The following is a 61,600-nucleotide window of genomic DNA, read 5'->3' as shown; positions in this document are numbered from 1 at the left end:
TTTTGAATATTGTATCCTTCCTCAATAGATTGTATTATTTCCACTATGCAGCTATTTTTTCCCCAGAATCTTGTATATCTATTTCTTCATAGTCAATTTGTTTTGTTTTTAGAATATTGTATCATTCCTCAACAGATTGTATTATTTTCACCATGTATGCTATTTTTTTCAAGAATCTTGTATCCTTTCATAAATTATATTCATATGTAATAATTAGATTAAATTGGGATACAATCAGTAATATTTTTGTAATACGAATAAAAGAAAAATATATTTGGTAGTCTTGTTATACAATTTTGATCACTGTGATACAATTTGTAGTTTTCACTATGAAAGTAAAATATCATTTTTAATTTGAATGGTAAAGTAAGCACATAAAATGTAAAAATTATTGGTATACAATTACGATGAAAACATAATAAAAAGAAAGTTGTTCCAATCAAATGAGAAAGGAGATTTCTTATGTTCCTTTTAAAAAAATATTATCTCCCTTGATTTTCTCATTTCTGTTATTAAATAATTGTATTCATGCAAATCAAACAAATAAAAAAATACATAAATAAGATACATAACAAACTAAAACATTTACATTTTAGATAAATATTGAAAGTATGGCTAAGGGATCCTATTAAATGTCAAAATATTGACATTTTGAAAATTTTCCATTTTTTAAAACAAAAAGTGTGTGGATCTACCGGGTCATTATAGAGAGTCTTGTAAAAAATTTAGAAAAAAGAAGTGATCGAAAATTAAATTAGCAAAAAATCTATTGACAAACAACTACGAAAAATTCAAAAATCGTCTAATTTTTGTTAAGTGACCCTAAATACTAAAAAAAATGGTATGGATCATGATGATGCTATATGTATTCTTTCCCAAGGTCATGTAAAGGATTTAGAAAAAAAAAAAGTGCTTGAAAATCACATCACTAAAAAATTCATTGACTAACACATACAAAAAATTGAGAAAATGACTTAATTCCTATTGAGTGGCTCCAAAATACCAAAAAAGTGACGTGAATCATAGTGAACTTATACGTATTGTTCTACAAAGTCATTACTGAGAGTCAGGTAAAGGTTTTAAAAAAAAATGTGAAACAATAACACCAAAAAATTCAATGACAAACACAAAAGAAAAACTAAGAAAATCGCCTTAATTATTTTTCATGCGGAAATAGGCGTTAAAAAAATGGTGTGAGTATACGTGGTGGTTGCACAATTCATTACGGAGGTTCTCATAAAGTTTTTTCAGAAAAAAAAGGTTTGATGCTACGAGGCGTCAGATCCATGGGTTAATACAAACAAAAAATTGAGGAATTTGGGTAATTCCTAAAATAAATGCATGTAAATGCGGAAATAAGAGTTAAAAAAATTGTGTGAGTATATGTGGTAGTTCCCCGACTCATTACGGAGGTCCTCATAAATTTTTTTCAGAAATATTTTTTGGGTGCTCCGACGTACCAGATCCATGGGCTTATAGTCACGAAAAATCGAGAAATTTGGGTAATTCCTAAAAAAAGACCTGTAAATGAGGAAATAAGAGTTAAAAATATAGTGTGAGTATACGTGGTGGTTTTCCAACTCATTACGAAATTCCTCATAAAGTTTTTGCAGAATTCTTTTTTTGGGTGCTCTGAGGTGCAAGATCAATGGACTAGTACACAAGAAAAATTGAGAAATTTGGGTAATTCCTAAAAATGGGCCTGTAAATGCGGAAATATGGGTAAGAAAATAGTGTGAGTATACGTGGTGGTTCCCCAATCATTACGGAAGTCCTCATAAAAAAAAAGTTGGAATAAAATTTTGGGTGCTCCGTGGCGCCAGATCCATGAGCTAATACAATGAAAAATCGAGAAATTTGGATAATTCCTAAAAAATGGTCTGTAAAAGAGGAAATAGGCGTTAAAAAATTGTGTGAGTATACGTGGTTCTTCAACTAAGTACGGAGGTCCTCATAAAGTTTTTTCTGAATTTTTTTTGGGTGCTTTGGCGCGTCAGATTCATGGTCTAATACACACAAAAAAATTGAGGAATTTGAGTAATTCCTAGAAAAAGGGTTGTAAATACGGAAAAAGACATTAAAATGGTGTGAGTAATACATGGTGGTTCCCCAACTCATTACAGAAGTCCTCATAAAGTTTTTTTAGAATTTTTTTTCTGGGGCGACAGATTCATGGGCTAATACACACGACAAATAAGGGTTTGTAATTCCTACCCAAGGTCCTCACAAAGTTTTTTCAAATTTTATTTTTGAGTTCTCTGAGGCGCCAGATCCATGGGCTACTGCATACAAAAAATTGAGGAATTTGGCTAATTCCTAAATAAGGGCCTGTAAATGCGAAAATAGGCGTTAAAAATGGTGTGAGCATACGCGGTGGTTCCCCGACTCCTCACGGAGGTCCTCATAAAGTTTTTTCAAAAATAATATTTGGGTTCTCTGGGGTGCAAGATCCATGTGCTAATACACACGCGGAAAATCAAGAAATTTGAGTTATTCCTAAAAAAGGCATGCAAATGCGGAAATAGGCATTAAAAATGGTGTGAGTATACGTGGTGGTTTCCTAACTCATTACGGAGTTTCTCATAAAGTTTTTTTGGAATTTTGTTTTGGGTGCTTCAGGACGCCAGAACCATGGATTAACACATGAAAAATCGAGTAATTTGGGTAATTCCTAAAAAAGATCCTGTAAATGCGGAAATAGGCCTTAAGAATGTTGTGAATATATGTGGTGGTTCTCCAACTCATTACAGACGTCCTCATAAAGTTTTTTAGAAAAATATTTTGGGTGCTACGAGGCGCCAGATACATGGGCTAATACACACGAAAAAATAGAGAAATTTAAGTAGTTACTAAAAAAGGGTCTGTAAATGCAGAAATAGGCGTTAAAAATTATATGAGTATGCGTGGTTGTTCACCAACTCATTACGGAGATCCTCATAAAAAAAATTAGAAATTATTTTTGGGTGCTCCGGTGTGCCAAATCCATGGGCTAATACATACGAAAAATCAAGAAATTTGGATAATTGCTAAATAAGGGTTTGTAAATGCGAAAAAATACGTTAAAAATGGTGTGAGTATACGTGGTGGTTCCCCAACTCATTACGAAGGTCTTCATAAACTTTTTTTAGAAATTTTTTTGGGAGTTCTGAGGCACCAGAACCATGGGCTAATACACACGAAAAGTTGAGGAATTTGGGTAAGTCTAAAAAAAGAACTGTAAATGCGGAAATATCTGTTAAAAATGGTGTGAGTATATGTGGTGGTTCCCCAACTCATTACGGATGTCCTCATACAGTTTTTTTTTTTTAAAAACAATGGGTACTCCGGGGTGCTATATCCATGGGTTAATATACACGAAAATCGAGAAATTTGGGTAATTCCTAAAAAAGAGCTATAAATGTGGAAATGTGTAATACCTCAGAAATTTTTTGAGCTAAGACTCGAACCGTTCTTCATAGTGAGTGAGATTTTTGCAAGGAATTTAAAATTTCTTGAGTATTAAGGTCACTAGATGTTGCACCTTTAGTTCCAAGAAGAACCTAAGAGAAAAACATTCAAGTCATTCCAAGTTTTTCTTAAGTTTTGGATCAACTTCAAACGACTATAACTCCTAGCACAAGATGAGTTAGGTGAGCTACAAGATAGAAAGCCCTTCGAGTCCTCTTTCCAACGCCACTGAGTTTTCTCAATTCTGAGCTCTAAGTAAAAAGTTATGACGGATTTACTAACGTCGCGCAAACATGGCAGCAGCTCCGCGACGAGGAGCCAACACGGACCTCACTGCCTGGTGAAAGATCTTTCCGACTCCCAGCTCGTTTTATTTATTTCTTTAAGGATATTTTAGTCCTAAAAACCCTTAGGAGGTCATCTAAATTGCCTTAAACAAATAGAAAATGAGAATTCACAAATCAAAACCCTCTCATTCACTCGAAAGATTCTACGCTCAAGAAATTCAAGAAACGCTAAGGCTAGGGTTCATCTTTCAAGAGTTTTCCTTCAAGTTGCTTCAAGAAGATGGTTCCTTAAGGTATGTAAGCTTCCATAGTGTTGGGTTTGTTCACCCACACGCCAATCATGTAATTTCAGCTTTAAATTCGTTCTAAAAGTTGAAGCTTTGATGTTCTTGTTATGTATTCATGAATTTGATTTCGTTCTTGAATTGGGCTGAGATTGAAGAGTTCTTGAGGTTAATGTGTCAATTTATAGAGGGGTTAGAGTTAGATTCTAGTGTACATGTGCTAGGTATTTAAATCTAAAGAGAGATTGAGAAAAAGAATAGAATTTAGGCGACTTGGGGTTAGAAAACGAAGAAATTTCGTCGATCGAAATTTGGAACCCCCTCCGCGCCGCGCAGCCACTCCCCAGATTTGGGAATTTCTGCTTCGCGTCGCGGAGCTGACACGAGGTGTTCTGAGTCAAAAGACATTTTCAAAACCAAATTTTAAAAACCTCTCTGCGTCGCGGACCCACTCTCAAATGTTGGTTTTCAGTCTTTTCTCATGTTTAGCTATCTAAAATCATTCCTAAACATCATGAGACCTTTCCTATCACAAATCACAACCTTGAATTCATAAATCACATTCAAGGTATTGTTAAGAGTTAAGTTTTTGAGAATTCTTTCGAACATTCTAAGAAAGTCCTTTAAGTCATTTTGAGGAGTCTTCTACAATTTCTAATAACTTGTTTCAAGACTCGAGCAAGTGAGTACGAGTGAGGAGAATGTATTCATGAGTCTATTTCATCATTATAAGATCCTTCATACCATGAAGTATAACTTTTGAATTTATAAACATTCAAGAAAGGGTTAAGAGTAGAGTTCAAGAAAGCTTTTGAGTTCAATTGTGAATCCTTGAGATCAACTATCGATTTGAACTAAGTTTTGAGAAAGTAATTCATAGAATGAGAAGAGTCGTATACCTGAGTTCCTTATTGGTATTTTGACCTTTGAGTCAAGTTGTTCATGCCCATAACTTCCGCATGAACTCCATCAGTTTAGTATCTTTGAAAGGAGTAGTATCTTCAAGTTCTATGTCTTGAGTATCAAGTTCCTAACCCTTCCGAGATTATAATCCTAATCATGGGACTATTACCTATTACCCATGAAGTCCATGAGTTGAGTTGTTCATGCCCATAATTTCGCTTGAACATTATAAGTCGAACAATCTTGAGATGAGAAGTATTTTTAAGTCCTTGAGTTGAGTAGTTCATGCTCATAATTCCGCATGAACCCTCTGAGTTGAGCATTCTTGAAATTAGTAGTATCATTGAAGTTCTTGAGTTCCAAGTATTTGAGTTCTATCTATGGTTATTGAAAACCTTGCATTGAGTCGTTCATGTCCATAATTCGGCATGAATCATATTTTTAGAAGTCTTTTACAAACGTTTTAACTTTGTTTTAAGACTTAAGTTTTGAGTTCAGTAAAGAGTAAAGTTGAAGTTCTTTTCTTCAAAGAAGTGTATGGGGACTATGTATTCCCAAAGAGATTTAAAAATGTTTTCACGTTTAAATAAGATCGAAAATTGAGATTTCCAAAGAGCTTTTGGGCTAGTTTTCAGAAAAGAGTAATCGTTTTCTAAATGAAGCAAGAGAGGAAACTGAGATTTCTAAGACAGCCTTTGAGCTAAGTTTTTGAGCAATTATCTCAAATCAACAGAAAGAAATATGTTTTTTAAACATAAGAGCTAGTATATTTTGGGAGTAGTATTGAGCACCGAATTGGGGGCGAGCATGAGTTCAGATAACTCACGTCTCCATAAAACCATGTAGCCACTATGGGTAGAAAAGGGTCATTCTTTTTAGATGAATCTTTTTTACATAGACTAGTGGATCCACTAAGTTAAGTTAAGGTCATATACTGATGGCAAGGTATAGAATGGTCCTTGGCAGCGTGAGGTAAAGTACTGTATCATCACTATAGCTCTTAAGTGATGGTTGTCAGTTAGAGAAACTCCCACATAAGTTATTGTATTCTTATATACACAATTATTTGTATTTTACATACATTTCAGAGTTATGTTGTATCCTTGCATACACACAGAGTTGACATCATGTTTTTAAACAATTTGTTTCTTTATATTGCACTTGTTTTAAATTGCTTTATATTGAAATGAGTTCAGTTATATTGAGTTGAGTATCCAGAGTTGAGTACCCAGAGTCGAATATCTTATCTTTGAGTTGAGTATCTTATCTCTGAGTTGAGTATCTTATCCTTGAGTACTTTTGAGTTGAGTAAGTTTGAGTAGTTTTGAGTATTCCTTGAGTTGAGTAAGTTTGAGAAGAGGTAAGTATGTTTTTTTTTATCAAGTTTCAAGCTTATGTTATGCTTTAAAATTCCCCTTACATGCTCGTACATTCCACGTACTGAGCCATTTGGCATACATCTTCTCATGATGCAGACACAGATATTCAGGATCATCAACTAGAGCTTCGTTGATATATCCGAGAGTTCGAGTTAGCTATGGTGAGCCTCTTTATTTCCTGAGGATTTCATTTACCTTTCAGTTTAGTCAGGATGTCGTGGGTCTTGTCCCGACTTCCATCTTTATCAGTTTGAGGCTTCATAGATAGTTAGTATAGTTGAGAAGACTGTATTATTCATTTATTTTATTAAATGTTTTAAAGACTTAAGTTGCCTTTTTATGGCGAGTTGTATATACTTTATTATACATAGTTTTCTTTGGACTTAAAGTTTGTATTTAAGTTTTATGAATTTTTATTTCAGTTTTAAGCTTTTGTATGCTTAAGTTAGTCTTCCGCTTGTAGTCAGCCAGGATGAGGGTTGGCTTGGGGACCAACAATGGTCTTGAGTGCCGGCCACGTCCAGGGTGTAGGCTCGGTTTGTGACAAAATGGGCGTTAGAAATTGGCGTAAGTATACGTGAATGCCTGCTTTGGGACTTATTTGACCTTGAAAATAAGTCGGTATGCCCGTGAGGACCAACTGACTCCATTGCTAAGGTCTTAGCGGATGTCCATGAAAATTTTTGACAAAAAAAGATCCACAATCCCGAATCACCACAAATCGATGGATTATAACACAAGAAAATTGGTAAAATCTGGTTATACCTGCTTTTGGGCTCGTTTGACCTTGAAAATGGGCCGATTTTCCCGTGGGGACCAACTGAACCATTGCTAAGGTCTTAACAGACATCCATGAAAAATTTCGGCCAAAATAAATCTGGAATCCCGAATCACCAAAAATCCATGGACTATAGCACACAAAAATTAATAAAATCTGGTTATACCTGCTTTGGGGCTCGTTTGTCCTTGAAAATGGTTGGTTTACTGGTGGGGACCAACTAGCTCCATTGCTAAGGTATTCAAGGACGTCTATGAAAAATTACAGCCAAAAAAATCTAGAATCCTGAATCACCAAAAATATGGACTAAACACACGAAAATCGGTAAAATTTGGTTATACCTGCTTTGAGGTTCGTTTGACCTTGAAAATAGGTCGGTTTACCCGTGGGGACTAACTGACTTCATTTCTAAGGTCTTAACGTACGTCCATGAATAATTTCGGTAAAAAAAAATCTGGAATCTTGAATCACTAAAAATTCATAGACTATAGCACACGTAAATTGGTAAAATCTTGTTATACCTGCTTTGGGGGTCATTTGACCTTGAAAATGGGCAAGTTTGCCTGTGGAGACCAACTGCATCTATTGCTAAGGTCTTAACGGATGCCCATGAAAAAATTTGGTAAAAAAAATCTGAAATTGTGAATCACCAAAAATCCATGGATTATACCACACGAAAATCAATAAATTCTGGTAATGCCTGCTTTGGGCTAGTTTGACCTTGAAAATGGGCCGGTTTGCCCGCGGGGACCAACTGACTCCATTGCTAAGGTTTAAATGGATGTCCATGAAAAATTTTGGCCAAAAAAATCTGGAATCTCGAATCACCAAAATTCAAAGACTATAGCACACGAAAATCGGTAAAATTTGGTTATACCTGCTTTGGGGCACGTTTGACTTTTAAAATGGGACAGTTTTCCCATGGGGACCAACTGACTCCATTGCTTAAGGTCTTAACAGACGTCCATGAAAAACTTCGGCAATAAAAAATTTGTAAGCCCGAATTACCAAAAATCCATGGACTATGGCATATGAAATTCGGTAGAATCTGGTTATACCTGCTTTGGGGATCATTTGACCTTGAAAATAGGTCGATTTGCCTGTGGGGACCAACTAGATGCATTGCTAAGGTCTCAACGGACATCCATGAAAAATTTTGGAAAAAAAAATCCCAGAATCCCAAATCACCAAAAATCCATGGACTATAACACACAAAAATCAGTAAAATCTTGGTATACCTTCTTTAGGGCTCGTTTGACCTTGAAAATCGACCGGGTTGCCCTTAGGGAACAATCGACTCCATTTCTAAGGTCTTAATGGACGTCCATGAATAATATCGACAAAAAATATTTCAGAATCTCGAATCACCAAAAATCCATGGACTATAGCACATGAAAATTGAAAAAATCTGGTTATACCTGCTATGGGGTTCGTTTGACTTTGAAATGGGTCGGTTTGCCCGTGTGGACCAATTGGCTTCATTGCTAAGGACTTAACGGACGTCCATAAAAAAATTGGCGAAAAAAATCCAAAATCCCAAATAACCAAAAATCCATGGACTATAGCACAAAAAAATCGGTAAAATCTGTTTATACCTGCTTTGGGGCTCGTTTGACCTTGAAAATGGGCCAGTTTACCCTTTGGGGATCAATTGGCTCCATTTCTAAGGTCTTAACGGATGTCCATGAAAATTTCGACCAAAAAATCTAAAATCTCGAACAAAAAGAAATACATGTACTATAGCACATGAAAATTGATAAAATCATGTTATGCCTACTTTGGGGATCGTTTGACTTTGAAAATGGGTCAGTTTTCCCGTGGGGTCATACTAGCTCCATTTCTAAGGTCTTAATAGACGTCCATGAAAAGTTTCAGCAAAAAAAAATCTGGAATATCGAATCACAAAAAATTCATGGATAATAGCACACGAAAATCGATAAAATCTGGTTATACCTACTTTGGGGCTTGTTTGACCTTGAAAATGGACCAGTTTGTTCGTGGGGACCAACTTGGTCTATTTCTAAGGTCTTAACGGACGTCGATGAAAAATTTTGGCCAAAAAAATCTGAAATCCTGAATCAGTAAAAATCTATGGACTATAGCACACGAAAATGAGTAAAATCTGGTTATACTTGCTTTGGGGCTCGTTTGACCTTGAAAATGGGTCGGTTTGATTGTGGGGACCAATTGGCTCCATTGCTAAGTTCTTAACGACCGTCCATGAAAAATTTCATCCAAAGAAAATCTGGAATCCCGAGTTACCAAAAATCCATGAACTATAGCACACAAAAATCGATAAAATCTGGTTATACCTGCTTTGGGGCTTGTTTGACCTTGAAAATTGGCTGATTTTCCCGTGGGGACCAATTGGCTCCATTTCAAAGGTCTTAGCGGACGTCCATGATAAATTTGTGCCAAAAATATCTGAAATCTCGAATCACCAAAAAACCCTAGACTATAGCACACAAAAATCAGTAAAATTTGGTTATACCTACATTGGGGCTCGTTTGAGCTTGAAAATGGGCTGGTTTGCCGGTGGAGACGAACTGGATCCATTGCTGAAATCTTAACATACCATGAAAATATTCGGCAAAAAATAATCTAAAATCCCAAATCACAAAAAATCCATGGACCACAAAAATTAGTAAAATCTGGTAATACCTGCTTTAGGGCTCGTTTGAGCTTGAAAATGGGCCAATTTTCCCGTGGAGACAACTGGTCAATTTCTAAGGCTTAAAATACGTCCATGAAAAATTTCGGCAAAAAAAAATCTAAAATCCCGAATCACCAAAAATCTATGGACTTTAGCACACGGAAATTGGTAAAATCTAGTTATACCTGCTTTGGGGCTCTTTTGACATTGAAAATGGGCCAGTTTTCCCGTGGGGACCAACTGGTTCCATTTCTAAGGTCTTAACAGACGTAGATGAAATATTACGGCCAAAATAAATTTAGAATCCCGAATCACCAAAAATCCATGGATTATGGCACACAAAAATCGGTAAAATTTGGTTATACCTGCTTTGGGGCTCGTTTGACCTTTAAAATGGATCGGTTTGCCCGTGGGGACAAATTAACTCCATTGCTAAGGTTTTAACAGACATCCATGAAAAATTTCGGCCAAAAAAAATCTGAAATCCCGAATCACCAAAAATTCATGGACTATAGCACACGAAAATTGATAAAATCTGGTTATACCTTCTTTGGGATCATTTGACCTTGAAAATGGGCCGATTTTTCCATCGGAACCAACCGTCTCCATTGGAAAGGTCTTCACGGATGTCCATGAAAAATTTCAGCCGTAAATATTCCTGAATCCTGAATCACCAAAAATCCATGGACTAGCACACAAAAATGGGTAAAATATGGTTATACCTGCTTTGGGGCTCGTTTGACCTTGAAAATGGGTATGTTTACCCGTGAAGACCAATTAGCTCCATTGCTAAGGTCTTAACGGACGTCCATGAAAATTTTCGGCAAAAAAAAATCTTGAATCGTGAATCACAAAAATCCATGGATTTATAACACACGAAAATTGGTAAAGTTTGGTCATACCTACATTGGGGCTCGTTTGACCTTGAAAATGGGTCGTTTTCCCATGGGGATCAACTGGCTCCATTGCTAAAGTCTAAAGAGACTTTCAAGAAAAATTTCCGCCAAAAAAATTTTAGAATCCCGAATCACAAATATTGCATGACTATGGCACACGAAAATTAGTAAAATCTAGTTATCATGCTTTGGGGCTCATTTGACCTTGAAAATGGGCCGGTTTTTCCATGGGGACAAATTGGCTCCATTTCTAAGGTCTTAAAAGACGTCATGAAAATTTTTGACCAAAAGAAATTTGGAATTCCGAATCACCAAAAATCCATTGACTATAGCACTCAAAAATTGATAAAATCTGGTTATACCTGCTTTTGAGCTCGTTTGACCTTGAAAATGGGTCGATTTGCCTGTGGGAACCAACTGGCTCTATTGCTAAGGTCTTAGCGGCGTCCATGAGAACTTTCAGCCAAAAAAAAATTGGAATCCTGAATCACTAAAAATCCATGGACGGTAGCACAAGAAAATCGGTAAAATATGGTTATACCTGCTTTGTCCGTTTGGCCTTGAAAATGGGTCGGTTTGCCTGTGGGGACCAACTGGCTCCATTGCTAAGATCTTAATGGATGTCCATGAAAAATTTTAGCCAAAAAAATCTGTAATCTCGAATCACCTAGAATCCATGGACTATAGAAAATGAAAATTTGTAATATCGGGTTATGTCTGCTTTGGGGCTCGTTTAACCTTTAAAATGGGTTGGTTTGCCCATGGAGACCAACTGACTCTATTGCTAAGGTCTTAACATACGTCCAAAGAAGATTTCTGCGAAAAAAATCAGGAATCCCGAATCACCAAAAAATCATAGACTATAGCATACGAAAATCAATAAAATCTGGTTATACCTGCTTTGGGGCTCGTTTGACCTTTAAAATGGGTCAGTTTGCCTGTTGGGACCAGTTGGCTCTATTACTATGGTCTTGTAACATTTCGAAATCTAGTAGGCTAAAATATGGCTTGACGTTATGGTTAGAGCCTTGAAATGTACCTCCCCGTACCTAAAAATATATATTTTTATGTTAGAATGTCAAGGTTCAAACCCCATGGACCAACCATGGGTCCAAGAGGAATGCACCAAAAACATGCCTGGGCAGTGACCCACGAGGGGTCACTCACACCCCGTAGGTCACCCCACATTTTGTGGGTGAGGGGCCGTAGATGGGGGCTCCAAAAACAAGTTGCAGAAACCTGACGCCAATATGGGTTGTGGGTCTAACCACAGTCCATGAGTAAGGGGGTCGTAGGTGATCCTTGTAAATTATTTTTGGGAATTAGTTAGGGGTACTTTGGAGTTTTCCTTTTTAATTAAATGTTAAGTGATGACATTTTACACTATTTTAAACTAATTATATAAGGTTTTAAGTCCCTAAACTAACTTATCTAGATTGCAATTTCCTAATTCCCAAAACAAAATCCAATTTCCCCAAAATCTTCTCTCTAGAACTCCAAGGAAGAAGATGAAAAATATCAAGCTAGGGTTTGAATAAGGAAGTTTTTTCACTCAAATTCATTGGATTTCTTCACCAAGGTATGTTAGTCCTTCGTCTATTGATAGTTTTCATCCATGGAGTCCCTCCAAAACCCTCAATTTCAAAGCTAGAAATCCCAAATGTTAGGGTTTGACTTCAATCTAATGGATTCTTTTCAAATTCGTTTTTAATGATTGAATTATATTTTATTATGGATATATTGATGATTTTATATTGAATTCCCAAAGAATCCACGAATTCCCCTATTTCTAAATTTGGATCTCAAAGTGTGGTATTGATTGACGCAAGTAAAATATTATAGAATTATGCATGTAGTAATTGAACTACTTGAATTATGTTATCATTCATGTCTAATGTAGGAATTCTGGATGTATTGATTGAATATGGTCTATGGTCTTTGTAGGGCAAATTATGAAATTTGTGTATATGCTTTAAGAACACTTTGAGAGTGAAGTGTCTATGATTATGATGATGTTGTTGTTGTCACGCCCCAGATTCAAGGGCGCAACTGGCTCCAAATGCCAAAACTCAGGCTCGAGCCGACCCTGCTGAACCATTTGCTACTAGCGCATAGCAACCACAAACAGTCAAGAAAACAAACAAGTATATCTCGGCTTAAAATTAACCCCTCGGCCGGCAAGGTCCCCTGTAAACAGATCCATAAAAGAAACAACTACTCCCTAGAGTTCATATAAAGAAATAGCCAACTAGCACAGAAGTCCTGATTGGGCCGTCGAGGCCACCATGATCTCTAAACCGAAACTGAAAGCAGGTATATCAAGACAATGCATCACACAACTAACAAGCTTCAGCAGAACAACAAACTAGGTCAACATGGCCATAACGTAGCTATAAACCCCACACAATAGTCTGCAAGCCTCTAAGAGTAGAAAATATTAGCGGGACAGGGCCCCAGCCTACCCATAAAGATATATACAATAAAAGGTAACAAACCTCCCAACTCTGGCAGCTTCGGAGGAAAGGGGCGAGCCAACTGGATAAAAGTCAATCCTGCTGCTGAGGAGGTCTACTCGGTCGTCTGTCAGGACCTGCATGCATGAATGCAGCGCCCCCAAGGCAATGGGGCATCAGTACAAAATAATGTACAGAGTATGAAAGGCAATAGATTATGATGAGGTATCTTGATATACTGGAATAATTTGATAAATAAATCAATGATAAGATAAGTGTACTGTCCTACTCTTAAATCTAAACTTATCAAAAATAATAAAACAACAACCTAACCAAGCCCACATAAGCTCGACAGGTACAAACAACACACAAGACCACCTACTCAGGCCCCCATAAGCCCGAAAAGTGCCAATCAGCCTATATACCCCTATCAGTAGTCCCCTAGCCCCGTAGGAAGTCACATAGCCCTCTTAGGCATTAATATAGCCCCGTAGGCAGCACATAGCTCTCTTAGGCATCAACATAGTTTATAGACAACTCATAGCTCTCTTAGGCAATAACATGGCCCTGTATGAAGCACATAGCCTTCTTAGGCGTCAATATAGCCCTATAGGCAACTCATAGCCCTTCTAGACATCAATATGGCCCCGTAGGCAACTCATAGGCCTTTTAGGCATCCATATTGCCCTATAGGGAGAACATAGCCCTTCTAGGCATAGATCACATTCTTGCAGCTAACCACAATAGCCCCAAGGGCAACAATAACAATCCAATCGATAAAAGTGAGCAATTTAGTTATAAGCAACCTATACAAATAGCCTCTAAGTCATGTCCAACATAGGGACGTTACTAACTGAATAAGAATCCCGACAAGGGAGAATTATATCAACTCGAGCATCCAACAATCAACAATCACAGCTACAAGTATATTGAGGATAACAACCCAAATACATTGCTTCTAAGCTTTAAGGAAACATGTCGTAAGTAGGGAATAGCCTTAACATACCTTTTTCGCTAAATTCACGTGGCCTAATGACTTTTACTCATAACTCCCTCGATACTACAACAAGGTAGGACCATAATCAACACACAAAAATAAAAGATACCATGAAAATATGATAAAAGATATGTATTTCCGTCGCAAATTGTTGTTTGCTGCTTATAAAAGCTAAAGTCGATGAAAGAAGGGTCTTACCTCGATCTTAGGTTCGTAATACGCCTCAAAACCTTCAAATATATTCAAACCCTTGCTATCCCAACACTAAAGTGTGATATGCTATGCAATCGATAAAACAAATTATACCACGATGATGAGCCCAACGCGTAAAACAACTTTCATCAAAGACTTAAGTGGAGAAAATCTATACTTCACTTGATCCTAGAAATGGGTTGCTCTAATTTCTCTGGTTCTTAGCTTAATAATGAATAAAAATGTCGAAGAAGAAGATATATGTAACATTTCACCGACCTAGGGGCCCACCTCACGTGCCTGCTTGCGCAGTCCCATAAAAACGCAAATATCTCTCTATTCTAAGTCGTGTGAACAAACGGTTTGATGCGTTGGAAACTAGACTTGTATACCTTCGATTTGATAGGTCGTGGGGATCATAACTCTTAATATATTGGGAGAAAACGTCTGAGACATTTGACCCAAATTTCATACAAATCTTTAAAAAGGAATTTACAGTAACTTTCGCCAACTTTTATTTTTCCACTTACCTAACTTCAAAACGTGAGATACAATACTTGAACACTTTAAATATCACATAACACATCATTATTAATTTATTACCCACCCTCCTGGTCCTTCCACGAAGATATGAGTCAATTTATACGATTTGAAAAGGCGGGGTGTTACAATTGTGTTGATTGAAAGACCATTCTCATGAAAACACAATGAATATAATATGAAAGGTTTTCTCACAATATGATGATTCTAAGATTGAAAGTTTATTCTCACCTATTGAATCTATGAGCTATCTTACGAATTATGTCGGATTGAGTGTCAAGGCACTCTTCTATGAATATGAACTTAAGTCAAGACTTAATATGTACTCCATGGGAATTATGCTTAGCACCGAGTGGATATTGAATATGAGATAAAGGCTCTCCCGTTAAGTAAGGTCGGGTTTTTAGAAGTAATCTCATGAGATGGAAGATCCCCCGTTAAGCAAGGTTGGGGTTTCTAGTAACAATCTCCTTATTCTATAAACTATGTGCCCCTATAGGTTATTTAGCTAGTGGATCCACATAAAAGCTAACAAGTCATGGTCTCACCTTAGGCAAGTTGGACAACCCTTTTCGGTGTGGGCAACACTGGATTCCATGTTTAGCTCACATGGATTATGTCGGTTAAGGCTTATTCCCACTATGAAAAGAATATGAACAAGAACATGAATTATGAATGATGGTTACCCAATAAGCTTTACTTAGCTTGGGTAGTGTTATGGGATCATATTCATGCATTGCACAAGTATGCTTTGTGGGTACAAATGGTATGGTTCTCTTATGATGTGAGTATTTATATAATGAATATGCTTATGACTTATGCTTCTCTATTATCTTCAAAACGATGCTTTAAACTTGTAAATGATATGCATTTAACTAAAATGTCCTTTTTAGCATGTTTTTATGATTTTGTGCATGACTATCATACTTAGTTCATTTTTGTACTAACCCATATTTACCTACATTTTTCCCAAATGTAGGGTCCACTTCTTAATGCAGTTATCCTTTGGTTCAAGCTTGGATTCGACTATTCTTCTTGCTTGTGGTGAGTCCTCATGATTCGAGGACGGGAGTTCACTTTGAGTTTCATTTCTTGTTGTTTTCACTTTTGGACTATGTTGTATGGGCAATTCCCTTTTTCATTGGAACTATTGTAATAGATGGCTAATTGAGACAAGTCTAGACTTTCGCTTTGCTTATATGAAACTTTTGGAATTAAATGTGTTTTTACTCTTATTGTTCTAATACTTTATGTTATGGTATGCTAAGTGGCTTACATAGGGTCTTTCGGGGTTTTATATGCCTTGTTATGTCTAAGGGTACCCTTGGGTCGTGACAAACTTGGTGTTGGTATCAAAAGCACACGCAAGTGCACGTGGTCACTCAAGTAGTATAGTGACTCTTTCGAGCCGGATTATTGAATCCAAGGGACTTCAAATCACAGACAACAACTTTGTTATGTCTAAAATAAATCTACTTATGTGACAAACAATTGTAGAAATTCGATTATAATTACTAAGTTGAACAATCTCAAAAATTAAGTACTACAATTAAACAGTTCCAAACAAGAGAATTTCACAATATGGGAAAGTAATCTAGGGTTGCAACATAAACCGATTTTCGGCATAATGTTAATTTATCGTAGCATTCGACAGACTACCCTCATTATGGATTTGCAAGGTTCATTTTATGATCATGATCTCCCAACCTCTAATCGCCTACCACCATTGACAGCCTAACTACATTGTTGAGCGGGGATAGACATGAACCAATGGCGGAGCATTAAGCTATCTTCTTGCATATTAATCAATCGTGGCATAAAGGTATAAGACTATCCTATATACAAAACACTCTAATTTTACTCTAGAGTGAACACACTTCCCACATTCTTTGGTTTATCCCTCTATTCATCTTCTGAGTTCAAGAGCAGACAACAAGTGTATTTTAATGTTGATCATGCATTAAAATAGTTAAACAAGAATGTAAGCATAAATCACAAGAAAGCCCATCTCATGCTAGAAACAAATACTAATATACCATTAATCGTAGCTACAACCCTAGAATAAGGGACTTCAGCTACTCATTGAACAAAAGATCATCAAGTAATGTTTATGGATCATGAAAGAGTTTACCAAAATGAAGGAGTAGAAGAAAAGCCTTAGAAAGGGTTAGCCAAATCGCCCAAATCGCTACTCTCTCATCTTTCTAAAACTGAATATCCAATGAAATAACACACTTAAACTTTTTATAGTCTAAAATAAAACACGTGGCCGATTTCTGGTGTCCAGGTCCGCGATGAGGACCTGTTCCCTCGCCTATAGTTGCACACAGATGAACCCTCTCCACGACGCGCTCCTATTGCGCACTCCTTTGTTAAGTGGAATTCCATTTCTGCATACACGTATTGGCTCCGCGACGCGGAAATGCTCCCTCATGGTGTATTTTCCAGCTTCTTGGCCCTTTTTCTCTGCAAATTCGTCTTCTATTTTCCGACCTCTGACCAGGTGCCCTATTTTGGCTCGTTCTTCTATGCTTTTCACCCTGAAACATCTAATCATATTGGTTAGAAGAAGCGACATCAAAAGACCCTCAAAACTTAATTCCGACTACAAAAAATGCTCTCAACTTAGCTATATATGGGATAAATTGGTTATTAAGTGCATAAATACGCCCAAGATCACTTGATATCAGAGCAAAAAAATTAGAATGATTCTCGGATGATGTCTCATAAGCCAAGTCTAGTAGAGTCTTATTCATGAGTGTGAAGTGCCCCACATTGATGAGTAAGAGGCTATAAGATGTTTAGGAATTTTCACTTCTTTCATTACTCTTAAGTCGTGCCTTAGAGTTTAGCTCTATAAAGTCACTCTTCTAATCCTTCTCTTGTGTCTTCAAGATATGAATACACGAAGGGCTAACACTATAAAGGTGGAAGATGAGAATGTGAATCAAGGAGCTCCTCCTCAAGGTAACCAAGCTTCGATTGATCTTGTGGTTGAGAATGTGACCCAGACGGAGTTTAGATCTACCATCCAAATGTTGACATAAGCCATGACGACTCAAGCTCAAGCTGTGACAACTCAAGCCCAAGTCATGACGGCCTAGGCCAATAGAGATGTTGGGCCTCATGTGAACCCTAATATGAATTCTGAGGCTTCTAAATTGAGGGATTTTTCAAGAATGAACCCTCCCGAGTTTCTTGGCTCCAAAGTGGAAGAGGATCCCCAAAGGTTTATCGATGAGAAGGCGGAGCTAGCCGCCTACCAACTAAAAGGTGTGGCTCAAGTTTAGTATGAACAGTGGAAGGGTGAGAGACCCATAGGAGTGGGCCCGATATGATGGAAATCGTTTAAATCAAAGTTTCTTGATAGATTCTTTCCCCTAGAGTTGAAGGAACTAAAGATGCAAGAGTTCATAAACCTTCGACAATGGGGTATTCGTGTGAAAAAGTATGCTCTTAAGTTCACCCAACTATCCAAATATGCTCCAACCATAGTGGCAGATTTGAGGGCCAAGATGAATAAATTTGTGATAGGAGTATCTGACTTAGTAGTCAATGAATGTCGTTCGGCAATGCTTATCCCAAGTATGAAAATTTCACGTCTCATAGTGCATGCCTAACAAATTGAGGAGTCAAAGCTCAAAATAATGAATAGGGAGGGGAAAAGAGCAAGGACATGTGAAGGGAATTTCTCCAATGCTAGTTCCGATGGACAAGAGAGACAAAGGATTAAACAAAGGTTTTCCAACCAAGGTTTCTCTAGTGCTTCCCTGATGGTCAACAAGGATAGGGTGCCTAACCCTAAACCTCAAGGAGGTAGTAAGCCAAATTACGCAAAATGTGGGAAGAATCATGATGTCAGAAACCTAGCTAGTACTGATGTTTGTTATGGGTTCGATAAGAGTGCTCATCAATTGAAAAATTGCCCAACACTTATGGCCAAGGGTAGAGAAGGCAACCAAGCTCTTCCAAGCGATTCAGACTCCAATGCCCAAAAGTAAGACCGCTTTTATGCTCTTTGATCCCGAGATGACCAAGAGAGCTCCCCGGATGTGGTGACCGGTATGTTTAAAGTATTTTCTATTGATGTATATGCCTTGTTAGATCCCGGTGACACTTTGTCCTTTATTACACCATTTGTGTGCATGAAGTTTGAAATATTCCCCGAAGTGTTAGTAGAACCTTTTTTGGTTTCTACCCAGGTTGGTGATTTCGTGGTGGTTAGGAAAGTTTATAAAAGTTGTCCCATTTCCTTGTCCCATAGGGTTACTTTGGTGGATTTGGTGGAGTTTGACATGTTAGATTTTGATGTGATTTTGGGTATGGATTGGTTGCATGCGTGTTATGCCTCTATAGATTGTAGGACTCGGGTGGTTAAATTCCAATTTCCAAATATGTTTATCGTAGAGTGGAAGGGGGGAAATTCTATCCTTAGAGGTCAAATTGTTTCTTGCGTTAAAGCTAGGAAAATGATCTCCAAATGGTGTATTTACCATCTTGTTAGGGTAAAGGATGTGGAGTCCGAAACCCCTTCTCTAGAGTCGGTTCCACTACTAAATTAGTTCCCAAAAGTTTTCCCCGATGATATGCCCGGTATTCCTCCCGAGCGGGAAATAGATTTTGGCATTGATGTTTTATCAAATACGCAACCTATCTTCTTTCCTCCCTATAGAATGGCTTCGATAGGGTTAAAAGAGTTGAAAGAGCAACTAAGGGATTTATTAGATGAGGGCTTCATCCAACTAAGTATCTCTCCATGGGGTGCTTCGGTGTTGTTTTTTAGATAGAAGGATGGGTCTCTTAGAATGTGCATTGATTATTGTCAATTGAACAAAGTGACCATTAAGAATAAATATCCCTTTTTGAGAATTGATGATTTGTTTGATCAACTTCAAGGGGCTAGCTATTTCTCCAAAATTGATCTTCGTTCGGATTATCACCAATTAAGGGTGAGAGGGGTTGATATTCCCAAGACGGCCTTTAGGACCCGGTATAGTCACTATGAATTTGTGGTTATGTCATTTGGGTTGACAAATACCCCGGCGGCATTTATGGATTTGATGAATAAGGTGTTTAGACAATACCTTGATATGTTTGTGATTGTGTTTATCGATGATATTTTGATCTATTCAAGGAATGAGAATTAACATATGGACCATTTGAGAATTGTGTTGCAAGTTCTTAAGGACCAACAACTTTTTTCCAAGTTTAGCAAGTGTGAATTTTGGTTAAGGTCTGTAGCTTTCCTTGGTCATATTGTATCAAACAAGGGTATTGAGGTAGATACTAAGAAGACAGATGCGGTCAAGAGTTGGCCTAGACCTCTAACTCCTTCCGACATTAGAAGCTTTTTGGGTTTGGCCGGTTACTATAGGAGGTTTGTTGAGGGGTTTTCCTCCATTGCTTCTCTGTTGACGGCTTTGACTCAAAAGAAAGCTAAGTTTGAGTGTTCGGAGGCTTGTGAGAAAAGTTTCCAAGAGTTGAAGGATAAACTTACTTCCCTTCCGGTGATGACCTTACTAGAGGGTACAAATGGTTTTGTTGTATATTGTGACGCCTCTAGAGTTGGGTTGGGATGTGTCTTCATGCAAAATGGTAGAGTGATTTCTTATGCTTCAAGGCAACTCAAGTACATAAGAAGAATTATCCGACCCATGATCTTGAATTAGCGACGGTAGTATTTGCCTTGAAAATATGGAGACATTACTTGTATGGAGTCCAAGTGGATGTTTTCACCGATCACAAGAGTCTTCAATATGTGTTTAGTCAAAAAGACTTGAATATCCGGCAAAGAAGATGGTTAGAACATTTGAAGGATTATGACATGAGTGTCCTTTACCACCTTGGCAAAGCTAATGTTGTAGTGGGTGCACCTAGTAGATTATCCATGGGTAGTGTGGCTCATATAGAAGATGAAAAGAAAGAGTTGGTCCGTGATATGCATAGGTTGGCTCGGCTAGATGTTCAGCTAATGGATTCAACCAAGAGTGGAGTCATGGTTCATAATGGGCCTAAATCATCCTTTGTGATGGAAGTGATGGCTAAGCAAAGCCTTGATCCTATATTGGCTGAATTGAAAGAGTCGGTACTAAAGAAGTCTGTGGAGGCTTTCTCCTAAGGGGAGATGGGGTACTTAGGAACCAAGGTCGATTATGTGTTCCGAATGTTGATGGGTTGAGGGAGCAAATCTTAGAGTAGACTCATAGTTGTTGGTATTTTATTCATCCGAGAGCCACCAAGATGTACGGTGATCTACGAGAAGTCTATTGGTGGAATGGTATGAAGAGAGATAATGCGGGATTTGTAGCCAAATGTCCTAATTGTCAACAAGTTAAGGTTGAGAACCAAAGGCTGGGAGACTTGTCGCAAAATATTCCTATTCCCACTTGGAAGTGAGAAGATGTGAACATGGACTTTATTGTGGTTTGCCTCGCACTCGAAGGCAAAATGATTCTATTTAGGTCATTATTGATAGGATGACAAAATCAGTCCACTTTATTTCCATCAAAGCTTCTTATTCGACTGAAGACTATGCTAAATTGTACATAAGAGAGATAGTGAAGTTACATGGAGTTCCTTTGTTTATTATTTCAGATTGACTCAATTTACTTCACACTTTTAGAAGTCATTCCAAAAAGGGCTTGGTAATAAAGTTAAGCTTAGCACGACTTTTCACCCTCAAACGTATGGTTAAGTGGATCGCACCATTCAAACTTTAGAGGATGTGTTGAGGGCGTGTGTTATAGATTTCAAGGGTAATTGGGATGACCACTTGCTATTAATAGAGTTTTCCTACTATAATAGTTACCACTCAAGTATCGGTATGGCTCCTTTTGAAGCCTTGTATCGTTGGAGATGTAGGTCTTTGGTTGGTTTTGTTTGAGGTAGGTGATATTGCTCTTATTGGTCCCGAATTGATTTATGAAGCTATTGAGAAAGTTCGGGTCATTAGAGAGAGGTTGAGAACGGCCCAAAGTCGGCAAAAGTCTTATGCCGATGTGAGAAGAAGGGACCTAGAATTTGAAGTTAATGATTGGGTATATTATAAAATCTCACCCATGAAGGGTGTGATGAGGTTTGACAAGAAAGGAAAACTTAGTCCTCAGTATGTGGGCCCATATCAAATTTTGAAGCGTATTGGGAAAGTTGCCTACGAGTTGGATTTGCCAAATGAGTTGGCCCGGTTCACACGATATTTCATGTTTCTATGCTTAAAAAGTGTATTGGAGATCTGGTGTCCATTGTTCCCCTAGAAGGGTTGGGAGTTGACGAAAGCCTTTCATATGAAGAAGTTCCGGTAGAAATCCTAGACCGACAGGTAAAGAGATTGAGGAATAATGAAATAGCTTCTGTTAAGGTATTATGGAGGAATCATCTAGTTGAGAGTGCTACTTGGGAGGCCGAGGTCTATATGAAGTCACGATATCCTCATCTTTTTCCTTCTACTCCTATTCAAGCTTGAGGTAATTTGTTCCTCTTGAGTTCTACTGTTTTGGAAGTCATGTGTGTTGTATGAGCTTTTCCATGATTTCCTTATGTTATGCATGTTCTTGATGAAATTCATGTTTAGTAAGAAAAATGAGTTTTCATGATTTATGTTCCTCATATTGTTGTGCATCTAGTATGAGTTGCCTATTTGACTTTATGAGATGAATTGATGAACATGATTTAGGATGTTTTTGAGAGAAATTGCATATTGGCTCCATGATGTTGTGTGAGCATGATTTTTGTTGGAGAAGGTAGTTCCTCCTACAAATATGGGAAATGTTGAATTTCATGCATATTGGGTTATTAGATGTAGTTTCTACCTTCCTTGTATTGCATTGATTATGTTTTAAATGGAGTGGAGGTTTCCTCCTTGAATTGTGCATTATTTTGATGTTTCATGCATAATGGACTGCTAGTTTTGAGTCTTCAATTCTATAAGGTGTCTAGATCATCATTCGAGGATAAGTGTTCCCGAATGGGGAGATAATGTAACATTCTGGAAACTAGTAGGCAAAACTAGGGCTTGACGTTATGGTTAGAGCCTTGAAATGTACCTCCCCGTACCTAAAAATATATGTTTTCGTGTTAGAACGCCAAGGTTCAAACCCCAAGGACTAACCATGGGTCCAAGAGGAATGCACCAAAAGCATGTTTGGGCAATAACACACGAGGGGTCACTCACGCCCCGTAGGTCCCCTCACGTTTTGTGGGTGAGGGGTGTCGACCTACACCTTGCCAGTACAGGTCGTGGGTCCAACCACAGTCCGTAGGTGAGGGGATCGTGGGTGATCTCTGGAAACTGTTTTTGGGAATTAGTTAGGGGGTACTCTCGGGTTTTCCTTTTTAATTAAATGTTAAGTGACGACATTTTACACTAAATTAAACTAACTATATAAGGCTTTAAGTCCCTAAACTAACTCATCTAAATCATAATTTCCAAATTCCCAAATTAAAATCCAATTTCCCCAAAATCTTTTCTCTAGAACTCTAAGGGAGAAGAAGAAGATCAAGCTAGGGTTTGAAGATGGAGGTTTTTTCACTCAAATTCATTGGATTTCTTCACCAAGGTATGGTAGTCCTTCATCTATGGATATTTTTCATCCATGGAGTCCCTCTAAAACCCTCAATTTCAAAGCTAGAAACCCCAAAAGTTATGGTTTGACTTCAATCTTGTGGATTCCTTTCACATTCATTTTTAATGATTGAATTGTGTTTTATTATGGATATATTGATGATTTTATATGGTTTTATGTTGAATTCCCCAAGAATCCATGAATTCCTCTATTTTCTCAATTTGGATCTCAAAGTGTGGGTATTGATTGATGCAAGTAGAATATTATAGAATTATGCATGTAGTAATTGAACTACTTGAATTATGTTATCATCTATGTCTAATGTAGTAATTCTAGATGTGTTGATTGAATATGATCTATGGTCCTTGAAGGGGAAATTATGAGATTTGTTTATATGTTTTAAGAACACTTTGAGAGTGAAATGTCCATGATTATGATGATGTTGTTGTGTTGATTGAAATGCCATTCTCATGAAAACACAATGAATATAATGTGAAAGGTTTTCTCACAATATGACGATTCTAAGGTTGAAAGGCTATTCTCACCTATTGAATCTATAAGCTATGTCGGATTAAGTGTCAAGGCGCTCTTCTATGAATATGGGCATGTTTGCCCGTATGGACCAACTGGCTCCACTACTAAGGTTTTAACGGACGTCCATGAAAAATTTTGACAATTTTTTTTTTGAAAATTCGAATCACAAAAAATTCATGGACTAACGAAAATCGACAAAAGCGAGGTTTACCTGCTTTGGGGCTTGTTTGAACTTGAAAATGGGCCCGTTTGTCCGGGGGGACCAACTGGCTCAATTACTAAAGTCTTAACGAACGTCCACGAAAAATTTAGGCAAAAAGAAATCTGGAATTCTGGATCACCAAAAGTCCATGGACTATAGTGTTAACATCCTTTGAGAGGGCGCAACGTCGCGGTGACTCACCAAAAAATAGTAATTCAATTTTTTTAAAATAAAAGATTTTTTAAAAGGGTAAAGGGGTAAAAGGAAAAAGGGAGTCGCCACCTAATTTTTGGAAAACTAGGAAACCAATTAACAAATTAACTTAAAATAAATGTCTACGAAACCAATTGATTCTAGGTAAGGGATTCAAGTTATTCCGAAGGGAAGGTGTTAGACATCTTTCGAAATCCACAAATGTAGTTCCCGACTGAGTTCATTCTTTCAAATTGAGGAGGAGATAAAATAATGTACAAGTATAATAAACATGCAATAAATATACACAAGCAATATGATAAAACAATAATATAGGAATCGGCCTAAATTTGCCTATCGTCAATAATATACAATAATTAATAAGAGTATAATTCGAACCTAATTCAAATAGCTTCAATGGGAAGCACCTCCGGGTACCTCTAAAGACACTTAGTAAAAGTGTTAGTAATAAATTAACATGAATAAAAATAAATGAATCAAAGAATAACTTAAAAATAAAAACCCGTCTTATTAACATGGAATGCCTTGGAAATCGCCGGTAATTTCTTCATCGGCCAATTTTAACATTTAAAAACTACAAACATAAACTAAATTTCCGTCTTTTAAAATGGGAAGGTCTCCAAAACCGACGGTAATTTCTTCATCGGCCAAGTTTTTCACAAATGTTTTAACTTTGTTTTAAGACTTAAGTTTTGAGTTTAGTAAGAAGTAAAGTTGAAGTTCTTGTCTTCAAAGAAGTATATGGGGACTATGTATTCCCAAAGAGATTTAAAAATGTGTTTATATTTAAATAAGAACAAAAACTGAGATTTCCAAAGAGCCTTCGGGCTAGTTTTCAGAAAAGAGTAATAGCTTTCTAAATGAAGTAAGAAGGGAAACTGAGATTTCCAAGATAGCCTTTGAGCTAAGTTTTTGAGCACTGATCTCAAATCACAGAAGAAGTATGTTTTTTAAAAAAATAAGAGCTAATATATTTTGGGAGTAGTATTGAGCACCGATATGGGGGAGAGTTCAGATAACTCACATCTCCCATAAACCATGTAGCCACCATGGGTAGAAAAGGGTCATACTTTTTAGATGATCCCTTTTCACATTACACTAGTGGATCCACTTAGTAGTTTAGGTCCTATACCTTTGGCCGGGTATAGGATGCGCTGGAAGCGTGAGGTAGATCAATGTATCATCACTATAGCTCTTATGTGATGGTTGTCGGTTAGAGAAACTCCCACAAAAGTTATTGTATTCTTATATATACAGTTATTTGTATTTTTACATACATTTCAGGGTTATGTTGTATCCTTGCATACACACAAAGTTGACAACATGTTTTTAAACAATTTGTTTCTTTATATTGCACTTATTTTAAATTGTTTTATATTAAAATGAGTTCAGTCAGGTTGAGTTGAGTTGAGTCAGGTAAGTTCTTCAGTTTCTTTCAGATTGTCCTCAAGCCTATATTGTTTTAGCATTCCAACTCGCATACTCATACATTCAATGTACTGATGCCAGTTGGCCTGCATCGTCTTATGATGCAGACACAGGTAACTAGGATCGGCATTTCAGCGCACCGTTGATCCAATGAGCAGTTCAGAGTCAGTCGGTGAGCCTCCTTGCATTTCGGAGGACTCTTTTATTCACTTTTTAGTTTAGTTCATTAGGATGTTGTGGGGTTTGTTCCAACATCCATCTTAGTTGTTTTTGAGGTTTCATAAACAGTTAGTAGTCCAATAGTCTTTGCATTATCATTCTTATGTTAAAGACTTGGGTTGCCACTTTTGGCCAAGTTGAATGTTTAATCTTTAAAACGTTCTTAGTTATTTTATTATTCAGTTCAGTTAAGTTCATTGATCATTATATAAATGAATATTGTCTTCCGCTAAGTTAAGTAAGCCAGGCCTAGGGTTCGCTTGGGGCCAGTAATGGTCTTCGAGTGCCAACCACGCCCAGGGTATACGCTCGGGGCGTGACAAATTCTAAGATATTTCCTATGGTATCTGGAAGCATACCTAACCCATCCTGAGCTAGGAGTTATGGTCGTTTGAAGTTGACCCAAAACTCAAACTTAACATAACTTAACAAATTTCAAGATTTTTCATTCTTTCCTAAAATGACTATTTCCAATTCTAACTCTTTCTAATTCTTTCAATTTAGCGAGATGTTACAATAGCTCCCCCTTGAGAACATTTGTCCTAGAATGAGATTACTCTTACCAGGCTAAAGGGGTAACATCTAACATTCAGCTCAAACATCCAACAAGCAATGCAAATACAACATGCCAACTCATAAATTAAAGAGTACTAAGAAGAGAATTTGTACCTTGGTCTTGAACTTCTCTGGTTTCAAAGAGATGTAGATATATCTTCTTCATATCTTCCTCAGCTTCCCAAGTAGCTTCCCCAACAAATAAGTTGCTCCAAAGAACTTTGACTGATGCTACCTCTTTTGTCCTCAACTTGCAAACTTGGCGATCTAAATTCTGAACCGGAATCTCTTCATAAGATAAGCTATCCTTGATCCCAATATTTTCATTTGGTATGATCAATGAAGGATCACACATGCACTTCTTTAACATGGAGATGTGAAATATCGGATGAACCGGTGCTAACTCTTGTGGTAGCTCCAACTCATAAGCTACATTGCCAACCCCTTTTGATATTCTGTAAGGGTCAATATACCGGGGACTAAGCTTCCCCTTCTTACCAAATCTCCTAACACCCTTCATGGATGAAACTTTCAAGTAGACCCAATCATCTACTTCAAACTCCAACTCCTTTCTCCTAACATCAGTGTAGTATTTCTGACGACTCTGTACTGTTTTCAACCTCTCCTGAATCACTTTCACCTTTTTCATAACTTGATGAACTAAATCTGATCCTATCAACCCAGCTTCACCAACTTCAAACCATCCAATAGGAGATCTGCATCTTCTCCCATAAAGAGCTTCATAAGGAGCCATTTGGATGCTAGAGTGGTAACTATTATTGTAAGAAAAATCACTAAGAGGTAGGTAATCATCCCAATTACCTTTGAAGTTAATCACACAAGCCCTCAACATATCCTCTAAGGTCTGAATAGTACACTCTGCTTACCCATCAGTCTGAGGATGAAAGGCAGTACTTAAGTTCCCTTTTGAACCCAAGCCTTTTTGGAATGACTTCCAAAACTGTGTAGTAAATTGCGCACCTTTGTCTGAAATAATGGAGACCAGAACCACATAAAGTCTAACTACTTCTTGAAGATACAACTTGGTATAGTCCTCTGCTGAATGGGTGGTCTTAATCGGTAAAAGGTGGGCTGATTTTGTCATTCTATCGACAATCACCCAAATAGAATCATGCTGCCTACGAGACCTTGGTAATCCTGTGATAAAGTCCATATTGATCATCTCCCACTTCCATTTCGGAAGTTCTATATTCTGAGCCATACCACCGGGCCTTTGGTGCTCTACTTTAACTTGTTGGCAATTCGGACACTTGGCCACAAACTCTGCAATGCTCTTCTTCATACTACTCCACCAATAAACCTCTCTCAAATCACGATACATCTTTGTGGAAAACGGATGAATGGAATATCTGGAGCTATGAACTTTCTCTATGATCCTCTCTTGGAGTTCATCCACCCTTGGTACACACAATCTACCTTGATACCTTAATATTCCATCTCCCCCTTGTTCAAAAGCCAATACTTTTTGCTTATGAACATTTTCCTTCAATTCAAGAAAAATAGGGTCTTGATGTTGTTTCTCTTTAACTTCTGACACTAATGATGATTCAGCCCCATTCATCACCACTACTTCTTTTTTTGTGGAATCCATTAGGCGAACTTCCAAGCGTGCAAGTCTATGCACATCCTTTACTAGTTCTTTCTTATCTTCCTTAAAATGGGCAGTACTACCCATAGACAACCTGCTCAAGGCATCAACAACAACATTAGCCTTACTTGGGTGGTAAAGAATACTCATGTCATAATACTTGAGTAATTCTAACCACCTCCTTTGTCTGAGATTAAACTCTTTTTGAGTGAACACATACTGAAAACTCTTGTGATCGGTGAACACATCCATATGAACACCATAAATATAATGGCGCCATATTTTCAAGGAAACTACTACGGCGGCCAACTCTAGATCATGGGTTGGGTAGTTCTTCTCATGAACTTTCAACTGTCTGGAGGCATAAGCTATAACCTTGCCATTCTGCATTAACACACAACCCAAACCAACTCTAGACGCATCACAATATACGACAAAACCTTGAGTACCTTCTGGTAAGGTCAACACTGGTGTTGTATTCAACCTCTTTTTCAATTCCAGAAAGCTTTTCTCACAAGCTTTAGACCATTGAAATTTCATTGTCTGTGTTTTTGGGATGTTTGTGAAACCTTTCCCATAAATTATTGGTTATCCAATGCCTGTGCTAGTGGAAAATACTTGGTGTAGCACTGGAGGTGCCGAAAAGTTGGCCGGACACTATTATTAGCCGCCCCACGCAAAAAAGAAATCTATATTGGATACCAAATAGTCATGTTTAATTAGTTATTGCCAATAAATACTGGTACATTGTTTTAGCAAAAGTTAAGTTTTATTAATGAAACCAACAGTAAATTGGTGCTGCCAAAAAATGCAGGAACTAATAAAGTCTACCAATGTTTCAACATCATTTACTAGCTCTAAATTGCACCAAAAGATAATCTGTCTTAGACTATCACCTTTTATCTTCAAAATATGATTCTCGATGTATTTGAAACTCCTTCTTACTACTATCTTCAAAATCAACTAATACACTTTCATTTGGTTTAGTGTTTATCTAGATCCTTTTTATTCTTTCTAAAGCGACATGTGTATCATTTGGATAAGTGTGAAATTAGAGATCTTTTAGTTAGTTTACCTTATTTATTATTTGATTTAAATGGACTTGAAGTATGGAATGGATGTAGAGGATTCATATAACTGACTATAACTAGCTTAGGATTAAGGCATAGTTGATTGATTGATCAATCACTTTCTTCTATCAATATCTTATCATTTTTTCCTACTAACAAAATAAAGAAGAGAAACTTTAATATATATTTGCTTCCCAGAATCACCCTGGGTCGTTATTCCCTTGCCGCTACCTATCACCTCTATGATGTTCAAGTTCTTTCTTTGAGAAATTATGAGGTTACATTTTACTTATGTACAATTGAACATTGAAGAAATATTCAGTAAATGGTTTCATTTTGTAAAACATTTTTTAAAACAATAGTCTTTTGGGTGCCTGTAATACAATATTCTCCCATTTAAGCAATTATCGTTGAACTAATATGTTAGATCCTCCAACTATTTTGGTTTTCCACGTGACAGATGATAGGATCAATAATATATGATCTTCCCACTTAGTATCCATGTTAGGTTCATGTTACTTTTCGTTTTATATCAATGTATGTGTGACCCCCCCCCCCCCAACCCAATGTTAGTAATCCATAAAATTAATGCCTTTAGCAGGGCACATTTGTAACTCGATCATAGAAAATAGTAAACTGCTGGATCCATTTCAGTTGAATGTGCCTTGGAATTTTTACGTGTCATCTATGTAGAAAAGAATGAAAATAACACTATATCAACTTGACATGCTTGTTTCTTCTTCCAAATTCCCATGTAATTTGTCTGCAGGTGAAAGCGGATCACTTTCCAACATCAGATGGAATAAGTTACCTTGAAACAAAGCATCTGCTACTTCTGAATTATTGTCAATCACTTGTCTATTATTTTTTCCGCTAGGCAAACATGACTCTCAATTGAAGGGCATCCAGTAGTTCGGAGTCTGGTGGAGATGAGATTGTTTTTGGAGAGGGTATGTTAAAGTTGTCTCTCCAGCTCCTCTTGAGTGTTTTTCTGCCCTTAATTGCAGTATCCTTACTGTCATGCTCTGTGCAGATTCACCCCATTGACAAAAAACTACAGTATCAAATTCAGAAGCTCACTAGAGATAGTGACACAGTTTCTGAGAAGTCGGTTATAAGTGAGAAGGGAATAGATACTCAGAAGGAGGACTTATTGAAGTATCGTCCAAAACCTAATATGCTTGTTCGTAAAACAAGTAACACTGCAGAGGTTGGGTTTTGGTACACGACAATGAAATGACTATTTTAGTTCTTTTCTCCTCCTGTTAAAAAGAGTTGGCACGATGTTTAGCAATTTTAAAAGTTGAAGTTATGATTTAACTCACTCGGTCTCCTATATGATTTCTTGAAGTGAAGAGATAGTTGAATGTTTTTTGTCTTGACCTACAGGATGGTGCTAATGTATATCGACCCCCCAATTTGCACCTGCTTCTATGGGAGAGGAGAAGATGTCGAAGTAGGAGAGAAATGAATTGAGAAGGGAAAAAGAGAGATTACGAAATGCTAAACAAAGCCCGTATATGATAGATTTGTTGAATGATCTTGAAGGAAGACTCGAAGAGGTAGTTCTCTATCTGACTATTTATACTAACTTACTTCCCTGAGCCATCCTATATTGACTATTGATCATGGTGAAAAATACAGGTAAGAGAAGTTGTTGGATCTGAAAGTAGAGAACTCAGAAACTACATGGCTAAAATGGAAAAACGTGCAAAAAGAGAAGAGGAGGTGTTTGATCGTGCCCCACTTACAAAATTGGAGAAAAAGAAAATGAAACATCTGAAGAAGTCAAGAAATGGGTAAGTTCAGTAGGAAGTAGGAACAGTGTGGTCGATCTTACTAACTATAAAAAGAGTCAATTTATGGTCAGTCTTTTGATCATTTCAGATATGAACTTAATCTATAGTTTGGAAGGTACTAGAAGATTAAGTGGAGCCCTGATTTTTTTTAAAAAATGGACTAACCGGAGGCTAATCTCCTTTCTTTGATTGTGCTAGGTTGCTTGGGACAATCAGAAAACTTTGAGAATGGTGGCACTGGAATCAAACAACAGAAGAAGCATAAGGTAATTGTTTAGGGAGATTGCATTACTCCTCAATTTGTTTTCTTCCAAAATATGAAGTGCGGTTCTGCTTTAGAATATTATATATGAAATCTTGCATTAGCTATGATATAGTAATTGTCCTAGACATAAATAAATCTTGTGCATTCCCGTTTAGGTGATAAGTGATCTAGTTAATGCATAAAATGTTGATATTCTGGTATGGACACTTATTATCTTGTTTGTTACTCAGCTCAATGATTTAATTGGAAGGAAATTGTTGGCTTATGAGTTATATGGTTATTTACAATGCTTCACAACCCTCTGCTTCTTCTGAGTATAGCGTGTATAATGAACACAATCTTAGTCACAATTAGAATGGAGCTTATTTGTAGTAGTGGTTTATCTTTTGATCTATATCCCTTTGTACATGGACATGAGTTTTATTTTGTGTGGGGAAACTTGCTGAAAATAACTGTTAATATATGTGGTATTGCAGAGAAGGAATGGATATGACTGCTGGTGTGAGTACATCAATATCCATCAATTTAGAGGCTTTAAGATTGGAATGGGTAAATGTTCCTTGGTCTCATGCAACATGTACAACTTTGTCATGATATAAATTTTTGGGGCTTTTATCGCTCTAAAATCTTGCATCGTATTCATTATTATTGTCAGCAGTGATGACTGAAGCCTAGATGGATAATTGAAAGCTATTTGTTGCAACGCTGAAGTGCTATGGTGGCTGTAGTTTGGTTCATAAGCATCTTATTTCTTGAAAAGTAAGGGTCATCTAATATGTAAAATGAAGCCTCTTATGGTGGTTGTATTATCATCTTCGCATATCAAAAGGAGATTGTACTTCTTACTAAACAATTCTTGTCTATAGGGTAATCCGCTCTTTCTGGACGGTCTGAGCATTTATTTTCAGGATGAGCACCAATTTTGGGCTTCAACTGTGGTGTAAGCTGTTAATGATGTGGAAAACTCAGTTCAGTGATAGATGTCATGAATTTCTTTCTTTCACAAAAGTGAGATTTAGCTCTATTACAATGAGATTCAATATCTAAGTCTGAATCATTTTCTTCCCGCGATTATTCTTAGTGGTAATTTGATGATATAGTGTTTTCTGTGCACATACAATTACAGGTAAAAGGTTTACTGAAAACATTATAAAAGAAAAAAAAACCCGATACCGCTTAAATTCAAGAACCAGTTTCCCACAGTAATTTGGTTGGTTTTTTAAAAATATGCTTGGGGATGCAGAAATACGAAAGCTAAAGCATGAGCGATTATCAATATGTCCAGATGGATGTTATTAGTGTTCTATATCTTTGGTCATAATCATGTTAGCATTCGAGGTTTCTAATGGCAATCTATAATCTATATTATTTCATAAAACATCTCAAACATGTAAACTAAACTTAGCAAGACGCATTGTTTAGTAGGAGGTATTCCCTTTTTTTATTGTGTTTTTAATCAATGCATATTTAATACATGTATTAGCTATGCACTTTAACAAGACGCATCGTTTGGTAGGAGGTATTTCCTTGTTTGATTGTGTTTTTAATCAGTGCATAATTAATACATGTATTAGCTATGCACTTTAACAAGACACATCATTTGGTAGCAGGTATTCCCTTGTTTGTGTTTTTTAACCAATGCATAACTAATACATGTATTAGCTATGCACTTTTACTCTCTTTTTCAAGTTTTGATTTGACACGAAGTTTAAGAAAGATTTTTGAGTTTTGTGATCAAAATGTTTTGTAATCTTGTGGTCTTAAACATGTTACATGAAAAATTAGAATTATAGTTGAGTGACTTTCGAGTTAAAAACTAAAATTGAGTTACTTTCTTAGAAAAGAACCCATAGTTGAGTGGCCACTTGATCTCTATTTTTAACGGATTAAAAAGAAAAATAAGACAAACAAGAAGAAATAAAGTGAGTACTATACCGATTGTATACCACCACTGATAAACACCATTTTTATGCATATTAAACCATAATATTAACAATGTGGGGTACTTTTCTTATTCTAGTATACCCTATAAATTCAATACAACAAATTGAACATGATAAGAAATAAATCCAACATAACTATCCCAACATTACTAATGCATATTGCCGCATTATCGATGAATCAAGAAAAGAGAATTGAGGATTCTTTTCTTGCATACATTAATTTGGTGTAGCCAAAAATTCCTGATTGGTATGCTCACACTTAAGTTAAAATGCTAAGTGAACCGTTGTTCAATGTTCATCGAGTGGGTGGAGCTACAATAGTATTTATGGTTTCTACGGAACCCAATAGCTTTTGCTTAAACAAGAAATTCAATAAAATGTACAAGTATTTAATTGTAGATTCAGTAACTACAACCAACTATGAGTCAAGTGACAAACTCATAACCCATAAATCACTACTAAAAATAGTGAATACCGACCTAAAAATTACCGACCTCAAATAGAAGTCGGTAATTTCCGACCTCCGGAGGTCGGTATTGTTAAAAAGAATAAAAAATAAAAAAACTTTAGAAAACCGACTACAAGGAGTCAGTTTTTATGAAAAATAAAGCGGGAAAATCAATTACCGACCTCTGGAGGTCGGAATTTTTCCCGGAAAAAATGAATTACAATAAAAACTGACCTCTTGATGTCGGTATTAAATAAATCAATAAATAAAAATATTTTATTTTTTCTCAATTAAATATAAAAAAAGAAATATTTGAATTAATTTTATTTAAATCGTCTTCCAGAGGACAGTTTTGTGTAAAATAAAAAATAAATAAATTATAATACCGACTTCCAAAAGTCGGTAAAATTAAATAGTATGTAATTAAATTAATTTTCATTAAAATATTTATATAGTGACTTCCAGAAAATTAATAAATTAATATTTTCAATTAACTTTAAATAAATCGTCCACCGGATGACGGTTTATATAAGTTCAAAAATAAATTAATATAAAATACCGACTTCCTTATGTCAGTATTATTTAATTGACATGACTACTTTTTATTTATCTTACAATTTAATGTGATACCGACCTCATGAGGTCGGTATTTTTTATTTAATCTAATTACTTTTAATAAAAGCGACATCCGGAGGTCGGTTTGTTTAAAATATTCCTATTAATCATAATTTTGCTATTGTGCATAGTACTAAATTTTCATTTTATGAAATAGGCAATAAAACATTGTAAAGTACCATACAAAGCAAGTTCTATCAAATTTTTTACGTTCGATCTTGAATGAATGTCAAGTGTAGTGATCATACCGTAGGCAATGACATGTAAAAGATAATTCATCGGAGTATAAAATATGTTGATTATATACTCGTCGAGTAGTTTAACAAATCAAGTCTTATATATTAATTTCAGATATGAAATATATTATCAATTAAAGAAATATCGATGATCAATTTAAGGAGATTTATATATTAAATTTGATATTAATAAACTTCTGTTGATCGATAAAATTAAATTTATATAATTAGGAGGTATATATATATATTATTGACACCCAATTTTGACCGACTTATTCGATTAAATACGTATTTTAAAAATATATTACGAGTTTTAAAATCTTAATTGATTTTGTCTAAAATTATATATTATAGTATCGCTAATTTACAAAATTATTTTTATTATTATTAAATTATATATATTTATCGATAGTTAAACTCAAAATAACTACTTTATTTAAATATTTTTAAATTTAGATGTGTTTAATTTATACGAAAATACTTTAATATATGTAGTATTTTATTAATTGAATAACATTTCCTGAATTTCTCCTTAAATCATTTAAATCATAACCTCTTCTGTTCAATTTATTTAATCCATAGCCCTCTTCCTATTCAATTCTATTTTATATTCAATTTCATGTCAATTATGGCCATTTGCTTATTTTAATTATAGCCTTTCAACACTTTTCAATTATAGCCTTTCAACACTTTTCAATTATAGCCTATCTGATTCAATTCAGTTCTCAAAAGCCCCATCCTTTAATCTCAGTCATTCAGTCTTATCTATTTTAAAGCAAAAGAACCAAAACCCTGAGCCATCCTTCTTTTTTCATCTTCCTCTCATCTCCTCCTCCCCTATCTCTCCCTCTCATCTATTCTCCTAGCTGCTCAGGCGAAGCAGCGAACGGCGCCGGCCAGCGAGCAGCCGCGAAAACCAGTCGGCAACCGGGCGCCGCCTCTGATCTGTTATTCTCGCCAGCAAGCGAAGGCCGTGCCGGCCAGAAGCAGCGCGAGGACCAGCTCCGACCGGCGAGCCTCTTTCTCTCTTCTCCTCCGCTCCAGTGAGACGACAACAACAAACATAAGCTCCAGCTGCTCTGACCAGCGAGCGGCGAGCAGCCAACTCCGGCGAAGGCAAGGTAATCACCGACGAACCCATCGAAGACGACAAAAACAACAGCGAGACCCTCGCATCTCCATTCCTCTCCTCTTCGGCGAAGTTCTAGTAATCTAGGTATTTGATTAATCATCATACATACATAACAGTACTTATAATAAAGCTAAATTGAAGTTTACCTGGACTTTTACATGGTCCAACAATTTCTCAAACACGCCTGTAAATAACTCTAATATTAGAAATCTAAAACTATTCAAATTTATTTAAGCTCTAGTGATATGAGACTGGCAAAACTAGATAATCAACCTTGGGATGGAAGGAGAAACAATGTCCGTGAATGTAGATTTATTAGGAGTCTAGACTCTCTAGAGAAAAATTAACTCTTGACTCACTTGAGCCTTTATCTCAATATGAAACTGACACTCTGAAACAATAGAGTTCATTCAGACAATCTTTGTATGGAAACAAGAAGAAATACTGATTCCCAAGTAATTTGTGACATACATCAGTCATCTTACCCAAGAGTCCGTTGTATGGAAGTTAGTGAGCACTCTTCTGCATTTATTTTACGTAAAGACCATCTTTGTTTGAAAGATATACAAACACACCACTGGATAAAACAAACAAGAAACCTAAGAATTAACAAGTGGTGCTTAGGTATAAATAGCCATGTCCTATTGGAGAGCCATTCAAGTCAACAAGGCAGAAGCAAGAACATTTAGTCACTCCTGCCAATGTTATGTATGCACATATGAAAATAGAAAGGCTGCATGAAGTAGTAGCATCAAGTCAAACCATTTTACCTTTGAAGTATGGAAACCGCTAACATGTGCACATAGATAAGGACTCAACTTCTGACCTCCTCGAGTGGACAACATTTCTGAAACTAATTTCAGCATGCTCCCATAAAAAAGAGACCTTTAATCAATAAGACAGTATTAGTTATCTATAATGTGTTTAAATTTCTAAAGTTCAAGTACAGTTGTTTTCTATAATGTGTTTGTGACCATCTAGTATTGATACTTAGCTTTAATTTTGTGATAATTTGTTTGTGTCCATCGAGGATTGGCTTAGCTTTAAATTAGGTGATAATGTATTTGTTTAGCATAAGTACCAACACTAGTTGATCCTATTGATGACAAAATTGATTTTCTTGCAAAAATCAATTTGTGTCCATCTAGTGTTGACACTTAGATTTAAATTTAGAAATAATATATTTGTTAAGCATAAGTACCAACACTAGTTGATCCTATTGATGACAAAATTAATTTTCTTGCAAGATCGATTTGTGTCCATCTAGTGTTGATACTAAGCTTTAATTTAGGAATAATGTGTTTGTTAGGCATAAGTACCAACACTAGTTGATCCTATTGATGACAAAATTGATTTTCTTGCAAGATCGATTTGTGTCCATTTAGTGTTGATATTAAGCTTTAATTTTGGAATAATGTGTTTGTTAAACATAAGTACCCAACACTAGTTGATCCTATTGATGACAAAATTGATTTTCTTGCAAGATCGATTTGTGTCCATTTAGTGTTGATATTAAGCTTTAATTTTGGAATAATGTGTTTGTTAAACATAAGTACCCAACACTAGTTGATCCTATTGATGACAAAATTGATTTTCTTGCAAGATCAATTTGTGTCCATCTAGTGTTGACATTTAACTTGAAATTTAGAAATAATATATTTGTTAAGCATAAGTACCAACACTAGTTGATCCTATTAGTTGATGGATTTAGTTGTTGGAATTAATTCAAAAGTAGTTATAGTTAATGTTGTTTAGTTGTTGAAATAGGTTCAAATAAAGTTTAATTAACCCCTAGCTAGTTTGACTCATTATTTAAAATGATGTGGTTTAGTTGGTGGATTTGGTTGTTGGAATTAAGTCAAAACTAGTTAGAGTTAAAAAGTTGTTAGTTGTTGAAATAAATTTAAATAAATAATGTGGTTTAGTTGGTGGATTTAGTTGTTGGAATTAAGTCAAAACTAAATTGAGTTAATATTGTTTAGTTGTTTAAATAAGTTCAAATAAACAATGTGGTTTAGTTGGTGGAATTAATTCAAAACTAGTTAGAATTAAAAAGTTGTTTAGTTGTTTAAATAAGTTCAAATAAATTATAATGTGGTTTAGTTGGTGGATTTAGGTGTTGGAATTAAATCAAAACTAGTTAGAGTTAGTTGTTGAAATAATTTCAAATAAATAATGTGGTTTAGTTGGTGGAATTAATTCAAAACTAGTTAGAGTTAATGTTGTTTGGTTGTTTAAATAAGTTCAAATAAATAATGTGGTTTAGTTGGTAAATTTAGTTGTTGGAATTAAGTCAAAATTAGTTAGAGTTAAAGTTGTTTAGTTGTTTAAATAAGTTCAAATAAATAATTTGGTTTAGTTAGTGGAATTAATTCAAAACTAGTTAAGAGTTAATATTGTTTAGTTGTTAAATAAGTTCAAATAAATAATGTGGTTTAATTGGTGGATTTAAGTGAAAACTAGTTAAGAGTTAAAAAATTGTTTGATTGTTTAAATAAGTTCAAATAAATAATGTGGTTTAGTTGGTGGATTTAGTTGTTGAAATTAAGTCAAAACTAGTTAGAGTTAAAGTTGTTTAGTTGTTGAAATAAGTTCAAATAAATAATGTGGTTTAGTTGGTGGAATTAATTCAAAACTAGTTAAGAGTTAATGTTGTTTGGTTGTTTAAATAAGTTCAAATAAATAATGTGATTTAGTTGGTAGATTTAGTTGTTGGAATTAAGTCAAAACTAGTTAGAGTTAAAAGTTGTTTAGTTGTTTGATCGTATTTTAGTTTATTTTGAAGTTGGATTTAGTTTATTTTGAAGTTGGATGAAGTTTATTTTGAAGAAGATTAATGTATATGTTGAAAAATATTGCAGCAACTTGTTGCCAGTTTTGTAGCAGAAAACCGACCTCTGGAGGTCAGAATCTCAAAAATAAATAAAACAAAAAATAAACAATACCGACCTCTGGAGGGCGGAATATAAAAAATAAATAAAATAAAAAATAAACTATACCGATCTCCAGAGGTCGGAATATTAAAAGTAAAAAAATATAAAATATAAAATATCGACCTCCAATGGTCGACATTTAAAAATTACGGAAAATAAAAATTAAAATATACTGACTTTCAGAGGTCGAAAATATTAAAATTAATTTTTTAAAGATTAAAAATTAATTAATACCGACTTCTGAATGTTGGTATTTCAAAATATAAGAAATAAATATTTTGACATCCAGAAGACGGAAATAATAAAAATAAAAATAAACAAATATATAAAAGTGACCTCAAGAAGTCAAAAAATAAAATAATGAATTTTTCGACTGAAAATTAAAACCAACCTTGAAAGGTCAGTAAATACCGATCTCCAAAGGTTGGTATTGAAAAGCGACCAAGCTTTCTCCGACCTAAGTTGGAAAGTCGATATTTGGTCGGTATTTCAGGGAATACCGACTTTCGAAAGTCGGTATTTGTAGGTCGGTATTCACTGTTTTTTTTAGTAGTGAATCTTGGGTGCTTGAAATATGATATTATGAAAATTCGACCTTCTTACCATTCCGTAGAAAATTAGAATTGTTCAATGTTTGCTTTAATTTTTATTTTCCTTGATTTTTATATTTTGACCGTTGGAGGTCGGTATTTTATATTTTATATTTTTTTAATTTTAATATTCCGACCTCTGGAGGTCGGTATTGTTTATTTTTATATTTAAAAAGGTTCAGCCCTCACGGAGGTGGCCTAGTGATCAATGAAGTGGGTTGTGAATCATGAGGTCCTAGGTTCAACATGCAAAAACACTAATGATTTCTTCCCATCTGTCCAAATTTTGGTGGAAAGAGTTACCTAGTACTTGCACGGTGGGAGGTAGCAGGTACTTGTGGAATTAGTTGAAGTGTACATAGGTTGGCTCGAACACCACGGTTATCACAAAATAATAATAAAAGGTTCAAGGAATGACAATACGAACACATGAGAAGCGAAATATGGAAGGACTATAGTTTCCTTTTTTAATAGATGATGCAAAAGTATTATAGATGTGAAACAACATAAAAGGAATGTTGGTGTGAAGTAGGACTAATTTAAATCTAAAAGAGTAAATGCCAACATGTCAAATAATTGTGTCAAAAATTATAAAAATAATGGCAAAAAACACACTTGAAATGCCACGTTTTTGCGAGTTTTCTACTTGAACTGTCCAGTATTCACTTTTCCTATCTAAACCATCATCAACTACTTACCAAAACACACCTCAACTATTAGTTGTTTCCTTTTCCTACCTTAACAATGGTCATATTTCAAGTAATAAAAGGGAACAATGAACACCTGATAGTTCAGGTATAAAACTCACAAAAACATGATAGTTCAATGTATTCTTGACCATTAACTTAAAACTATAAGCTCCTGCACAACAATACTTAGAACTCCAAAAGAAAAAGAAAAAGTTACCAGAAAAAGACAAGTCCAGTTTGTCTTCTGAAGAAGAATTTTCACTTAAAAGACTGTCAATTTGCTCAGCAACAGAAGGTGGAACCCTTAGAATAAATTGCTCATCCATGGCTGCATAAATTAAGAAGAAAAACTAAATCTTTGACCAAACAAATTAACTTCAGAAACACCCTAAAACTTAATTTTCTACTTTCAATATAGTAACCCTTTTGACATCACTATCTTCTCCACAAGTATCATTCAAGAATCATACAATTTTTAAACGAGTAATTTCTACTCTACTTTGAATAAAGAATCAAAATTTTGAGAAATAGATCAAACAATTCTTTCTCTTTAACAGAGTAAATTGATAGAATTCTCACCACAAAATAGATCAATCAAAATGTTTTAGGATTGTTAGTTTTATTTTGAGCTCGATGGTGTAATTCTTCGATACTAATTCAAGGAATAGAAATTTGCTTATTCTCTCCATCAGGGTTTCGAGAAAAATGAGAGAATGAAGAGAGATTTTAATGGAAGAGTCTCGAATTTATGCAAATTGAGATACTAATAATAATTATTTTTTATGATTTTGGTGGTAAAGTGAAAAATATTTTTTTAAAATAATATTATAATTAAAATATTAATAATAATATTTGCAAATTTGATTTAAAATAATAATAATAATAGTTTTTTGCCTTATGTCTCAGCTCTTTAAAATTAGTTACTTTATATCTAGGCTCAAATACAAAAAAATTAGCTAAAAATAAAGGAGTATTTATTATTGGAAGTCGAGGGTATGGAATGATTCAGTTGCAATGATTCAAATGAGTCACAATTCTGTGTCTTGCTTTTGAGTTCGTGGAATGTTATACATGATAAGACCAATGAGAAGGACAACACTGCCGAGAAGGAAAAAAGGGCTCAAACTTGAACCTTGTGGGAGATATGGCAGTGGCATGGAGAGAAGATACATTGACAAAGGCACTACATAAGAAAAGAGGAAAAAGAATCTGGTTGGTCATAGGACTACATAAAATTCAAATGTAATCGACACCTCTAAGCATTGTGTGTAGAGTGTCTGCAAGAGAGCGAGAGAGAACCTGATGACATCACAACAAGGGATGAAATTACAGTAGATGAAATCTTCATAAGATTGAGAGCTGATATGTTGAAAGCAATATTTGTAAATATGTAAAGAAGGGGTAGCAACGGTGCTCCATCACAACCTGACCAATAAAAGGTGCCAAAAGAACAGTCAGACTCATCAATCCATTACCTTGGGAAAAATACTTCTAACTTGATAATCGTGTCTTCACATCTATAATGGGATAAGACAACTAAAATTTTGTTTGGATTACATCACAGCTGTTGAAACTAATATTTGCTCATGAAATGAACATTATACCAGCAGTATATGGCCTATTTGAGAAATTGCCTGAAAATTGTGATTTCATTCTTGTTGAGATTTCACTTATAAAGTACGGCTATGGACCAAATCCTGAGAGACACATACTAATTGAGTTGCAACCAACATTAAGTTTTAAAAACCAATTTCTATGCTTGGTTTTTATTATTCCAGTACCCCAAGTTCTATGGACAGTATAATAATGTAAGTAGAGCAACCTCCTAACAACTAACAAGTACATATATTCATATTTGACTAGATTTTGAATAAAATTTTAAAGATTTGACTTCAAAAATTTGTTTGACTTTAAAATTTGACTAGATTTTAAAAATCTAACCTTTAAATAATTTCAAGATCTTAAGAACTATCTCAGACCATTTTTAGGTTCTTAGGACGTTCACGCACAAAACTTTAAAATCTAAAATCACAATCATAAACTCAAACTTTTAGGTATCATATTTCAACAATAAAATCTATTGCCAAAGAGGAGCTTAGTTTGGATGGCAGGTTTGGTAAGATAATTTTTTTTTTGAATTATTCTTTCTAGAAAATATATTTGTTCTTAAGGAGTATAAGTTTCAATGAATTAATTTTTGGTAAATGATTTTTACCTATTTATAATAGAAAATCTAATTAGCGGAGTGATAAGCAGTGTGTAGGCATAAGTTAGGCAAATTCAAAATTTAATTTTTTTGAATTAAATTAGGGATTGAATTTTGAATTTTATAGATTTTGATTGAATATTGAATCCAACACCATGGATATTAGGATTTCTGAAAATTCAAAATTCCATGTCTTATTTTTCGCTTTATCCATATCATTTGTGCTAAATGCTAGTAATAAGTTCATTTTAAAAAAATCCAATAGATTAGTATCCTATAATTCTACTCGTTACAATATAAGATTAATAATATGAAACTATATGATATAAGCGGTACAATGACCTCAATCCTTATTAACTGAATAATTGTAGAAAGTTATATATGATAAAAAATAAACTACTCTCTTTATTCTATATTAAGTGGATTTTTGAGTTATTGTTCAAAATAATTGAATTGTTTAAAGCTCAAGACAAATGTTTGAATTATTTTCTATATTTGTCCTTCCCTTTAATCAAGTTTTATATTTTCTACGAGATAAATTACACTATTTACAAAGTTATATCTACGATTCACAAAAAAACAATGGTGGAAAATGTGGTTTAATTTATGTCCTTAAATATTTTTCTTAATAGGTGTGCATTGCCCCACAATACAATATAATACGATACATTATGAAACAATACGTAACAACTATCAAAACAAAGTGTTAATATGGAATAGAAGGAGTATTAGATTAACTGAGACCATTAATTTTTATGATTAATCTTAAAGGCTCAAATATCAAAATCAAAATTTCAAAATACCACAGTAAACACAACAATTAATCCAAAATTGAATCCTATACAATTCAAGATTATTTTAATCGTAGTTTTTTTCAATTTGTAAATCAAAATATTCAAATCAAAATTTTCATATTGAATCTGAACAAACTGTTACCTTTGTCAAAAAAATAAATAAATTGAATCTGAACAATCCGTACCCTCGACTTCCAATAATAAATACTCCTTTATTTTTAGCTATTTTGTTTTGTATTTGAGCCTAGATATAAAGTAACTCGTTTTAAAGAGTTGAGACATAAGGCAAAAAACTATTATTATTATTATTTTTAAATCAAATTTGCTAATATTATTATTAATATTTTAATTATAATATTATTTTTAAAAAATATTTTTAACTTTACCACCAAAATCATAAAAAATAATTATTATTAGTATCTCAATTTGCATAAATTCGAGACTCTTCCATTAAAATCTCTCTTCATTCTCTCATTTTTCTCGAAACCCTGATGGAGAGAATAAGCAAATTTCTATTCCTTGCATTAGTATCGGAGAATTACACCATCAAGCTCAAAATAAAACTAACAATCCTAAAGCATTTTGATTGATCTATTTTGTGGTGAGAATTCTATCAATTTACTCTGTTAAAGAGAAGGAATTGTTTGATCTATTTCTCAAAATTTTGATTCTTTATTCAAAGTAGAGTAGAAATTACTCGTTTGAAAATTGTATGATTCTTGAATGATACTTGTGGAGAAGATAGTGATGTCAAAAGGGTTACTATATTGAAAGTAGAAAATTAAGTTTTAGGGTGTTTCTGAAGTTAATTTGTTTGGTCAAAGATTCAGTTTTTCTTCTTAATTTATGCAGCCATGGATGAGCAATTTATTCTGAGGGTTCCACCTTCTGTTGCTGAGCGAATTGACCGTCTTTTAAGTGAAAATTCTTCTTCAGAAGACAAACTGGACTTGTCTTTTTCTGGTAACTTTTACTTTTTCTTTTGGAGTTCTAAGTATTGTTGTGGAGGAGCTTATAGTTTTAAGTTAATGGTCAAGAATACATTGAACTATAATGTTTTTGTGAGTTTTATACCTGAACTATCAGGTGTTCATTGTTCCCTTTTATTACTTGAAATATGACCATTGTTAAGGTAAGAAAAGGAAACAACTAATAGTTGAGGTGTGTTTTGGTAAGTAGTTGGTGATTGTTTAGGTAGGAAAAGTGAGTACCGGACAGTTCAGGTAGAAAACTCGCAAAAACGTGACATTTCTAGTGTGTTTTTTGCCATTATCTTTATAATTTTTGACACAATTAATTGACATGTTGGCATTTACTCTTTTAGATTTAAATTAGTCCTACTTCACACCAACATTCCTTTTATGTTGTTTCACATCTATAATACTCTTGCATCATCTATTAAAAAAGGAAACCATAGTCCTTCCATATTTCGCTTCTTATGTGTTCGTATTGTCATTCCTTGAACCTTTTATTATTATTTTTGTGATAACCGTGGTGTTCGAGCCAACCTGTGTACACTTCAACTAATTCCACAAGTACTTGCTACTTCCCACCGTGCAAGTACTAGGTAACTCTTTCCACCAAAATTTGGACAAATGGGAAGAAATCATTAGTGCTTTTACCTGTTGAAACCTAGGACCTCATGGTTCACAACCCACTTCATTGATCACTAGGCCACCTCCCGTGAGGGCTGAACCTTTTTACTCCCCCCCCGACAGCTCTTCCGATTCCCTATACTGCTTGTATTTAGTACTGGAATGAAATTTACTTGAATAGAGGGGAAAATACATAGAAGATTCATCCGACTCTAATTGATTTGGGATTGAGATGTAGATGATTGAATATAGACTGAATGGTTTTCCAAACAACTTTTATTCTCCGAGGTTATCTGGAATACCCATAAGAAGTCCCAAAATAATGGGGGTGTGAAGTTGTCAATAGAGCATAGTTTATTCTACTGTCGTTTTGATTGAATTTGTAAGTTAATAGCCTTTGGTGTCCACAAGTTACATGGCTTCATCTGATTTCTAAGGCATGAATTTTTTCCCCATTGTGCCCTGCCATACCTATGTCTTTTTTTCATATGCTAAAAAGTGAAAACATTGTGGTCTGAGACTCTGAGTTATTGATATTAAGCACAATTGATGTGCGTGTGTGGATATATATACATACATATCTTGTACTGTCTGATTTCTTTTGTTTTAATCTATAGCTTGCTGATTGTGCAAGTATATCTGTGGTGTGTCTTAATGAGTTGGAGTAAGACATAGGTATTCTATGCTGTAATGTTCTCTTGCTTTCTTCCTTTTGGAGAGGAATACACAAATCCTTTTGAAATGGTGAAAGAGTTTGGAAGACAGTTATTCATTGATTACTCCTCCTTCGCAGCATGAATCTCACTGTATGTACAGTAGGGTAGGTTCTGATCTTCTGTTTTTAGTTTGGGGTATTGGGAGACTAGTCACTCCGTCAATCTAAAGATAGATGATCTCATATCAGGTTATTGATTTAGAGCTGGAGCCTTTTAATTTTTCTCATTTATAGGTAGACTATGAAGAAACTTTAATAAAAATAAAAACCAAGGAATAAGAAGCACTGCTACAATCTTAATCCTACTGGAATAGTTCTTATTCACAAGTTGCATTGAGACAATTAGTATAAGGTTTCATGTACCAACAACTAAGAATTAGCTCTAGAGACTTGTCAATGTCCACAAATTACTTGGTGCTAGTTGGGGTAAAGTACCAGATTTTCTGGATCTTTTTTATAATTTATTTAATACCCGACTATCCTACGAGATTAACCGTGATATCTGACTTGCAACTCAAATGTGACTCAAATGCCAACCATTGCATCATGTTCTTGAACTTTGTAGATGAAGATATATAGTCATCTGTTACTCTCTACTGTCTCTTGTACTTTGATTATGCACTATTTTGTTGTAGTTACTGTTTTTTTGGGAATGCTTTGCCATGCTTTTTATTGTATTTTTCCATGAATTATTAACTTCTGATTATTTCTTTTTTGATCTGCTTTGATATGCTTTTCCGCGAGCTGAGGGTCTATCGAAAACAACCTCTCTACCTCCCAAGGTAGGGGTAAGGTCTGCGTACACTCTACCCTTCCAAGCCCCCCAACTTGTGGAATTATATGTCTATGTTGTTGTTGTAGTACTTATCTCTTAAGCATCGTATCATAGTTCATGTATGTGCGTTTTAAAAATGTCTTGTTCTTTTCAGAGGATGGAAAGACGGGCAGTTTTGTCATAGGCGACGAGCACTTTCCTGCATCACTTTTGAATCTTCCTTGCATAGTGGAGTCGTACAAAACTTATGATGACAACGTGCTCATTAAATCCGCAGACATTGGTCAAGTAGGGTTGGGATTAATCTTTCTTTTTCCCTTCAGTTATATGAACATGATTATGTAAACTTTGTTGATCTGACAGATGATTATGGTGAGAGAAGAAGGTGATCCTGTTCCAGATGTGGTGGAATATAGACATGGCCTCACACCTCCAATGAGAGATGCACGAAGACGAAGATTTCGGAGAGAGCCAGATCTTAATGTAACAATCTTACTTTCCTGAGAAAAACTCTCATTTATTTACTTTCTAGTCTGTCCCGATAGAGAGAATGTCAGGGGTGGGCTGTCTACTATGTGGAATGGGGGTATGTCTTTTTTTTTTGTTTTTTTGGAGGGTTTGGGGTATGTGTGTGAAAGCAAATAGGGGCTTATTCTACCTGAAGCTTCTCAGTTTATCTGCTTCTCTGCCGATAAATGAATTGGAATAAAATCTGTTCGTAAATATAGTGGAGTTCTCCTTATCCCTTGATCCGTCCTTTTCTAGTTTTATATTTCACCTTTTTTTTCTGGTATGTATCCTTGTACTTATAATGTGCCTGTTATACTTTTGGCAGCCTGAGCTTGTTCGGCGTGTTGATAAAGACTTGCAGAACATAATGTCTGGTGGAACAGCTGAGAATATTGATATCCTTTCATATTTGCTTTCTCCTCTAGTTTAAATAGAATGACACGTGGTCAATATACGTGAATGGAAGTAGCTAAATACACTTATTTTAAATGTTTATATAGGCTATATTCTGACAAATTAGAACTGCGAGTTTTAACGAATCCTAGATATGCTGTTGGTGAATTGACATTTTTTAGCTTGTAAACCACAATAAGTTGGACAGCTTTTGCTGGTGAAAAAACTTGTGAAAATTTCTGTTTGACCATTTACCAGGAAGAGGTTCGTGGTAATGTCAGGGAAACTTTGATGCTTTGAGCTTTCAGAAAATTTCCTGAGATTCTGTTTGCATAGGCCCTTGTAAACAAGAACAAGTTCACGCTCTGAAAGTAAAAATTAGAACTTCAATATCATCGTAGAGGACTTGCTAAATTTCATCTTTCTCATTTCTGTTACTCCTTAACTAATCGATTACATATAGAAGTTGTTGAGCAAGTGGAAGGAGGTGAAGCAAGTGCACGCCATGTGAACAAGAAAGTGGCACAACCTGCAACAAAGCCTGACATTTCCGAGCCCGGGACAGCTGGTGAGGATCCTGATAGAACTGAGTCTGAGGATTCTGATGATTCAATATAGCCGAGGACATTTTCCAGCCTTTGCTATTGTTATAGTGGCTACCAAGTCTTTGCTATTGTTGTAGTGCACTTCTGGTTAGTTGCCGTCAGAATTTATTAGAAACTTTAGCTCTTGTATTTTAATGCAGTTGTCTTATCGAGTAGGCTTGAATATCGCTGTAATATAACAGTTTGCAAAGTCTACTTCAGACATGCGAGCATGACAATTGCAAATTGTGTTCTGTAAAGTGATGGTCTGTCTCCAGTTTGATGTATTGAATTCGCTTATTTTGTTCTAAGATAAGAAGATGTTTATTGCAAAATTGATAACTTCGACACCCTGAGAGGTTGGAGTCGGTAAATTTGCTGTGTTTGATGAGACTTGAGAGAGTGGATGGAAGTATAGGAACACAGTGAGAAGGCTAAATCGTGTAAGGCTCGAGAGCTTGATGTTTAGGTCACCTTCTTGTGAGTTCAGAGTCAGATTTGTGACAATGGGTGTTGATTTAGCAATATTATATCTATATATCTTGAGTTGAATGCATGCAGAAGGTGAAAATGTTTTTATGCGTAGCTATGCTGACCAAATTTGTGTTGAAGACTTTGAGTTGTGTTGACAGAGTTGTAGTTTTTCAACTGTGAGATTACTATGTTTTCTCGTTTCTGTTCCAATGTTCAAACAAATGAATACTGTTTCGTGAGTGCACAATAGGCAAGTTGAAAAGGAAAAAGTTAATGTTGTTGAGCCTAAAGCCAAAGAAACTCTAGAGGGTGTGTTTGGTGCCAAGGAAAATGTCTTCCATGTATATTTTCTTGAAAAATAAGTGTGTTTTGTACTTACTTTTTGTGTTCGGTATGTAAGCAGATTTTTTTTTTTAAATTCCAAAAGCATTTATATGATATCTAGCAAAATATTATGAAGTTATGCACAAGAATAAAATACACTGAAATCTCGTAGTTGAGAATTACCATATGAATCTCTCTCTATCCATTCAGTTGGTATGAAAAGACGACAAATAAAATCAGTCCAACATATTATATATATACTCCTAATTTTGGCCCTATTTTTCTTCTTCTTAAATGATCAGAAATCGAATGAAAAGAATTGAACTAATATAGTCAAAAAGAAAAACTTGACCACATAAACTTATACAGAATGTTACCTTACTATAATTAAAAATAATTTAATTTCAAAATTTCTTTTTTTACATCCAATGAAATGTTTTATAACTATACAAATTTCTAAGGATTGTTTTAGATCATAAGTTTCAATAGTCTTCCTTCTCAGTTTTAAATCCAAATCAAATAGTGTCACATAAAATGAAACGGACGAAATATCATCTCTTCTTTTATTTTGATCAGTTTAGACTTTTGTAGGTATCTATTTGGATTGCAGGAGTATCTTGGATATATTAGAAAATATATATGACATTTAGGGTGTGTTTGGTATGAATGAAAACATTTTCCGGAAAATGTTTTCCAATTTTCTCATGTTTGGTTGGGTTAAATGTTTTCCAAATCAACTCATTTTCCTCAAATTTAAGGTAAATGACTTCCCTTAAAAACTTAAGGATTTTTTTTTCCAAAACTCCCAACTTCAAATTACCAGCCCCCCAATCACCCCCCCTCCCAAAAAAAAAAAAAATTTTTTTAAAGCTTGTTTTTAAATTCAAATTGTTTACCCCACCCCCTCCCAAAAAATATTAATAATTATTTTTAAAAGATATTTCTAATTTCAATTTTTTATTTTTTTACCCCACCCACTACCCTTGCCCCCCTATCAGACCCCAACCCCCTTCAAAAAGAAAAAAATTTAAGTTTGTTTATAAAAATATTTTCAACTTCGAATTTTCATTTTTTCACCCTACCCTTGAACCCCCCAACCTACCCCCCCCCCCTCCAAAAAAAAATAAAATTAAGTTTGTTTTTAAAAAATATTTTCAACTTCAAAATTTCATTTTTTCACCCTACCCTTGACCCCTCACCCCCACCCACCTCCTACCCAACCCTCCCCCCACCCACTCCTACTAGCCCCCCACCCCCCCAAAAAAATGTAAGTTTGTTTTTAAAAAATATTTCAACTTCAAAATTTCAATTCTTCACCTCTACCCTCGACCCCCCTCACCCACCCCCTACCACCCCCCTAAAAAAACTAAAATATGAGTGTCGCGGAAGAAAAATTCCAGCACATGTTGGCCAATAGAAATCCATCTTGTTCCTCAAGCTACTCCAACCCCACTCCCTTATATAAACCCAAGCCCTTCAGCTTGAGTCTGCCATTTTTACAGCCAGTTTTTGTTTTCAAATTTCTTCTTTTGAATATTATAGGTCGTCGAAGTGGTGGTGGGTGGTGGGTTTAGATCCAGTAGTAGTAGCGGCAGAGGTTTGTAATTATTGATTGAAGTGTATATGTATATTTTTTTTGAGTGAATTACATTTGATATTCAGTCTCATGGTTTGCAAAGGTAGATTGAATATTGCAGACTGTTTGTAGGGTCGAGTCATTTATGTGCATGGATGCCATGTAAAATAGCGTCACTTAATTTTTCCTTTTGAGGTGAAAGAAATGTGTGTTATTTTTCCTTTAACTTGCTTCTTTCAACCTTCTTTAATTGGAGTACTAAAAGATACTCCCTTCCTCCATCCGATTTATGTGGCACAATTGAAATTTGGAGATTCAAATTATTAGTATGACTTCAAAATTGTTCTTGTACACAGACATGGTTTTGGTGAGACAATTTTTTTCACAAAGATCAACTGATATTGTTTAGCAAAAGATATTCTCGTATCACCAAAAAGTTGTATGAACATGCATGTAAGTTGAGTAAAAAAGCTGTGATAAGAAAAGATGATATATCTTCTTTTGCAGGAAGTTGGTTTCCATGGTCAAAATCCCGCTCATCTCCTCGTCTTGTTGCTGATAAGCCATTGAAGAATTCACCGAAGCCGAAGCCTAGCAAGTCATGATCATCTTATTAATTCTTTCTACAATTTGCAGTGCCTCAAATTACTACTCCCTCTGTCCCAATCTATGTGACCTATTTTCCTTTTTAGTCAATCCCAAAAAGAATAATACATTTCTATAGGGCTTACTTGCTCCGGAGCTCGTTTGACCTTGAAAATAGACCGTTTTGGCCGTGAGGGCCAACTGGCTCCATAACAAAGGTCTTAACTAACGTCCATGAAATTTTTTGGCAAAAATAAGGTCGGAATTCTGGATCACCAAAAAAGATGATGAACTATAGCCCACGAAAATTGGCAAAATGGAGGGCTTACCTGCTCCGGGGCTTGTTTGACCTTGAAAATGGGCCGTTTTGGCCGTAAGGGCCAACTGGCTCCATAGCTAAGGTTTTAATGGACGTTCATGAAAATTTTTGATAAAAATGAGGTTGGAATTCCAGATCACGAAAAATGATGGTGAACTGTAGCACACGAAAATTGGCAAAATGGGGGTATACCTGTTCTGGGGCTCGTTTGACCCTGAAAATGGGTCATTTTAGCCGTGAGGGTAAACTGGCTCCATAGCTAAGGTCTAAACGGTCGTCCATAAAATTTTTTGGTAAAAATGAGGTTGGAATTCCAGATCACCAAAAAAGATAGTGAATATGGAGTTTACCTACTCCGTGGCCCGCTTAGCCTTGAAAATAGGTCGTTTTGGCTGTGAGGGCCAACTAGCTACATAGCTAAGGTCTTAACTGACATCCCTAAAATTTGTTTGGCAAAAAAGAGGTAGGAATTTCGTATCAGCAAAAAAAAATGGTGAACTATAGCACATGAAAATTGGCAAAATTGGGGGTTTAGCTGCTCCGCGGCTTTTTTGACTTTTAAAATGGGCCGTATTGGCTCTGAGTGTCAGCTCGCTCCATAGCTAAGGTCTTAATGGAAGTCCATGAAAATTTTTGGCAAAAATGAGGTCGGAATTACGGATCACCAAAAAAGATGGTAAACTATAGCACACTAAAATTGGTAAAATAGGGGGTTTACATGCTCCGAGGCTCATTTGACCTTTAAAATGGGTCGTTTTGGCAGTGAGGGCCAACTGGCTTCATAGCTAAGGTCTTAATGGACGTCCATTAAAAATTTTGGCAAAAATGAGGTCGGAATTAAGGATCACCAAAAAAGATGGTGAACTATAACACAAGAAAATTGGCAAAATGGGAGGTTTACATGCTATGGGGCTCGTTTGACCTTGAGGGCCAACTGTCTCTATAGCTAAGGTCTTAACGGACGTCCATGAAAATTTTTGACAATAATGAGTTCTTAAATCTGAATCACGAAAAATAATGGTGAACTATAGCACACGAATATCGGCAAAATTGGGGGTTTACCTGCTCTAGGGGTCGTTTGACCTTTAAAATGGGTCGTTTTGGCCATGAGGGCTAACTGGCTCCATAGCTAAGGTCTTAACTGACGTCCATGAAAATTTTCTGCAAAAAAGAGGTTAGAATTCTGAATCACCAAAAAAGATGGTGAACTATAGCACACGAAAATTGGTAAAATTGGGGGTTTACCTGCTCCAGGGATCGTTTGACCTTGAAAATGGGTCGTTTTGGCCGTGAGGGCCAACTGGCTCCACATATAACGTCTTAACGGACGAAGATAAAATATTTCGGCAAAAATAAAGTCGAATTTCGAATCACCACAAAAGACAGTGAACTATAGCACATGATAGTTGGCAAAATGGGGGGTTTACCTGCTCCGGGGCTTGTTTGACCTTGTAAATGGGTTGTTTTGGTCGTGAGGGTAACTGGCTCCATAGCTAAGATCTTAACGGACGTCCATGAAAATTTTTAGCAAAAAGAAGGTCTTAATGGATGTCCCTAAAAAGTTTCGGTAAAAATGAGATCGGAATTTTGGATCACCAAAAATGATGGTGAACTATAACACATGAAAATCGGCAAAATGGAGGGTTTACCAGCTCTGGGGCTCGTTTGTCCTTGAAAATGGGTCGTTTTAGTCGTGAGGGCAAACTGTCTCCATAGCTAAGGTCTTAACCGACGTCCATGAAAATTTTTGATAAAAATAAGGTCGGAATTCCGGATCACCAAAAAAGATGGTGAACTATGATACGCTCAAATTACACCTCCTTTCAGAAGCATAAGCGATCGTTATCAAGTAAAGAACCCAACTTGTAGGTTGGGATCGATCCCACGAGGAAAATGGTTTAGACTTTACTTTTAACCAACAATTATATTCAATTAGTCAAATTATTTCCAGAAACAGGTAATAAAAAGGGGGGTTGTACTTGTGTGAAACGAATAGCAAGACTTAATATTGTAATCAGTAATTAGATTCAACTTTGGTTGTTATCAAGATAAAAGAAATAACTAGGGTACACGTGTTCCCCATAATCTCATAACGCAGTAATCCTAGTAATAGCAATCCTTTTCTAGTGTATTACATGCAAAGTGATAAGTTAGGTATCTCTAAATCCTTGGTCCGGCATCTAGAGAATTTCACCCCGCACCTTGGTCCAGCTACGTGTGTATAATTTACTAACCCTTACCTTTACCTCATATTAGACATCATAATCGATGTTTGGCTTAGTTATTACTTAGCACCAATCGACACTAGCCTATTAGATAGTATCACACTAAATCTATGTTGATAATTCTTTTCTTGTTAATTACCTCCTTGGTCCGGCAAGTAGTAACAAGGCGAGTTCTAACGTTGGCCACCGTTAAAAAGACTTCTAGACGAAAGAATTATCAATGCATGCAAAATACTAGTCAAGAATTGCTTATTTACTATTCAAACTTTGTTAATCGATCATGGTTCCCACAACCCTAGTTGTGGATTTAGTTACTCATATTAGCAAGAACACAATTCATAATCGTAGATGGAGAAATCATGAACTTACGTCAAGAGAATAGTAAACCCAGAAAATTAACTTGAATTGCAAAGCCCAAAATCTTCAAAACGAACTTGGGAAATCAATAATTGCTAGGGTTGCAAATTAATTTCCAAAGTTACACAGCAAAAATAGAATAATAGTGTCTAACCCCTTCAATAATTATTTCTATGCACTATTTATAGATGTAGGAAACCCTAAATAAAATAATTGAGTCCAAACAAATTAGGAATCCAAAACCAAAAGGAATTGGATTCCTTTTTCTCCGACCGCGTGAGATATGTTGCTGCCGCCTCAATATAAATTGTATGTTATTCACTTGCTGCCACGTGGCAGCAGCAAGCATCAAATTTCAATTTCCTCAATTTCAGCCGCCGTTTCCTTATATATATAAATATATTATTTTATTAAATTTTATTCATTAAGCTGTCTACTTGATTTCCTTCTTCAACCTTCCATCTTTAATTCGTTTTAGCTCCAAACTTCTTCATTTTCCCACCAATTTAATCCTACAAATAAATTATCCCACTTAGCACAATTCATAAAATTTATGCTCAAAAAGGACAAATATAAATAATAAATGTAAGGAAATAATGATTAAAAATATGTATTTTTAGCCTCACATCAAACTATAGTACATGAAAATTGGGAAAAGGTGGGGTTTACCTGCTCCGTGGCTCGTTTGACCTTGAAAATAGGTCATTTTGGCCGTGAGGGCCAACTGGATCCATAGCTAAGGTCTTAACGGACGTCCATAAAATTTTTTGGCAAAAAAAAGGTCGAAATTCTGTATCACCAAAAAAGATAGTGAATTAAAGCACACAAAAATCTGCAAAATGGGGAGTTTACCTGCTCCAGAGCTCGTTTGACCTTGAAAAAGGGCCGTTTTGGGCTTGAGGGCCAAGTTGCTCCATAGTTAAGCTCTTAACAGATGTCCATGAAAAGTTTATGCAAAAATGTTGTTGAAATTTCGGATCACCAAAAAATATGGTGAATTATAGAACACGAAAATTGGCAAAATGGGGGTTTACCTACTCTGGGACTCGTTTGACCTTGAAAATGGGATGTTTTGGCCGTAGGGGCCAACTGGTGTAACACCTCGAAAATCTAATGACCTAAGCTAGAGCCTAACATGTTATCTAGTGTCCTAAAAAGGGTTAACGTCAAGATGATTATTGTAAAAATGACTTCCTTAATTTAGTACTAAGTTTGTGGTCCCTAGACGTTAAGGCATGGCCCCTTCAAGGACCTCCGAAGGATCCTTGAATAGGATCAAGGGGGCTGCCCAAAAGCTGTCAAAAATAGTAGGGACCATGAGACTCAACTTACGATTCGTAGGTTGACTCACTCCCCGTAGGTGGGGGTCGTGAGTCAACACTTAGCCCCACCAAACTTTCCCCTAAACTCCCTAGTCTTAGTCCCAATCGACGCCTAGATAGTACGGGGTGTTACCCAACCTACGGACCGTAGGTGGGTGGCGTGTGTTGAGACTTAATCTCCCTAACCCTTGGCTTGATCTCCCCTTCTCTGACCTAAACCACAAAGGACCAGTACGGTCCGTGCTATTCTAGAGTTTCCAACTTAGTTGGGTGCCTAGGTTGTCATTCGGGGACGAATGTTCCCAAGGGGGGGATAATGTAACACCCTGGAAATCTAATGACCTAAGCTAGAGCCTAACATGTAATCTAGTGTCCTAAAAAGGGTTAACGTCAAGATGATAGTCATAAAAATAATCTCATTAACTTAGTACTAAGTTTACAGTCCCTAGACGTCAAGATATGGCCCCCTCAAGGACCCCACAAGGATCCTTGAAGAGGACCAAAGGGGCTGCCCAAAAGCTGTCAAAAATAGCAAGGACCACGAGACTCAACCTACGAGTCGTAGGTTGACTCACGCCCCGTAGGTGGGGGTCGTGAGTCCACACTTAGCCCTACCAACTTTCCCCTAAACTCCCTAGTCTCAGTCCCAATCCACGCCTAGCCAGTACGGGGAGTCACCCAACCTACATACCGTAGGTGGGTGGCATGGGTTGAGACTTAGTCTCCCTAACCCTTAGCTTGATCTCCCCCTCTCATAACTCACAAGACCCAAACTCAAACCCACTTCCTTCTCAAAATATTCTCTCTCTAAACTCTATTGAAGAACAAAGAAGAATCTCAAGTTAGGGGTTCAAGAACCAACCTTTCTTCTCCAATTTCGTGAGGATCTCAACCTAAGGTATGGATACTCTTCATTCTTGGGTAGCTATCCCCCAAGAAGTCCCTTCAAAGTGTGTTTTTAAGACTTCCTAAATCTAGGGTTTTACTCTAAACATGGGTCTCCTTCCAAAACGTTTTTTATTGTTCAATTATGATTTATTATGGTTAATTATGATGGTTTATGGCTAGATTGTTGTAGTTTTGATGGTTTTTGATGAAAATCTCTCTTGGACCTATGGTTTCCCTTTCTTCCTAAATTGTGAACTAAGATGTGACTTGATTGGCCATGGAAGTTGGTAATTGATTATGTTTATGTTTAATTGATGGTTGAATCATGAAATATCTCTACCTATTTTAGTAATTCTATAATGTTAGGGTTGGTGTTGATTCATGGCCTTGAAGGGCAATTGGCTAGGGTTTGTATATATTTATATTAATCCTAAATGAGTATGTGGTTTACTTGGATGGTAATGATCCTATATCTAATGTTGTGGTATTGATGTAAGATTCTTCTTTCGTATATCCTATACACTTGATTTTGTATGAAGCATGTATGTGTACTTATGGTGAACTTATTTGGTTGATTGAAAGGACATTATCATAATCACAATCCGACTACAATGTGGAAGGTTTACTCACATGCTAGTTTCTAAGGTGAAATGAGCATTCTCACTTAGGGAACCTAAGAGCTATTATGATGAGATGTTGACATGAGTGTCTAATACACTCTCTTGTGACTAATGAAACTCAGTAAAGGCTAATGGTGACTTTTAAAGATAATAATGCTTACCATCGAGAGGACATGAAAGTGAAATGGGGGCTTTTACGTTTCAACTCCGGCTTCCCAATGTAGGATATCTCATAAGATGGAAACCTTCAACGTTTAGCAAGTCCGGGTTTCTAGTAGCAATCTCCTTGTCCCATAACTATGTTCCCACATAGGTCTTAGCTAGTGGATCATCCTAAATAGCTAGAATGTACGTTCTACCTTAGGCAAGTAGAACACTTCTTTTCTGTGTGGGGGTAGAACACCGGATTCCATGTAGCTCACATGGTCTATGTTGGTTAATGCAATCTTTCCCTAAAAAGGATAGTGAATGAACTATAGTAAGGCATGGACTTTAACTAGGACTTCTCAAGGGGTATTACTTAGTGTGAGTGGGGGTATGGGACTTCACTTATGCATTGCACAAGTAAACTCTAAGAGGGGTCTTGGTAAGGTTCTCTTATATTATGATGACTTATGAATGATGCATGGAAGGTATGTATGGATGTTATGAACATGAATGTCTTCACTTTTATGTATATTGTTGGTGAGAAAAGTGTGATACTTAGCATTTGGTAGGGTTATGGGATCTTACCTTTGCATTGCACTAGTGTGGCTTTGGGTTGCTCATGTGTTGAATCGGCTTGTAAATGTGCATAATGGTTTCTAAACTTGACTAAACGCATGATTTCAACTAAATGTCCCTTTTTGCATGTTTTTAAGAATTTTATGCATGGTATTCATAATTAGTACAATTCATTATGCTAACCCATATTTTTTACTTTACTATGAGTGTAAGTTTCGGTCGTTGATACTTACTACTTCCTTCAAGGTGAAGCTTGGATCGACTATTCCCTAGGCTTGGTTAGTCCTCAAGTTCGAGGACAAATTGCTATTGATTCTAGTTCCTAGCTTACTTCCTATGTTCAAGACTATATTGTATTTCCTATTTTTGGTGACTTCATTGATGTAAAGGGTTTCAACCCTGTTTGTACTCTTATGTTTAGATGGTGACTGAGACAAGTCTAGTTCCTATTTTGGTTTATGAAGAAGTTGACTTCGATTGTAAAAGTTTTTAATTTTTCATATTTTTCTATGTCTTTTTGTGATGAAGAAGCCAAGGGATTGTATGCGACCCCTTTGGGGTCAATTATGTCGTGTCACGCCTAAGAGGTACTCTTGAGTCGTGACAATTGGCTCCATAGCAAAGGTCTTAACAAACATCCATGAAAAATTTTGGCAAAAATGAGGTCGGAATTCCCGATCACAAAAAAAATGGTGAACTATAGCACACGAAAATTGGAAAAATGAGTGGTTTACCTGCTTCGGGGTTCGTTTGGCCTTGAAAATGGGTCGTTTTGGCCGTGAGGGCCAACTGGCTCCATAGCTAAGGTCTTGACAGACGTCCATGAAAATTTTTGGCAAAAATGAGGTAAGAATTCTGAATCACCAAAATATCCATGGACTACAACATACGAAAATTGATAAAATGGGGGTTAACCTACTCCGGGGCTCGTTTGACCTTGAAAATGGGTTGTTTTAGCCGTGATAGCCAACTAGCTTCATAACTAAGGTCTTAACGGATGTCCATAAAAAATTTCAAAAAAAATGAGGTCGGAATTCCGGATCACCAAAAAAGATGGTTAACTATAGCACACGAAAATTGGCAAAATGGAGGGTTTACCTGCTTCGGGGATCGTTTAACCTTGAAAATGGGCCGTTTTGTCCTTGAGGGCCACATGGATCCATAGCTAAGGTCTTAACAGACATCCATGAAAAAGTTTGGCAAAAATAAGGTCGGAATTCCGGATAACCAAACAAGGTGGTGAACTATAGCAAACGAAAATCGAAAAAAATGGAAGGTTTAACGTCTCTGAGGCACGTTTGACCTTGAAATTGGCCCGTTTTAGCCATAAGGGTCAACTAGATCCATAGCTAAGGTCTTAACGAATGCCCATGAAATTTTTTGGCAAACATGAGGTCAAAATTTCGGATAACGAAAATTGGCAAAATGGGGGGTTTACTTGCTCCAGGGCTCGTTTGACCTTGAAAATGGGCCTTTTTGGCCGTGACGGCCAACTAGTTCCATAGCAAAGGTCTTAACAGATGTCCATGAAAATTTTTGGCAAAATTGAGATTGCAGTTCCGGATCACTAAAAAAGATGGTGAAATAAGCACAAGAAAATTGGCAAAATGGGTGGTTTACCTGCTCCGGGGATTCTTTGACCATTAAAATTGGTTGTTTTGGCCTTGAGGGCCAAATGGCTCCAAAGCTAAGGTCATAACAGATGTCTATGAAAAATATAGGAAAAAATAAGGACAAAATTTCGGATCACCAAAAATGATGGTGAACTATAGCACACGAAAAACGGCAAAATAAGGGGTTTACCTGCTCCGGGGATTGTTTGACCTAGAAAATGGCCGTTTTGGCCGTAAGGAACAACTAGCTCCATAGCTAAGGTCTTAATATATGTCCATTAAAAATTTTGACAAAAATAAGGTCAGAATTCTGGATCACCAAAAAAGATAGTGAACTATACCACTCGAAAATTGGCAACATAGGGGGGTTTACCTGCTCCGAGGTTCGTTTGACCTTGAAAATGGGTCATTTTGGTCGTGAGGGCCAATTGACTCCATAGATAGGGTCTTAATGGACGTCCATGAAATATTTTGGCAAAACTGAGTTCAGAATTCTGGATCACAAAAAAAGATGGTGAACTATAGCACACAAAAATTGACAAAATGGGGGGTTTACCTGCTCTGGGCTCGTTTGACCTTGAAAATGGGCCGTTTTGGCCGTGAGTGCAAACTGGCTCCATAACTAAGGTCTTAACGGACGTCAATGGAAAATTTCGGCCAAATTGAGGTCCGCATTCCAAATTACCAAACAATCCATTTAATATAGGACACGAAAATTGGCAAAATGCGGGGTTCACCATAAAATGGACCGATTTGGCCATGAGGGTCAACTAGATCCATAGCTAAGGTCTTAACGGACGTTCACAAAAAATTTCGGCCAAAATGAGCTCGGAATTCCAGATCACCAAAAAGTCCATTGACTGTAACACACTAAAATCAGCAAAATGCGGGGTTTACCTGATCTGGGGCCCGTTTGAACTTGAAGATGGGGCATTTTGGCCGTGAGGGCCAATTGGCTCCATAGCTAAGGTCTTAATGGACGTCCACGAAAACTTTTGGCAAAAATGAGCACGGATTCTAGATCACCAAAAAGTCCATGGACTATAGCACACGAAAATTGATAAAATGCGGGGTTTACCTGATCCGGGGCCCGTTTGACCTTGAAAATGGGACGTTTTGGATATAAGGGCCAACTGGCTCCATAACTAAGGTCTTAACGGACTTCCATAAAAAAATTTGACAAAAATGAGGTCGAATTTCCAGATCACCAAAAATTCCATGGACTATAGCACACAAAAATCGGCAACATGGGGGGGGGGGGCGGTTTAACTGCTCCGGGGTTCGTTTCAACTTGTAAATGGGACGTTTTGGCCTTGCAGAGAAACTGGCTCCATAGCTAAGGTCATCACGGATGTCCACGAAATTTTTTGGCAAAAATGAGAACGCAATTGCAGATCACCAAAAAGTCCATGGACTATAGCACACGAAAATTGGCAAAATGGGGGGTTTACCTGCTCCGGGGATTGTTTGACCTTGAAAATGGAATGTTTTGACTGTGAGGGCTAACTGAATCCATAGCCATGGTCTTAACGGACGTCCACGAAAAAGTTCGGTAAAAATGAGCTCAGAATTCCAGATCACCAAAAAGTCCATAGATTATAGCACACGAAAATCAGCAAAATGCGGGGTTTACCTGATCTGGGGCCCGTTCGATCATTTGAAAATTCAGCATCAGGTAGCTTTGAATTTATGAAACTTCAAACGGCCATAACTCGGGCCTCGGACGTCCGTTTCAGGCGATTTTTCTTTTGAATCCGCATATTTTTTTGAGATCTACGCAACCAAACTGCCTAAATGCGGTTTGAGTGAGCCAATTTTTCCAAAAACACCTTTTATTGATTCTTATATAAGTAGAAATATGATGAGAAAAAAAAGGAAATCCAAATAAAGGGGATGGGTTTTTCAAATAGATCTTGAAAAAATACGAGGAATAAAAAATAAAATTGCGTCAAACGAACATTCTAGCCCAAAATTACGATCATTTGAAAATTCAGCATCTTAAAGATTGAAGGTAGCTTTGAATTTATGAAACTTCAAACCGCAATAACTCGGGCCTCGGACGTCCGTTTTAGGCGATTTTTTGTTTGAATCCGCGTATTTTTTTGAGATCTACGCAACCAAACTGCCTAAAGGCGGTTTGAACGAGCTGATTTTTCCAAAAATGATTTTTATTAATTCTTATACGAGTAGAAATATGATGAGAAAAAAAAAGGAAATTCAAATAAAGGGGATGGATTTTTCAAATAGATATTGAAAAAATACGAGGAATCAAAAAAACAATTGCGTCAAACGGACGTTCGAGCCAAAAGTTACGGTCATTTGAAAATTCAGCATCTTAAAGATTGAAGGTAGCTTTAAATTTATGAAACTTCAAACGGCCATAACTCGGGCCTCGGACGTCCGTTTCTGGCGATTTTTCTTTTGAATCCGCGTATTTATTCGAGATCTACGCAACCGAACTGCTTAAAGGTGGTTTGAGCGAGCATATTTTTTTCAAAAACCCCTTTTATTGATTCTTATACGAGTAGAAATATGATGAGAAAAAAAAGGAAATCCAAATAAAAGGGATGGGTTTTTCAAATAGATCTCGAAAAAATACGAGGAATCAAATTTTTTTTTGCGTCAAACGGACGTTCGAGCCCCAAAGTTACGATCATTTTAAAATTCAGCATCTTAAAGATTAAAGGTAGCTTTGAATTTATGAAACTTCAAGCGGCCATAACTCGGGCTTCGGATGTCCGTTTCAGGTGATTTTTTATTTGAATCCGCGTAATTCTTCAAAATCTACGCAACCAAACTATTTAAAGGCAGTTTAAGCTAGCCGATTTTTCTAAAAACGCCTTTTATTGATTCTTATACGAGTAGAAATATGATAAGAAAAAAAAAAGGAAATCCAAATAAAGGGATGGATTTTTCAAATAGATCTCGAAAAAATACGAGGAATAAAAAATAAAATTACGTCAAACGGACGTTCGAGCCCTAAGTTACGATCATTTGAAAATTCAGCATCTTAAAGATTGAATGTAGCTTTGAATTTATGAAACTTCAAATGGCCATAACTCGGGCCTCTTACGTCCGTTTCAGGCAATTTTTATTTGAATCCGCGTATTTTTTGGAGATCTACACAACCAAACTGACTAAAGGTGGTTTGA

The 61,600-nt window shown here is 36.0% G+C and overlaps 1 protein-coding gene and 2 pseudogenes across 1 annotated transcript; 2 read left to right on the top strand and 1 right to left on the bottom strand.

Annotated features, from left to right (window-relative positions):
• Positions 1-20,780: 20,780 nt before the first annotated feature.
• On the top strand, positions 20,781-31,003 carry LOC125827872 (uncharacterized; annotated as a pseudogene).
• A 4,318-nt stretch (positions 31,004-35,321) lies between these two features.
• Positions 35,322-47,761, top strand: LOC125827824 (transcription initiation factor TFIID subunit 7-like). The gene is made up of 6 exons (XM_049507171.1): positions 35,322-35,722; positions 43,703-43,813; positions 46,090-46,223; positions 46,299-46,418; positions 46,771-46,844; positions 47,300-47,761. Exons 2-6 carry the CDS (start codon positions 43,705-43,707, stop codon positions 47,454-47,456), a joined length of 594 nt encoding a protein of 197 aa, XP_049363128.1. The 5' UTR covers positions 35,322-35,722; positions 43,703-43,704; the 3' UTR covers positions 47,457-47,761.
• Positions 35,369-40,176, bottom strand: LOC125827624 (uncharacterized; annotated as a pseudogene).
• Positions 47,762-61,600: the final 13,839 nt, after the last annotated feature.

This window comes from Solanum verrucosum, unplaced genomic scaffold (genome assembly GCF_900185275.1).
Source record: "Solanum verrucosum unplaced genomic scaffold, falcon-dt-bn FXZP01000064.1, whole genome shotgun sequence".
NCBI lineage: Eukaryota > Viridiplantae > Streptophyta > Magnoliopsida > Solanales > Solanaceae > Solanum > Solanum verrucosum.
Note: the sequence above shows the minus strand (reverse complement) of the source record. Positions and strands in the feature narration are given on the sequence as shown.

Bases quoted from the DNA above. Each gene is read 5' to 3' on its own strand.
- LOC125827824 (XM_049507171.1), top strand. From the start codon at position 43,705: ATGGATGAGCAATTTATTCTGAGGGTTCCACCTTCTGTTGCTGAGCGA. The intron at 46,419-46,770 runs GTAACAATCTTA...TACTTTTGGCAG, and splicing joins GGAGAGAGCCAGATCTTAAT to CCTGAGCTTGTTCGGCGTGT. The intron at 46,845-47,299 runs CCTTTCATATTT...TCGATTACATAT, and splicing joins ACAGCTGAGAATATTGATAT to AGAAGTTGTTGAGCAAGTGG.